Raw genomic sequence first — 72,089 nt, forward strand, 5'->3', positions numbered from 1 at the left:
TGGTGCCAACTTGGGCCAGTGAAGCAACGTCCTCCACAACTAGACTGAAGAACAAAAGGACAGCAACTTGCCTGTTCCCCTTCCCCCAATTCCCCAGGGTTGTTCCCATCCCCCAATAAAAATCTTTAAAAATATATATATTTGGCTGTGAAAAACAGTGGGGATTCTGACTGTGGGAAACCCAGATGTCCTCTTAAACTGCCCGTGCACAGACTCTTTCACTCCCAGGCTCACCTTGGGCTCCAGTGGAGGGACGGTGACTCGGTGGGTGTCAGAGGCATACAGGGAGCAGACTGAGGTGTGTGCCTTAGAGGCCAGGGCTAGAGGCCAGTCGCCATTTTCCCTGAGTGGGGTTTTCCTCTCCTGCAGGTGGCCACCATCTTTAATGTGTTGAGCCCGTCCACTATGCTTATGGCTAAATCTGAATCTGATTGACCTAATGAGCTCCAGAGCTCTGCCCTGCTGACTCAGTGGGACCCAGCCCCACCCAACTTCCCTAACACTGGAGGCACTTTCTCAATGAGCAGCCAGCCCCACCCACATTGTACTCTTTTTTGCATAACTATTGGAGTCTACGGGCCTCAGGTGAGTGACAAATGGCCTCAGTGTGCTCTGAGATTTTTGCTAGAGTTGCTCCAGGCTCAGCACTAGCACCAAACAAGAATTTACATTAACCTGGTGACCAAAACTCTTCCCACTCTAGTGACTCCCTGAGACCCTGCCTCACCCAACTCACATACTGCACAAGGCTTTAGCAGCAGTTAAACTTTAAGGGAGCTGGCAGGAGGCAGCAGACCTTGGAGTGTCCTGGTTTTTTGCAGGGCTACCCCAGGCCTGGTACTGGTGGCAACTGTCCTTGTTTGCAGTGTGGCCTCTCCCATGTGCCTCTAGGTTTAGCACAGGCAGATCACTTTGTAGTTCCTACCAAGTAGTCCCTGGCTGGTCACAGGCCATGGCTGACCTAGGCCTGCACTGGAACCCCTCCCAAGAGGTCCTAGAACCAAATACTTGAAGTTTGCTTCAGATCACAGCAGAGCACTGCCCAATTAGCCCCACAATTGGCATACACAAAAGGCAGTCTCAATAGGCACCAGAGCCCGCTGGGGCAAATCCCACTCCATGTGGTAAGCCTCCTGCACAGAAATCCATAAGCTGTGGATGTGGTCAAACCTCACAGCCAGCCAGCCTAAGAGTCAATTCCACCCATTGATGTGCCAATAGCAATCAAGGCTCAACTATAACAGGAGGGCACACACAACCCATACAAGGGACACTCCTGGAGCACCCAGCTTAGGTAACCAGGGAGATTGTGCCACTGGCCCCACAGGACACCTAATATATAAGGCAACCTGGCCAAGACTGGGAGACATAGCAGATCTACCTAATACATAGAAACAAACACAGGGAGGCAGTCAAAATGAAGAGACAAAGAAATGTGCCTCAAATGAAAGAATAGAAGAAAACTCCAGAAAAAGAACTGTATAAACAAATGGAGGCAAGCAACCTTACAGAGACACAGTTTAAAATAATGGTTATAAGTGAGAAATTCAACAAAGAGATAGCAAGCATAAAAAGGACATAGAAATCATAAAAAGAATCAGTCAGAAGTGAAGAATACAATAACTGAAATGAAGAATGCACTAGAAGGAATCACCAGCAGACTAGATGAAGCAGGGGAGTGAATTAACGATTTGGAAGACAAGGTAGCAGAAAACACCCAATTGGAACAGCAAAAAGAATCCAAAAAAATGAGGATAGTATAAGAGATCTCTGGGACAATATCAAGCATATCAACATTCACATCATAAAGGTACCAGAAGGAGAAGAAAGAGAGCAAGAGGTTGAGAGAAAGCAAGAGACTGAGAATTATTTGAAGAAATAAAGACTGAAAACTTTCCTAACCTGGTGAAGAAAATTGACATACAAGTCTAGAAAGTGCAGAGAGTCCCAAACAGGATGAACCCAAACAGGCCCACACCTAGACACATTATAATTAAAATAGCAAAGGTTAAGGACAAAGAGAGAATTCTAAAAGTAGCAAAAGAAAGGCAACTAGTAACTTGTAAGAGGCCCCCATAAGACCTCAGAGGATCTCTCAACAGAAACTTTGCTGGTCAGAAGGGATTGGCACAAAATATTCAATGTGATGAAAAGCAAGGATCTACAAACAAGACTGCTCTACCCAGCAGAGCTATCATTTAGAATAGAAGGACAGGTAAACAGCTTCCCAGAAGAGAAAAAGCTAAAAAAGTTAATCACCACCAAACCAATATTACAAGGAATGTTAGAGGGACTTAAGACATGAAAAACAAAATCAAAATTATGAAGAGTAAAATGGGAATAGCTACAGATCTATCAACAATTACTTTCAATGTGTTAATATAAATGGACTAAATGCTCCAATTGAAAGACACAGGAGGGATGAATGGATAAGAAAACAAAATCCTTATATATGCTGCCTACAACAGACTCACTTCATATTGAAAGACACACACACAGATGTAGAGATGGAAAAGAATATTTCATGAAAATGGGAACAAACAAACAAACCAAAAGCCAGAGTAGCAATACTTATACTTTAAAACAAAGGCTATAATAAGAGACAAAGAAGGATCCAGTAATCCCACTTCCAGGAATTTATCCACAGAAACCCAAACTGGTACTTCGAGGGAGCTGATGCATCCATATGTTCATTGCAGCATTGTTTACAATGGCCAAGATGTGGAGGCAGCCTGGGTATCCGTCAATGAAAGAATAGATAAAGAGGAGGTGGTACAGTAAGTCCCGGACATACTAACATTCGAGTTGAGAACTTTCACAGATACGAACGGACCTCACATTACGAACATTTGTAGATGTGAACAAATTGTGGAAGTAGCTCACATGTCTGCCGAACATTGTCACAGTTGTGCTGCTGTGTGCTTACTGTACAGTGCGATAGTGTACAGTAGTACAGTGCTCAATCAGAGCCCAGGATGGTGATGTGGAGGGGACTGCTAGGAAGTGCAAAGCAATAACCATGGAAACAAAAGTGAAAATAATTGAGAGATTGGACCGAGGCAAAAAGATGGTAGACATCACTTGTTCTTATAACATGAAAATAGTTTATTTACAGTATTTTTGTGTGTGTGTTTAGTTTTCTTATGCAATACATTGTATATTTGTGTCAAAGGTGCATAAGACTCACTTTGTCAGACTTCCAAATGAATCTGACTTACGAACATTCTCCTGGAACAGAACTCGTTCTTAAGTCGGGGACTTACCGTACATATGGATATACAGTGGAATATTGCTCGGCCATGAAAGGGAATGGATTCTTGTCATTTGTGGTGGCATGGATGGACCTGGAAGGTACTGTGCAGAGTGAAATGTCAGAAAGACAGATGCAATGTGATTTCACGTATATGTGGAATATTAAGAAAAAATAAACAAACAAACCAGAAACAAACTCATAGATATACAGAACAGATGCTTGCCACATGGGAGGGGGCCTGGAAGTTTGGGTGAAAAAAGGGGAAGGGATTAAGAAGTACAAACTGGTTGTTACAAAGCAGTTATGGGGATGTAGGGTATAGCCTAAAGAATATAGTCAATACTATTGTAATAACTTTATGGTGTCAAATGGGTACTAGATTTGTTGGGGTGATAGATGGGAGGCGGCTAGGGGCATGATGAAAAAGGTGAAGGATTAAGAAGTACAAATTGGTAGTGACAAAATAGTCATGGGGATGTAATGTAAAGCATAGAGAATATAGTAAATAATATTGTGATAATGTGGTATGGTGTCAGATGGTTGCTGGACTTATCATGATGATCACTTCTTTAGGTCTATAAATGTTGAGAAACTATGTGCACCCCGAAACTAATATAATATTGTATGTTAGCTATATTTTTAATAAAAATCTTTAAAAAGATAACTGTCTCATCTGGGATTTTGGGGTCTTTGTCCAATGCAGCCTGGGTATTTTTAGACCCTCACTGCTTGCCTGGATGTTAAGGCTAGCATTGTGGGGAAGGTGCCACAGTGGTCTTTGAATATACAAATTCAAGACATACAATTCCAGGCCGGCCGAGTGGCGCGATGGTTAAGAACTGGCTGAGGGCCCCGGTTCGGATCCCACATATGAGGGCCAGTGACACTGCCCTTCACAGCTAAGATGCTGAACAACAGCTCAACCTGGAGCTGGGCTGCCGTGAGTCGCCTGTGATGGCGTAGGCTGCAGCCCCTGTGGCAGTGGGTTGCCATGGGCTACCGTATGTAGCCAGCAGCCAGCGTGAGTGGCCAGCAGCCACAGTGAGTGGCTGTCCAGAAGCTGGTGACTGATCTGCCTCGCCCGGGAAGAGCGCAATGATGGTGCCAACTTGGGCCAGTGAAGCAACATCCTCCATAACTAGACTGAAGAACAAAACGACAGCAACTTGTCTGTTCCCCTTCCCCCAATTCCCCACCGCTGTTCCCATCCCCCTAATTCCCCAATAAAAATCTTTAAAACAAACAAACAAAAAAGACATACAATTCCAACACATGCAATTTGTACAAATAAAGAGAAGATGAACCCAGTCAAGTGATTACCGTGTTTGAAGCCCAGTCTTCAGGGCTTCTCCTTTGACAAATGGTTTTTCTAAGTCTGAGAGGATCACTTTACACAAGTATCACTTACCTACTGTGACAATGAGGTATAGAGGTTTACATTTTTTTTTTAAAAGATTTTATTGGAGGAATTGCGGGAGGGAACAGCTTTGGGGAATCGGGGAAGGGGAACAGATAAGTTGCTGTTCTTTTGTTCTTCAGTCTAGTTGTAGAGGAAGTCGCTTCACTGACCCAAGTTGGTATTGTGATCATTGCGCTCTTCTCGGCTGAGGCAGATCAGTCGCTGGCCATTGAATGGCCCCTCACAGCATCTCACAGCAGCTCACGCTGGCTGCCAGCCGCTCACGGTAGCTTATGGCAGCCCACTGCAGCCCCGCTGCAGTCTACGCCGTCGCCGGCAACTCACAGTAGCCCAGCTCCAGGTCAAGCTGTTGTTCACCATCTCAGCTGTAGAGGGCGCAGCGTCACTGGCCCTCATGTGGGATCCAAACACCAGGGCCCTGCTGCTCAGAGCTGGTGTCCCAAGCCAACTCTTAACCAACATGCCACTTGGCCAGCCCTGTAGTTGTTCTTTAATGCAAGGTAAGAGAAAGATCAGGAGATGAGTTCAGGAGTTGAATTGATACTCCCAAATTATTGCATTTAGAGTTCAAGGTTTTTAGTCCAATTTAGGAACCCAAGAACTGAACTCATTGGACTCACCTGCACTGTGGTTGCTGTCCTTAATCATTTGTATAAAAATGGAAATCTACTTTTTCTGCAAGTCATTTTTGTGTGTGTGAGTCTCTCTCCCTGTGGTACATATGGCTCTGCCTCTTTTTAGCATCTGCCTAGTATTTTATCTACTGGACGGACTACAGTCTAGTCAACTAATTCGTTGTTGATGGATTTGGGTTGCTTGCAGTTTTTCACTAATAAATTAAACTGTAAAGAACCACACTTCTGTGTATACTTCTGTGGACTTCTGAGGATATATCTGTAGGATAAGTTCTTAGAAGTAAGTGGCATTTCTGAGTCAAAGGTTATATGCATTTTTAATTTTGATACATACAGCCAAATGGCTCTCCAAAAGGGTTGTATCAATTTGCACTCCTGCCAAGAGGGTATGAGAGGCCCCATTTCATTGTTCAGAATTTAAAAGTACTTAATCAGACAGGCTTGATGAACACTTCAGAAGCTGTTAGAAAAAAAACACAGAGAATGCATATGTTTCTGTTATGAATATGCCTCTGCTACAATGCTTACTGGACTGGGTAAGTAGGTCTCACCCTGTACCCATGGTTAGAGCTTGGTTCCCCTAATTTTTCAGTTCAGTCCACTTCTGGGAACTTTTGGGAGTACCCCTGTCACAGTGCTGTTTGAGAATGCGATAAATGAAAATGTGGAAGCAGCTAGGCAGGCACTTTCTGCTGTTAAGATCTAAGAATGTCAAGTCACTCATTTTACAATAACATTTTTTATAATCATTTATGGAGACTTGAAGAACAATAACTCTTTAACTGAATAACTCCAGTACCTTTACCACACATGGCACATTTATTTTTTATGCAGTCTGTATTTTAAATTGTGGTTTCAGACTTTTGAAGCTCCTTTTGGAGCATGAAGTGGCTTTTTCCTTCCGAATATTGCTGACCTGTTAGGGAGGGTAATCAGAGCTTTCAGCTGTCCGCCTGAGCTTGTCAGCAATGTGCAGACAGCAGTCTCTCCAATGAGGAAACCAGGATGTTGCCACATAGCCTGGGTATCTTTCTGACGTGCCACAGTGTTGCAATGCTCTGCTGGGAAACCGTGAGTAGGGTTAATGCATTGAGGAGGCCAAGGCCATAGTTTTGATCCTTGGGGGAGCTAGGGAGCCTTCTTGTGGCCCTGGTATCTATCTCTAGTATCTGTCAATCATTATGTCCCAGGACACTGAGCCAAGGGGCAGGAGAGGTCTGGGCAGCTCTACCAGAAAGGCTGGCTCCTGTTGCCCCGAGTGTCATCCAGGCCTCCAGAGCAATGAGTCCAGTGAAAAGAGCCCTGACCAGGATGAAGAGGCTGAGGTTCTAGGTATGGCCAAGGTGATGTCAGTTAACCTCTGCACCTCAGTCTTTCCAGCTGTGCAAAGGTGCACTTGACTCAATGATGCCTAATTTCCTTCCTCTGTTTTCATCGTCACTATCTTTAAGTGGGGCCAGGAGACCAAGAGAACAAATTCTCCGTGGTGGCATACACTGATCAGATTAAGTGCATTTCCAAATGTGCTCAACCTTGGCTACTTGCCCCCAAGCCTGTCATGTAGACAAGTCATTCTCAGCCTTGGCTGCACATAGAATTACCTGGGGAGCTTTCAAAACATCCAATGGCCAAGCTGCATCCTGGACCAATTACACCAGCATCTCTGGGGCAGGGCCTAGACATCAGTATTTGACGCTCCTGGATGATTCCAGTGTGCGGCTAAGGATGGGAAGCAGTGATGCTGGCGTTCGGTCAGGACCCCAGGGATGGGATGTGAGTTCAGGCTCCTAGATCATCTGTGCCCCTCACCCTTCATAGCTGGCTACCCTCCCCCTCTTCACTAGTGACCTTTAAAAAAGTTAATTCTTTACTGTCTTTCTCTACTCTGGCCTGTCATTGAACTCACCCAGCTGATTGTGGCGCTTATGATTGAGAACCTCTTCTGACCGCTTCCTTTTCCCCAGAAATTAACGTGATCATTAAGGCTTATAATTTCACTCACCAGTGCGATCAATCAAGGGGCTGCGACACAGAGTTAAGAGTCCTTTTGTAATTGGCAGCAGCCTGTGATTCGGAGCAGAGCATTCGGGGGCTGTGGGGAAGCCGGAGCAGGGAAGGCCTGGTGTGCAGGAGGGGCTGTGCCCCTGAAGCTGACTCCCCAAGCTCTTTGTGGCCTGCTCCCCACAGGAGCTGGAAAGCGTCCAGCTTCGTCTCCCTGAATGTCAAAAGGAGGAAGCCAGTTCTTGCCAACAGTGATTCAGGCTGAGCCTTGCCCACCCAAGCTCTCTGCAATGGAAAAGAAGGTCCCTTCAGAACCCCGGAAGAGGGAAGATTGGGGGATTTTTATAGCCTGGGCAACTCGAATCTGGTGGGGAGGGGCAGTGGGTCCAGGTTATCTGTAGTTCAGAAGTGGGGTTGAGGCTGTCAGGCCCAAGGGAGCAACATATTCCTCCCCAACCTCTTTAGAGACACCTTGGAACCCCATAAACAGCAGCTGAGCCTAGGGCAATGTTCACTCTGCAACCCCTTCTCCCAGCCCAGGGTAACCCCAGGCTTCCTCCTACCTGCCGAAAGCCTGTGATCATGGTGGCCCTGATACTACAACTGAGCTGTCCCTCCTGGAAGGGCTGGGCCGGCTGATTCAGTTTCGAACACACACAGTGCTAATGGAATATCTCATACATACATGGGGGGTAGCATATGGGCCAGAGGTGAGGGGATAGCTATTTTACTTCAAATGCTTTACTTCAAAAACATTACAACAGTAAAAGTGACTTTCCTTTTTTAGGTAATGCTCTAGGGAAATTTAGATGGGGAAAGAATTATCTATAATTCCACTTCCCTATTAAAAAAAATTTTTTTTGCCATTTTTTCCTAGTTTAGACAGAACTATAATAACATTGTAAAGCAGGTTATTATTTTGAGTTTTTCAAATCCTTTATTCTCTGCTTTTTCAAAGGTGGAACCTGGACAACCCAGTTCACAGAGTTCTGTAGTGTAGAAAAAAATTCTGCTTTGGCCCATGACAGTGAAACCAAGAGGTGAGTTACCTGAGGGCTGAAATAAAAAGGGAAGTAAAAGGAATGCTCCTTCCTTTTCTAGCTCTTGAGTATGATGGGAGAAGGACAGAGTGAGAGTGAGGCAGAGGGAACCAGACCGATGCGTTTGTCCCGATTTCCAGACCTGTGACCCGATGTGGGAGGGGAGCCTAGAAAAGTGAAGATAACTTCAAGAGAAGTCTGCCCCAGACCTGTTTGGATTCCGGTAATCCCAAATACCCTGATACTGCTTCTATAATACTTTTGGGGTGGCCATATGAACCTGGCACTACATATGGAAAGAAAAGCGAGGTCCTAAGGTTTCATTTTCTCTTAGTTCCCCTGTGATATGGAAGCTGGTCCAAGAGCTAGAGGCTTGCCATGACAGACAAGGGGACAGGCCACTCAGCAGAGGGTAGGGATGGAGGGTGTGGAGAACTTGGAAGAGATTCCAGCAGCCAGCAAGAGCTGAAGTGGGGCCATGTCATCCAGGGACCACCATAGGCTCTGACCAAACCTGGAAACAGACCCTAACGTACAGCTGCTGTGATGCTCAGGGGGAAATGCTGGCTGGTGGGCAACAGGGACATCTTTCCAGAGACCAGCAGAACGGGGGCTCTGTGCTGAGGACCCCAGCTCTTACTACAGCCAGGAGCACATTTCTGCTTCACTAGCCTCCACGACTTGGGACACCTTCTTGGAGAGAAAACGCAGGGGGAAGGGCAACTCTCTGGGAGACAGCTAACTACCTAAAGGGTTGTTTAATTCGATCCCACAAAATAGGAGGAAATTGATTTTTATCTCTAAGCAGCAGGTGTGAGTTTGTGAAGACTGGATGAATAGCAGATAAACTAAAGAAATCAACTATGTCTGTGATTTGAATTGTAGTGAGAGGTTCACTGGGGCCTCTTGACATTAGCTCGAAAGAGCCAGATCAGTCCTTTGAACTGGGAAATGATAGCTTAAAGTGGAGATCTCCAAACTCTTGTCCAGCTGTGGTGTTCTAGTGCGATCATCCAAAGTAAGAATTTTGGATGCGGGAAGGGAATAAGCTGCCATAAGCGCATGGGTTATGCTATTCATCATTCATTCATTTCTTGACCCAGTCAGGCTCATCGAGGCCCTATCGCATGCCGGGGCCTAGCTCCATGGCACAGAGGCACAGAGGACACAGAGGTGAATGACAAGGCCCCCAGGGGCTCATTCATGGTCTGGTAAGTGAGACAGAGGCACAAGGAATTGCAACACAGTGAGATGGATCATAAATAGAGACACGGACACTTCGCTAAGGGAACACCAAGAGAGGAAGAATCTTACCTCTTCCTGGGACAAGCCTTTGCTGAGCTGGTGAGTTAGGCTGACGCTTGAACGATGATGAACAGGGTGAACCAGGTGTGCACAGCAGTTTAGCTAGAACAGCATGTGCAAATGCCTGGTGGAGTGGCATCTTGAGGTCAAAGCTCCGGAGGCTGTAGGGTATGTTTTTAGGGGCTGAAGGGTGGGGCTGGGGGAGTGGTAGCAGAGATGTTTGAAACTAGAATCAGATTTCAATCTGCTTGGAATCAGGGTGTATACATCTTTCTTTATGCACCGCTTTCTACCTTGAGTTGTTATCTACAGACACACCTTCAGTCCCCTACTTGACTGCAACATGCAGTGCTGAGCACTGTACTTAGACAGCAGTCAAGTATTTGTTGAATAAAGAGTTCAGTGTGTTAATGTGGAGTATATGGGGTGAATTGTGCTGAAGGGATAGGTGCTATTCATCCATTTGACAAGTGTCAAGACCAAAGCAATACGTTTAGGGACTTCCTCTAGTTCAGTCAGTAAAATTCTGTGGTCACCTCCAATTCCTTCTGGAATTAACTCATGCGTTTTCCACCAAATCGTTCAGCTGAATCCAATATCTGACATCTGCTCATAGATTCCCTTTTATTGGGCACTGTCCCAAAGCACTCTAGCCTATTGTTTTTTTTTAAAAATTCATCTTCTTGCAAGTGAAACTCAGACCCTGCTGAAGAAAGAAAATGCTAGCAGTCAGTCCATTGTCTAACTCTGCCCCCACGGGAGTTTAGAAACGTAAGCAGTTAACACCAGAGAGATAAGGGCAGCAGGCTGTATGGCCCCAGAAGCTGGCTGAGTCCTGGAAATAGGATCTCTCTTCCAGAGAGCAAGCCAGCAGGGAATGAGAATGCTAACTTCACCTCCCAGCCGAAAGAATACCCCTGCTAGTGAGGCATCTTCCCCAGGTAAAAAGGGTGCCACAGTGAGTTAGGCATTTTCAGAGAAGGCTTGTACAGTTGCTGGCACACAACTCTTGTGAAAGACAATTTAGTGACTTGTATCACAAGCCAAAGATAGCCACTCACATCTTTAGAGGCACTTCTGAAACTCGGGCTCTAAAAAAACCTAAGAGCTTTTATGTGTGAAGATGCTCACCAAAGTGTTATTTATAACATGTTTAAATTTGAAAAAATAAAAATTCCAATAGCAGAGTGTATCACAAAACCGTTTTGTAGACCCTCCCATTTATTGTTATATTAGCAAGATTATTGTGGTGTTATTATTACCTGAAAAGCTGCATAGAAAAAATGGTGGGATTATGGGTAAGTTATTTTTTTTCATCTATTTGCCAGACTATCAGGTGGTTTTATTTTTTAACTTATTTTTTAATAATATATTTATTGTATTTATATTTATTGGGTTTTTATTATTTTTATTTATTTTCATAGTTAACAAATTTAAAATTTCCAAAGCTGAATCATCGACTTTAGTCTTGACTGCAGGGATTACAGGTGCTGGAGGGTCTGTGAGGAGACATGCAGGCTGGAAGGTCATAAGGAGGTGCCTGCCTTCTTGGGAATCCCTAAGCAAGTTAAGGTAAAACCTACCCATCCATGGTGTCTCATTAATACCGGAAAAAGAGGGGCTGAAGAGAGGGGACTGATAAGGGTATGGCTTAGAGCGGGGAGGAGAAATGACAGAGGAACAGGAGAGAATGTACAACTGAGCTGTCCACTCTCATCATTCTCCACGGGAGGCCCAGGCAGGTGAGTGACATTGCCAAAGTCACACAGCTGCTCTGAACCCAGAGTTCAGCTTTTTCTCCAGCTCATATAGCTTTATTTTACAGTCCATATGAAAGATCAATTCCCTGCTTCTTAATACGGAGTGTGTATCAGTGCGTATATGAGGAGTTTACTTTTCTTCTCATTCCCTCTGGCTGAGGAATGAATGTGTCTCTGTGGGCTTTTGGCTCCCAGGGTTCCTTCTTCCCAGGACTTCCCCACTAAGCAGTACCTGCACCTGAGGAATCAATGTGCTTGAGTGTTCCCAGGGAGGGAGAAGAAGTAGAGATCAATGATGGAAAAACACACTTTCTTTTCTCAACAAATTCTTAGGAATCATGACTCCTTCCTCAAAAAACTGTTTTTTCGTTTGGTCTGTTAAGCAAGTTACCGATACACACAGCAATATGCTTGAATCTTAAAACATTATGTTGAGAGAAAGAATCCAGACAAAAAAGAATACCTACTGGCCCAAAAACACAGGGCTGGGATTTGAATCCAAGTCTAGGTGGCTTTAAAGCTTATCCTCTTTCTGCACTCCAGGACCCCCTGGCTCCTCCCCCCCTTGGTTTCTAGCCTGGACTCTGGTCTGCCGTTAGGGGAGGACCCTGGACATGCCCTTTCCTGTGTGAAAAATTAGAGGCTTGGGTTGGATTGCTTCTAAGATTCCTTACAGCTCTCACATCCTATGACTCTGTAAGTTTAATTTTTAAAAAAGTTTACTTATATTTTGACTAGTTAGTAGTCACATGATACAAAATTCAAAAAGTTCCAAAGACCAAAGGAGACTAAGGAGATGTGACAACTAAATGCAACGTGGTGTCCTGGATTAGATCCTGGAAATGGAAGAAGACATTGGTGGAAAAGTTGGTGAAAATCAAAGTTTGGAATTTAGTTAATAGTAATATACCAATGCTGGCTTCTTAGTTTTGACAAAAATACCATGATTTTATAAGATGTCAACGTGAGGAGAAACTGGGTGAGGGGGTATATGAGAACTCTTTATATTTACAGCTTTTCTGCACATCTAAAATTATTATAAAATAAAACTTTTTTTTTTAGGAGTATACAGTGAAATGTTTTCCTCTCTTCTCTGTCTTTGAGCCACCCAATCTCCTCAACCGGGCTACCACTGTTACCTATTTCTTGTATAACCTTTCAGAGATATTCATTTAATAATCAGAGAAAATATCGTATTCTATAAATATCATTTCTCAAAACAGAAAATATGTCTGTGAGACGAATTTCTAGGAGTGGGATCTTGAACTTAGAGTTTTTGATAGTTTTTGCCAAATTGCCTCCCATGGAAGTCGTGCCAATTTATTCTCCCACCAGACAAGTATGAGGATCTATCATTTCCCCAGCACGGATTGTTGTCTGAGAGCAATTCACTTCAGTCTAAGTGAGACTGTCCACTCTCAGAATGCTGACAGACATGCCTCTCTAGAATGCTGTCACAGAGCGGTGAACCTATTCCAAAGCATACAGCCGCGGCAAGCAGGGACAGCTGCAGTGGCCAGGGGAAGCCAGGCTGTGAAGAAGTGATAGCCAAATGATTAACATTCCTAACATCAATTACTACTGTCCTCAGGAGAAGACGTTCACAGAAGGGCATTGTCTCTGCTCCATAGCACACAAAGGCCTCACAAATTTGCTCATAGTGGGGAGCCCCCCCCCAACAGGTCAAAGTGTTCAGATTACAGGTCCAGGGAAATTGCTTTACAGAAAGAAGACAGCAAATCCCCAGTGCAGTCGAAAGGACAAAACTTTCTTCACCTCCGAGTCTCTCCAATGAATAAACCGGTTAAACATGGTTTGGGTTTACTGAACATGAAAACAACTGGATTAAAGTATAATCTAGGTAGAAAGGAAAGGAAATGTACCGAGAACGCTAAGTAATGACAGAGCTGCAGTGTTTACATCTGCCAACCAGGGATGGCCATTCCAGTTTAATAACAAAATTCCCTCAAATGTTTAACTTTCCTTTAGATCAAAATAATGAGTCTCTATTTGTGTTGACCTCTTAGATAACGACACTTGTGTCAAGGCAACTGTGTGCGTACTAGGAGCTCTGAGGCCCAGGAGGCCAGAGGCCCTGAAACACCAGTCTGCAGGCACCAAGCTGTCAGAGCGATGTTTTGGCATGGGCTCTGGCCTAAGTGCCAACAGTCCAGCATCGCACAGGCACAGGGTTTAGAATCAGAAAGACCTCAGGGTTTGGATCCCAGTTGCACTGTTTACCTGACTGTGTGACCTTGAGCAAATTACCTCAGCTCTGTCTCAGTTCTTCTCTAGATAAAAGGGGGATAACACCCACCCCACAGGGCTGTTTTGAGAATTAAATGAGATAATACATGTAAAGTGCCCAGGCGGAAACCTAAGCACTCAAGAGTGGTGTTTCCCAGCCTCCCTCTCTCTGTCCCTCCCCCTTCCTCATGCACACACTGTTCCAGCGACCACACCTGCTCCACATCATGCAGGCACACCCAAATCACACTCTGTGATGGGAGGGTTCAGAATTTGTTCCATCAGGGGTTCTGAACCTGTTTTATACTAAAGGTCCTTACTCAGATGTTTATCAAAGCAAAAAAATAAACACACATAGTGTTACAAAGGAAACCTATTTATTGAAATACATTTGTGTTATAAAACTGGTGATAAAATAGATGCCTCTCTTTAAACACATTAAACAAGATCTTGGGGCTAGTCTAATAATTACAATAATTTTCAAGTAGTGAGTGTAAGTATTTCAAGATCTGCAACAACAAATGTGACCTAACATATTTGCAATTAATTGGTGACAGTCACAAGTTCTTTACACTATTATGGTTTGTTCCAACATTCACAGTGGAAGAAATGCTAATTTCAGTTAGAGAATACTAAGTATAAAGATACAATATTTTTCCTATCCAAATTCAGACTTAAGGTTAAGCACTTCAGGTGTTATCAAGTATCACCACCTCTGGCCTCAAGACTACTGATAAAAGATGTTTAAATTAAACTGTCAAGCCTGCACTCCCTTATTTTTTTATTTTTTTAAAAGATTTTATTGAGGAGTTGGGGGAGGGGAACAGCATTGGGGAATCAGTCTAGTTGTAGAGGACGTTGCTTCACTGGCCCATGTTGGTATTATCATTGTGCTCTTCCTGGGTGAGGCAGTCGCTCGCCGGCCATTGGACAGCAGCTCACTAAAAGCTCACACCAGCTGCCGGCCAGTTGCCATCCAGCCCCACTGCAGCCTACACCGTCCCCGTCGCCAGCGACTCACCACAGCCCAGCTCCAGGTTGAGCTGTTGTTCACCATCTTAGCTGTAGAGGGCGCAGTGTCACTGGCCCTCATGTGAGATCTGAACCGGGGCCCTGCTGCTCAGAGCTGGTGTCCCAAGCCAACTCAACCAGCGCCCCACTAGGCCAGCCCATGCACCCCTTTATTTTACTCTTTCTCTCTGGCGTCTTATAAGATTTTCTATTGGTCTTTGGTTTTCTGCAGTTAGAAAATGATATGCCTGTTGCTTTTTGAATTTATCCTGTTTGTTGTTCTCTCAGCTTCCTGGATCTATCATTTGGTATCTTTAATTTTGAAATGTTCTCAGTCACTTTTACTTCAAGTATTCCTTTTGCTGCTCTTCTTTTTTTGTTCTGGGATTCCCATTACACCTATGTTAGACTTTTTGAAATGGTCCCCCAGTTTTTGGAAGTTGTTTTGTTTTTTCTATTGTTTTCTGTTTGCATTTCACTTTGGGAAGTTTCTATTGAACTTCAGATTCACTGAGTCTTTCCTAAACTATGCAGTCTACTGATGCGCCCATGGAAGGCATTCTTCATGTTTATTTTTGGCGACTTTGATTTCTAGCATTTCCTTTTGATTCTGGTTTCCATTTCTGATTACATTACCCTTCGGCTCTTGCATGTTGCTTCCCCCCCCCCCCCCCCCCCGTTAAAACCTTTGACATATTAATCATAGTTATTTAAAATTCCGTTGCATAATTCCAACATCTGCGTCATACCCGACTCTGGTTCTGACGATTGCTTTCTCTCTTCAGGCTGTTTTTTCTTGCCTTTTGGCATGCCTTGTAATTTTTTGTTGAAAGCCAGACATGCTGCATTGATAATAGAAACTGAGGTAAACAGGCCTTACATGTGAGGATTTATCTGGCTACGGAGTGGGCTGTGTTTAATGTTTGCTGTAGAGGTACCAGAGGCTTCAAATTCTTCTAGAGTCTTTGCTCTTGTCTCCATTTTTCCTAATTATTTCTCCTCAAGAGTCTGTCTTGCCGAGTTCAGCTGTAATCCACCATGATTATACTGGAGCCCTGGTGTAGCGCTGAAGTTGGGGGGTGGGGGTGTTCTATACTCTCCAGATCAAATGGTGTGTTAGTGGGTTGGTGACCTTCACAAGTGTTTCCCCGGTGGTATAGCTAACCTCTCTGCTCCTTTCTCGCTTCCATGCCTGAAGCATTCCCAATCTATTTCCTTAGCCTTAACCTCTGTTGACTGTTTTTCCCCCCTTAGGTGAGACAGGAAGGCTAGAGGGGCAGGTGTGGGAAGAATGCCCTTTCCCAAACTGGGATAAGGCTCTGGCAAAGTCCTTACCCTGGAGAGTAGGCTTTTGTAATGAAGGTTCTAGGCACATTTCACAATGATTATTCATCTCCTCTCCATGTCAGATCCATTATGGGATCTATCTTGATCTTCACTGTGGGAATCTGGTGGGGTTCCTAGAAGTAAGCGTGTAGGGGCCCCTCTAAGACTGTGCTCTCCAAGAGTTTCTCGGTCTCATGCTAGACCACACTTAACCTCCAGCAATTCACCAGAACCGCCATGTAAGTGTTCTACCAGTCTATGGCTCCAGCAGTTTCTGCTCCATGTAAACAGATTTTGACTGTGCCTCTCTAGATGAACCTCTTTGATGGGTGGATCCAAAAGTCACTGATTTTTAGACTGTCAAGCTTTTTCTTGTAAGGACAAGGGTGCCAACTTTCCACGTCAGAGCTGAAACCATAAATCCCCTTTATTTTGAACGGTCATTCCCTTCTCTCCATCTGAACTCCCATGTCCCTTCTTGTCCTTACATTTGTCATGTCTCCTGTCTGTGTATGCTATCAGTGAGTTTTTTTATGACACTGTCCTGGCAAGGATGATTCTTGAGAAAAGGGAGGTGTTTATACCCTTTTGTCTATGTTAACACTTTGCACACAGAAAATGCTTAGTGCTTTCATTTCATTGGGTCACTTCCATTTATGGCACTCATCTAATAGTGAAAAGCATCTGTGGTGAAGCATTACCCAACATCCTCTAAACTTCCTTTGGGGCTTTTGAATGAATTTTCCTGGCCTCCAAGTGAAGGTCTTCTTTTCTTAGCAAGGTTGGAATAGGCAAACTTCAGTTACTGTAAATCAAGGTTTACAAAAATAATTTCTCAAGATCTGATAAGTCCTGACTTTTTCTCCATTTCCTGATTTCTTTTCGTAATGATTTAAGTAGCCAGGTTAATATAGCCAAGATAAAATCTGACCAAATTCCTGGAAATCAAAGGGCTTTCTAGCTAAGTGCCCAAACCTGGCTGTTTCCAAATTATGTGGGAAGCATTAAAAACAAAACCAAACCCTGGACTCAGTTTGAGAGAGTAATTGTGGTGCACAGCTAAATTTAGGAAAATAAGATACTTCTGATCAGCAAGCTCTTCATGTCCAAAAGTGCCTTTATACCCACACTTAAAATCACACTAAAAAACAGAACCAAATCCAGCCACTTAATCACTCATGTTCAGCCTAAAGGATGGAGGAAATGTTACTGAAAATTCACCCTTTCGTTCATTCAATAAATCTACTGAGCACCCAAATCAGGGCTGGGTACCAAGTCCCAGGCCCTGTCCCCAAGAGTCAGACATCCTTACTTGGGGCCATCACAGCCTGGGTAACCGTGACCATGTTACTTACGCTTGCAGAGCCTCAGCCTTTTCATCTGTAAAGGAGAATAGTATTTACTTCATAGGGAAGTTGTGACAGAGATCACAAAGGAACTATTGAGGAACACTTACACTCCATTCTCCTTAAACAGTTTCTAACTCATTTTCTAGTCCAAACACTTACATACTGTAATAATTACAGCACCCAATGGGCAGTTAATCTATACACCAGGCAGTGTGCTAAACTATCTGTCCATCCATACTTCAAACAAATCTTATCTGTAAAGGGCTAGGAGGCAGCAGCCTTCTCCTTTCATTAGCTATATTCATCCTCACTCCTGTAACCAAAACAGGTAAAGGCAACAGGACAAGGACATTTAATCTAGAGTGGCCCGTAACAAGAGGGCCGAGCTGAAAAGCCACAGGATGTAATAAGGAGACGCTCCCCTGCACCCACACCAGAGGCCATCATCACTACTGAGGGTCATGATTGCAGAACTTTCAAGCAAGAAACCAAATAGCAGATAAACTCATCTAAAAACTGCCATGGGTTTTATTGGTACCGTTGGCTGTTACTAGTAAGTGTATCTGTGTGATTACCAATGCCATGGAGATCTATTATTAAGCCTTTACATGTTGCAGACATTGCTGTTTTCTGTGGATTTTACAGTTAGTCATCATTTAATAACTGTAAGTTACTAAAGGTCCCACCCTTTACAACTGGCAGGAGTTGAAACAAGGCAATTACTTGCTGAGAGGGCACGGCCTGTGAGTCTTGCTGCATAACCCACTGCCAAATTAACTTCTGTTCTCTTAGGAAGGCTCTTCTGGGCTTCTAGCACATCCTCCACTGTGGTTTAGAGTTAACAGCACCTGCATTTTTACTTTACAGGTTTAAAGGTGTAGTTTTAACACAGACCATGGTTTTAATTCTCTGAGACACAACACTGAAAAGCACCTTCCCTACATTAGGTAAAAACGTGTTACCTGGAATAAGCAGCTTTTCACCTAATGTCAGTTTTCTGCTTTCTGAGAACATGCCTGCCCTTTAGAAACAGTAGAGGTTAGAAGCAGGCCAGTACACCCCATCCTAAATTACATTATTCCCTCGTCTATAAATGATCAAAATCAAAAGAATTCCACAGTGAGTGGAAACCTCAGCATTGCTGACATTTTCCTGTCGTGGGAAGCTACCCTGTGCACTGTAGGCTTAGCAGCACCTCTAACTTCTGCCCACTGGTTTCCAGGGGCATTCTCCAGTTGTGACAAGCAAAAATGACTTGAGACATTACCAAATGTCTCCTGGGGGACAAGATCATCCCTGGTTGAGAACTGCTGCTTTAGAGGAATTACTCGAATTAGCAGGACTACCATTCCTCCATTCTGCATACCAAAAACAGCCTTTGATTTTTCCTCTCCAGCTCACTGAAATCAAATTCACATTGTTTCACTTTGTGCCTTAATTTATAGTAACTAAAAGGATTCACTCTTACAGAATTGTGAAGTACGAAGGCCTCAGAGGGCAGCTCTGACTTCTGCCTGGGATTTCCAACCTGCTTGGTAAACATTTGACTTTGGCCAGGACCTAAGCTGGTTTCCTCTCAAATGGACTGGCTTGTCTCTAGGCGACGTTCTGGTGTGAGGACAAGCTTTCCTTAACTTGGGGTTTAACGCTAGGTCACAGTAGGTCCCAAAAGCACTGGATGTTGTGCAGATTCAAACTAGAGACCACATTCTGGCTGAAGAGTTCTGGCCACAACACAGGGCAGGGAGCACGGAGTCCTGTGTTTTCTGGCTTCTTATTATGTACACAAGTCAGGCTACAGCACTGTGACCCTCGCCCTTGGTTAAAGGGAATCGAGTGTGCCAGCACCCCAAGCCAAATCAGAGAGAAAGGGTGAATCCGCTGAGAAAAGGGTTATTACACCCTTGCTAAGTTTATTTAAGCAAGTCATTCAGATGAAATACCAAAAAAAAAAAAAATCTTCTAAAAAATAGGAGGCATGGTATTGACTTATCTTAAAAGGCCTTTAAAAAGAATGACTTGAGATTATAAACATTTTTCAAATACACAAAGTGCTTCATAACGACTCAGTAAGCCTTCAGGAATGCTTTTTTTTAGTACATCACTTTTTTGTTGTTTAAAAGAAAATACCCCATTGAAAGGGTGGTGGCATATTTGATATCACCACTGTTTAAAGAGGAATGGAGTTACAGGAATGAGAAGTATATAATTAGTAAATAATCCCTCTTAACAAGTGAGTTAAGTAGGAAAGCCATAAAGGGAGAAAAGAAAAGCTGAAGGCAACACAATCAGTGCATATCAGAAATGCATTTTTATTTTTATTTGAAAACAACTTAAATTTTTAGACAAATGATTTTAGTATATAAATTTGATTTTGTTTTTATACAGAATATAAAGATTTCCCTCGTTGATCTTCCATGTGAAGGTATTGCAAGCCTGAAGGGAGATACTCTCTGCACGCAAGTATGTATCTTACATGTCGGGTGCTGGAAACCAATGGTGTAGTGCTCCCACACATAAATTAGGTCAAGTGACAGCACATATTAAAAAGGGGAGAAGAGAAATAGTCTAGTTAATCAGATTCAAGAAGCAAACATGACACAAAAACTGTGCAGATAAGACCAAGTCAGTAACTTTAGTTCGAAAACTGCAGATTATACTGGTAACAGGTTTGGGAGGCTATCGTGTGTACGACATTAAAACAGCAAGGAAGAGCAATTATACAGAAAGGCTGGAATGAGGGATTTTCACTAAAGCAAATTAACTTCTTGTCAACTGCCAAAACAAAACAAAACAGAGCATACGAGTGTTAGTATACTGAAGGCATGTTATACCAGTTTCTGTGCAGCATGCTAAAAGTTAGTTAGAACGTCTTCACTGGTGAAATCAGTAATAGTCACGGAAAGTTTTTTTATCCCCTTTCGCCACATTTCAGGCATGTCTTATTTTAGATGGAGTATAACTTTTATCTATTATTTCATCCTGTAAAAACATGTGAAGACAACGTTCATTCTGTGCCAGAGGATGACCAGCGACCCTAGGATTAAAACATACAAATTTAGTCCAATACTTTAGAAAAGGGTGGAGGTACATGGGGTATTTTTAATGTTAGGAAGTACAATTTAGTAATAACAAGCGTTATTCTGGACAGCCCATAAAGCTACACTCTTATCAACTTATGGTAAAGTTTCTTTCCTTTGGTTCACAAGGGTAATTTAGAAAACATTTAATCACTTGCTTTGTACTGCTTCTGGCATATGTAACCAATTAGCTTCTTTACAAATTAGTAGGTATATTCATAAGACACCTAAATTAACTTTAATATTAAAAGTGAAATATGTCCTGATTCTAAGAATCCATTTTAAAGAAGGAAAAGATATAGGATTAGAGTTAGAAATACACTTTAATTCAATAAAAATCCAAAATGCTAAGAAACAGGCCCAGGTGTACAGGTTTTTTGTTTTTTTTTTGGGGGGGGAGTGAAGGGGGGTTGCTTGCTTTTAAAGGTTTCCATCAGACTAAACACAACATCAGACTGGTTTCTATCTCAATTTAAAAACATGTAATCTAGCATTGCCTTTTCCAAAAGGAAAGTATTTCATAAAAAACAATGAAGGTTATGTGCTATAGTAGATAACTAAAAGATAAAGGCTTTGTATAACTCTCCTGTTTACTCACCACTCACAGATCTTTAAACCACTAGATAAAAATTAAAGTGCTTCTAATAAATAGCTCACACAACCATATTCTCTAGGATTTGACTTTAATTGGTCAAACTTAAGACCAATCCACAATTATAGCGAACTCTTTCCTGGCATAGCTCTCCCTATTCAGCTTTTAAAAAATGGCTATATTTCAAGTGAGAATAAAATTTAAAGCTCAAACTTCTGCTTCGAGCTTAAGAGTTTCTAAAGTAAAAGACAACTCTAAGTCTTCTTATATTTCCAAAAGAATATCTTGCCATGAAAAATTTAGATGTGCACCTTTACATGACAAGCTGATAATACCTCCATCTGCAATCAAACAAAATGATTTCAAGTGTATTGTAAGTCTGATGTTCATATTAGAACATACCTTAAATCAGAAAGAATCATAAGTAAAACGGTATTTTTTAAATGCTGTAATTTTAAATGTAATTTACATAAATTAACCAAGAATAACAAATACAAAACTTAGGTCAACACTTCAATCACTCAAGTGTGTTAATATTTATCACATGATATTCAACTTGTTATATATTTTTATTTTGTTTAAATGATATAAAAAGTTTGGCAATGACCAAAAGAAGAAGCAATATTACAGTTCAGCTTAATATCTAAATTCACAGAAAGTTAATCGTCTGAGGATACCCCGAGAAACAGAAAGCACTTACTTGTTTATAAACTGCTCCAGGCCTTGCTTCCTTTCTTCAATAAAATTGTCATCAAATATTCCATCATCTCCTCTAAAAGGAAGCTGACGCAAAAACGCTTTCCCAGGGAGTGGGGGAACTACAACCTAAAACAACAGAAGCAAAGAAAATTCTTGAACATGGTGACTGGGTTGTGAATATTTATAGAACACAACATGAAGACAAAGTATATCCTCACCATGAGAGCTAAACCACTTCAATCAAGCTTGTGTAAATATAAAAGGGAATCAGTAAAAAAAACACTGAAAAAATATTCATTATTTTGGAGGCAAGATAACCAAATGCAGAACAGCCCATCAGAACAAAGCTCCTCAACGGCAGGGCCCATAGCTTAATCATAATTTTTCCTGGACTTATTAGCAAAGTACAAGTATACAAAGAGAACATTCAAGCAATATTGAAATAAAGGCTACTGTGCCCCTCAGTTTTGATGCCACCTGGAGAAGACAATGCTTTATTACAACAGAAACTACAGAGATCAAAATCAACTCCCAATTCAATAAAGAAATAAAGTATTAACTAGTTCTGACATGGGCAGATAAAAATTCTGTGGTCAATTTCTTCCACCTCATACCATCTGCATATAATCCTTCCTACTTGTGTCTGAGGTGATGACAAAATAATCAACACTTGTCGCCACTCTTCTTTTTCCTAGGCTAAGAGACACGTTCACTTTCTCCTGAATCCACTATTCTATCTTTCCCTGAAGACCTGTCATTTCTTCCTTCCCACACTACATAAACATCCCAAATTTTCTCCTTCAAAGCCTAACTATCCTCTAGGGTCAACTTACGAGGTGTGATTGAAAAATATGGTGAATGTTTAAATTAAAAAAAAAATCATTACAGTAAAACACACATTGACATTAATCCCCCTAAAAACACTCCCCCTCACTTCGAACACACATCCCATCATTCTTGCCACTTTCTGAAGCAGTGGAAGTCCTCTTTTGCATCTTTAGTTGCGCTGTCACAACTGCCTCAATGTCCTGAATCATTTTGACTTTGGGGAAGAGCCAGAAGTTGCACTGTGCCAGATCCGGTAAATAAGGTGGATGAGGATACACTGTTATGTTTTTGACAGAAATTGCCATATATCAGAAGCGATGTGTGACACGGATCATTGTCATGATAGAGGATGATTTATGGCACACTTTAAAACTCACCTTCTCTCAATCATAGCTCACATTCTACTGACTGCACGGAACAAGTTGAAACTTGTCACACACTGTTACTAAGGTTTGACACATTCCTTCCCATATTGAAGATCCCTGCCTTTCCGTTGGATGGCACTTGGCAGCAGCACTCGCTATTTTGTGGTCACAACGGAAAGGCTCCAAGTCACACATCGCTAAAGTGGCAAGAATGATGGGATAAGTGTGTTCGAAGTGAGGGGGAATATTTTTAGGGAGATTAATGGCAATGTGTGTTTTACTGTAATAAATTTTTATTTAAACATTCACCGTATTGTTTGATCACACCTCGTAGGTCTTCTAAACATATATAATATATATACAATGAGTTATAAATCTTTATTCCCAAATAGATAGCCAAATGTTTCAACTCAATTTACTGAATTTGAATTCCTTCCCCCACTGATCAACAATGTTTTTTTGTTTTGTTTTGTTTTTTTCAACTTTATTAGGGAACAACGTGTTTTTTCCAGGACCCATCAGCTCCAAGTCAAGTGTCGTCCTTCAATCTCAGTTGTGGAGGGCGCAGCTCATCTTCAAGTCTAGTCACCGTTTTCAATCTAGTTGTGGGAGCGCAGCCCACCATCCCATGCGGGAGTCAAACTGGCAACCTTGTTAAGAACACGCGCTCTAACCAACTGAGCCATCTGTCCACCCACCAGCAGCTCAGCTCAAGTCATTGTCTTCAATCTAGTTGCAGAGAGCGCAGCTCACTGGCCCATGTGGGAATCAAACCGGCAAACCTGTTGCTCAGAGCACGTGCTCTAACCAACTGAGCCACCAAGCCGCCCTCGACAATGTTATTTTTATTATGAACTAAATTTCCAATAAACACATGGGTCAGCTTCTAAATTCTATAACATTTCACAAATCTATCTACTCATCCCTAAAGCAAGACCACATTGTTTTAATTATTATACTACAGCCTTAAGGTATATTCTGATGTCTGCAGGTACTCAATATATGTTGAAAATAATTTCTGACTATTCTTGAGCTTTCTGATTCCAAAGCTCACATATAAATCTTCAAGTTTATAAAGACCTCCACTAATATCGCTATTAGAATTTTATGAATTTATAAATAAGTTAGAGGAGATACTGCCTTATTTCCTTAGATCTACTGTTAAACTGCCACCTCTAAGTGAGGCCTTCCAAGCTTGACCATCAATATGAGAGTAGCTCTCCTGGCACTCTTAGTTTGTTTTTTGTTTTTTAAGAGCACATTATCATCTGACATACTATGTATCTATTTTTCTGCCTTCCCTTCACAATCCCAACTTACCCAGCAGGATGTAGCACCATAAAAATGGGGATGTTAATTTGTTCACAGCTCTATCTGTAACTCCCAGAATACATAGAATAAGCTCTCACATGTTTATAGAATGAATCTTCAAAAGTGAACATTCCAAAACAGGAATGTAGTAATTCTATTTAAGATCTTCTTTTGTCTTTCAGTGAAGTTTTAAACTTTTCTTTATATGGGTCTTATATTTCTCATTTTATTCGTAAGTATTTTGTAAGTAAAATTATTTTCCCCTTACATTTTTGATGGAATGCTGTAATTTGTGTATGTTGTTCTTGTATCCAGCCACATTTACCTGGTTAAGGAAGTTCTCCTTCCATTTCTAGCTTATTATTTTTCAGAGATAAACATAAGCAAGTCTTAACCCACTTCAGGGCTCCTACCATATCCACTTCTTTCCTACTATACACTCTAGTCACAAAGTAACTTTTCGTCGTTCTGAGCATACCATGCCCTTTGATGTTATTCTGACACAGGGCTGAAATAAGGGATATTAGTGTGAAACCATGCTCTAATTTATTTTGCAGCCAAAACCGCCAAATTTTCTTCTAAGAGAAGACAATTCCTACTAAGGTATGTAACAGTGTTTTCAAATTGCAGGTAGCAACCCATTAGTAGATCATGGCCATCATTTAAAAAGCTAATCTGGGGCTGGCCGGGTGGCTCAGTTGGTTAAGAGTGCGAGCTCTGAGCAACAGGGTCGCCGGTTCAATTCCCACATGGGGCAGCAAGCTGCGCCCGAGCTGAGCTGCCGCTGAGCTGCCAAAAGGTGGCAGGATGGCTCAGCTGGTGAAAGCACGTACTCCTAACAATAAGACTGCTGGTTCGACTCCCGCATGGGATGGTGGGCTATGCCCACCTGCAACTAAGATTGAACACAGCACCTTGAGCTGAGCTGCCGCGAGCTGCCAATAGGCAGTCGGATGGTGACTGGACTTGGAGCTGAGCTAACTGCGCCCTCCACAGCTAAGATTGAAGGACAACAACTTAGCTGTACCCCTTCCCCAATAAAATCTTTAAAAAAAAAAAAAAAGCTGATCTGAAGAATATCAGCACGTAACACACAAAGTAAGCTAAGTACTGGTTTAGAAACTTTTGTTATATGTACATATATGGTGATGACAAGATGTATTTATTGAGTCAGTAAAAACCACTGGAAATATACTGACATCTGAGATGTACTGGGAAGAGAAACTTGGCAGGGGTGTGGAGGGGAAAGGTGGAATAGGAAAATGAGGAAAAGGAAGGAAGGAATAGCAAGAAAGTTCTAAGGAGTGTTATCCAAGTGTGAATCAGCAAAGGCCGCAATTAAGCCATTAAAATGTAGCCAAGAGAAGGAAGACAGTTCTGAGGAAAACTTACAAAGATGTCCTCTATCTGCCACAAAATAACATAACTTTCCTGAAAAGTCTTCAATACTGAGATTTGGAATGTTTTGCTTTAAAGTCGCATTACAAATAATTCTTACCTTGCTCTCTCTTTCTAATTCACTTCGTAGCCATTCAAAGTCACTGTATCTTCTTCTAACAGTAGATTCCTTCAGCTTGAAAATAGGCAGATTTGTCTGAAATAAAAAAAGTCATTCCTAAATTGAAACATATTACATGGAATTCAAAAAAAGGGTGGGGATCTGTTTGTCAAATTAATAATACAGCAAGCCTGGTTACCTTAAGATAATAAAGCCATAAAGTTATTGAGGTGACATTTTACCTCCAACAAAATAAAACTTAGCTGTTAAAATAGTATGTTATTTACACTAGAGTACAACTTCCAAACACACGTTTGCACATATACTTTTGGATGTCATTCTGCCTGAGGTTAGTTATATAAATAAAGGTCTTTTTTTCTATTTCAGTGAGCTGCAGAAGTGTCAACTGAAAGGGGTGAAGCTAAAGATAGATCTACTTGCTATCCAGTTTAGATAACACCTTACTATATAATGCTCATAGGGGAAAGACCTGAATTACTTTGAAATAAAATATAAAATATTTTGTTATTATGACTAGATTACATGTTGTATAATGGAAGAAATAAAGGATTATTTTTAATGGCCTTCTTAAAAAATGCCAGAAAATCACTCTTACCACTAGTAGGAAATTAGGAGTCAATTCCTTTACATCAGGTTCATAGATCCAGAGCTTTATAGGCTGAGGGCAAGTTTAAGGATGGAAAACATAATACCCAGTGCTTTGAGGTTACATAGGAATGGAAGAAAACTTTCAGAGACCATTCTTTACAAGATTGCAAAGATAATTTCTGTTCATTTCTGAAGTTAAAGTAACAGGAAATATTTCTATTATCTTTTACTGATCCCTAAAGAAAAATATACTTCTAAATCCAATTAAAACTGGATTATGATTAAGGACAATTAGCAGAAGTGTATACCATCACAATTTTATTAAGAATAGATTTTATTTTTATTTATTTTTAAAAAGATTTTATTGAGGAATTGGGGGAGGGGAACAGCGTTGGGGAATTGAGGAAGGGGAACAGACAGGTAGGCAAATTGCTGTTTTGTTCTTCATTCTAGTTGTGGAGGACGTCGCTTCACTGGCCCATGCTGGTATGATCATTGTGCTCTTCCCGGGTAAGGCAATCCGTCACCGGTCATTGGTCGGCCGCTCACTGGGGCTCACAGCAGCTCTCGCCGGCTGCCAGCCGCTCATGTAGCTCATGGCAGCCCACTGCTGCCCCACTGCAGCCCAGCTCCAGGTCAAGCTGTTGTTCACCATCTTAGCTGTAGAGGGCGCAGTGTCACTGGCCCTTAATGTGGGATCTGAACCGCGGCCCTGCTGCTCAGAGCTGGTGCTCCCAAGTGAGTTCTTAATCAACTGAGCCACTTGGCCAGACCCAGAATAGATTTTAAAATGCACATAATATCACAAAGTTTGTAGGGGACAGAAATTACTTAACAATTAATGCCATACCATACTGAAAATGCTATTTAATACTGCAGTTAACCTTTAAACAGCACAGGTATGAACTGCACAGGTCTACTTACACGCAGATGTTTTTCAATAAATATACTGAAAAATTTTGAGACTTGCAACCATTTGAAAAATACTCACTGAAGAACCATGTAGCCTTGAAATATCAAAAAACTTTAAGAAGTTATGTATGTCATGAATGCATAAAATGTATGTAGATACTAGTCTATTTTATCATTTACTACCCTAAAATATGCATGAATCTATTATAAAAAATTAAAACCTATCAAAATTTACACACTTACGGACCACACATGGTGCATTGAGTGTCTAGAGAAATGTAAAAGAAGATTAAATTATAACTGCAAAAAATTAACAAGTACATACTATACTAGTGTAATAATTTTGTAGCCACCTCCTGTTGTTTCAATTACTAGGCTACCATAAAGCAATCATTTGCTGCTTCTTCGTTATCAATGCATGATTCATACCTATAAATAAATATATATTTCTTTTTCACAGTATCTTTTTTTTTTTTAATTGGGGAATTGGGGAATTGGGGAGGGGGACCACCCAAGTTGTTGTTCTTCAATCTTAGTTGTGGAGGGCACCTGTTGCCATCTGGCTGCCTATGGGCAGCTCATGGCTTCTAGGCTCCAGGTGCTGTGTTCCTCTCTTAGTTGTGAGTGGGCGTAGCCACCATCCCATGCGGGAGTTGAACCAGCAGCCTTGTTGTTAAGAGCGCACACTCCATCCACTGGGCCATCCAGGTGGCAGCTCAGCTCAAGGTGCTAAGTTCAGTCTTAGTTGCGAGCGGGCGTAGCCCATCATTGAACGGGCAGTCTTGTTGTTAGGAGCACGTGCTCTCACCAGCTAAGCAGGCAGCTCAGTGGCAGCTCAGCTCGGACGCAGTGTCATTGGCCCATGTGGGAGTCGAACCGGCAGCCCTATTGCTCAGAGCTTGCGCTCTTAAGCTAACTCTTAACCAACTGAGCCACTTGGCCAGCCCTCTTTTCATTTTTGATGTCTAGTGTGAGTACTATGTACAATATCTACAGTGTTTTGTATCATGTAAGACAATATTGAGATAGGTACTGACAGACCATTCATCTGTAAATAGACAACATACACTTACAGTATTGATATAGTACAGTACTATAAATGTCTTTTCTCTTCCTTATCATTTTCTTATTCTTACTTTATTGTTAAGAATACAGTATATAATACATAAAACATACAAAATATGTGTTATCAGGCTTTATGTTTTTGGCAAGGCTTTCAGTCAACAGTAAGCTACCAGTAAAGTTTTGGGGGAATCAAAGTTACATGTGGATTTTCAACTGTGTGGGGGGTCGGCACTCCACCCAATCCCCGTGTTGTTCAAGTGTCAACTGTATAAATTCTCTCAGATTATATTTTGTCCTTAATTCAGTCTTTGCACTTGTAGAACTGCACACTGTTTCACAGAAGAAAGGAAAAAAGTTAAGTGCTGCTAGAAGGAAAGGCTGGCTTCCGACTTTGTATACAGGGACATCATCATTACCTAAAATTCACTCACAAGAAAATTCCAATCATTTGTTAAACTTAATGCCACTGGCAGTTGTCCTTCAGCTGAAGAAAAGCTTTTTATTCAGGACCTTAAACCCATTTTTCAGCCGTCTAAATTTTTTCCAAAGTGTATTAACTTCTCTATGTTGTATACCTTATAGCTTGGAATCTTCCACAGATGCTATTGGGCATAACACTGTATAGGTTTCGAGCATGAAACCAAATCTCACAAGAGGTTTAAAAGCACTTGAATTTTCTTTCCCAGGTAACCACAACATTTGTTCATTGTATTAATGACTAAGAGCAAATTGCACCTAACAAGACTCTTATTATACTAAAAGTCAAGCTTATATTTAGAGATGCTGGCTTGCTGTACAGAGAGAGGTATTCTCATTCCCCACAGGGAATAAAATTAGGTCCCCTGGAGAGTAGGATGATAATTCCCAGAAAGAAAGCACTGGATTATTTCTCTCTAATTTCATCCACTGGCTTTTTAACCAAGTTCACCCTTCCGCATTAAAATATTAAGTCTTTGTAAGTGTCTAAAGATAGAAAGGCCTTTACAGAATTGAGTGTTTTCTGCAGGTGAGATTTTACATTTTGAATTCCCTCCTCTCAAATTACTTTACAAAGAGGATTAGCTGCTCTCTTTATTCAATATGTTAAGATCAAGCTTGTGAAAAGAGTTCCCTAAGAATTTTCATACTTCTGGGTACGGAAGTCTATAAAGTTAATCTCTGAAACAACATATCAAGCTTACAGGTACAATGTTGAGGGAAGAGTGCCAATTCGGCTCATTTTACCTTCCATTTTCCCTTTTGAACTTTTGACACAATCATGATTATATCTGATTCGCTTTAATAGAAGGGGAGTGGGAGGGAAAAAATCCAATCCTTTCTATGATTAGCTAATAGTTCGATAGATTATACATTAAAAAAAGGATCATAGTTAAAGAAAATTCTTTTGTTTAGTTTTCTCAGCTGGCTATGATTTCTCTTTATATGAGGAGGACTGCTATCGAGTTTTGATAAAGTCATGACAAGTAATTCTTAATATTATTTGCTCATTACATTTGGAGTGGTAAGTTTGCCTGTTAATGTCTTGCTGATCACCACAAGGACTTTCAATTCAATTTGATCAAAATACAAATGAAAACTGCTGAAGTTTTTTGTTTAAGCCACTGAACTATCACTTTTGATTACAAACTCTTAAGATTGGTCACTTTCAACTTACTTAACCCTTATAAAATGTTCTATTTTGGGTTTTTCAAGGGAGAAAAGACAGTAATTTCCCCCTAGTTTTGGGAGGATTCAATGATTAGTTTGGTAGCATCTATAATAGGGCGTCATAGTGCTAGATAGGATGGGGAACATAATTATGAAAAAGGTGCTGTCCTGATCCTTATGAAGCTTACAATATATTGGGGAGGTCAGAAGATAAGCATATAAAAAGTTAAATTTATGTGGTTAAAAATACCATACACCTTAAAAACAAAGTTGAAAGACCAAGAACAAGCTGTAGACAAATAATTTGCAACATAAAACAAAAGAATAATTTCATTAAAGGTAAAGAACTTGGAAACCAATGAAAGATAAAGATGAATAACCTGACAAAACAGGCAGAGCACAGAAAAATTAACGGCCAAAAACATCCTACTTCACTCACAAAAATGCAAGTTAAAAGAGTAAGATCCCATTTTCATTTATCAGACAGGCAGGTATTAAACTTTAATATCCAATGACAGTGAGGGTACAGCCATCTAAAAAACCTGCTAATATTGTAGTAGTGAAAACTTGGCACAAACTTTAAGGAGGGCATTTTGGTGACACCCATCACTTTTTTTAAAATTTATTTTTTAATTACATTTGACAAAAAATGCTGTATTAGTTTCACATGTACAACGTAGTGATTAGACACTGACATACCTTATAAAGAGATCACCCCGATAGGTCTACTACCCATCTGACACCATATATAGTTGTTATGTTATTGACTATATTCCCCATATCACTTTTTTTTTGTTTTTTAAGATTTATTGGAGAATTGGGGGAGGGGAACAGCGTTGGGGAATTGGGGAAGGGGAACAGACAAGTTGCTGTCCTTTTGCTCTTCAGTCTAGTTGTGGAGGACGTTGCTTCACTGGCCCATTTTGGTATTATCATTGCGCTCTTCCCAGGTGAGGCAGATTGGTTGCTGGACCCTGGACAGCCACTCACGGTGGCTCTTGGCAACTCATGCCAGCTGCCAGCCGCTCACGGTAGCTTTACAGCAGCCCACTGCAGCTCCACTGCAGCCTATGCCAACGCGGGCGACTCATGGAAGCCCAGCTCTAGATCTAGCTGTTGTTCACCATCTTAGCTGTAAATGGCGCAGCGTCACTGGCCCTCATGTGGGATCCAAACCAGGGTCCTCCTGCTCAGAGCTGGCGTCCCAAGCCAGCTCTTAACCAATGCGGCACTTGGCAGGCCCCCCAATATCACTCTTTTAAATGCACATATCTTTTCAGCCAACAATACCACTAGGAATTAATCCTGTAAATATTTGCATGCATACAAAGATATTGGTGCACAGTTTACAGTAGCATTGTTTATGAAATAGCAAACAAAACAAAAAAACTAAAAACCTAACAAAACTGTTCAAACATAAAATGATATTTTATACAGCTTTTATAAAATATGACTCAGCCACAGACTGATCAGGAAGCCTATTGGAGATGTATTAAGTATAAGAAGTTTCAGAATTATATATATATATATATTAATAGTATGATACCATCTATATAATTTTTTAAAAATCACAAAATAATTAATTTGACCTGTATTCTTTTAACACATGGAGTCAGCCATACTATAGGAAGACAGATGAGAATGGATGAAAACAGTGTGAACTACATGTAGAGAAGAAACAAGCATTTTTAGGAAGTAATTCTTGTATATTCAAATCATAGGACATACTGGAAAATAAAACTGAAAAGGTTAAATTGTGCCCTGTCTGGGTACAGTTTCTACCTGTAAGAATTAGGAATTAATAAACATCTCTAAACAGGAAAATATCTTTGAAACAAAAAAACAGAATAGAGAAGTTACCACAGAAGTAGAAGCCACAGAATTGGATTAGTTATGTGTTTAAGAACAGTTTGGTTCTATGCTCATTACAAAAAAATAATTTTTTTGTTACTGTGCATGGTGAGATGTTAATGAAGCTTATTGTGGTGATCATTCACAATGTATACAATTATCAATAATTATGTTGTACACCTGAAATATAATGTTGTACGTGAATGATATCTCAAAAAAAAAACCACAACAAAAAAACGTTGGTTTTATCTAGTTCTAAGATGTATCTACTTGAAGAGTATAGACAAGAGTCAGACTAAGGAGGCAAATCATAGCAGAAATCCCTTAAAGGTTTTACTTTGGGTATCATTTAAAATGTTTACACTTATCTAGAGAGAAACAAAGTACTGAATTCTGAAATTAAATGTAAATCAAGGCTAAACATTTACATCAACTACTCTCATGTATCTATATGAGAAATCCAATATTAACAATTTAGAGCTATATCAGGGCTACGGCCCAAACTAACATTTAAGAAGCAGAAAATTAGTTATTTGCCCTTCAAAAACTTACGTTTACCTAGAATCCATAAATTCAATAAAAACTTTTATTCTACATTCAAAACACATCTTTGTTAATCGTTATAAACCAAATACTATTTAAGTTGTTACCACGACTTAAAATTTCTTTGAAAATTATAAAAAAAGATTGTCAAGGGAGGCAGGAGCTGAGAATACAAGAATGTTCACATATGCCACTAAAAGGGGCTTTTTAAAATAACATCTAAATATGGGACACAATGTTAAAAAGTCAGAGCAAAAAAAAGTCAGTTCAAAATCTCTACTCCATATCCTACCCCTACTACTGAAATCAAAGGCATCGGTGGTTCTTCAACCTGGTAAGCTTCAGAATTATTACCTGGGCAGCTTACAACAATTTAAGTGTAAGTATAACACAAATATAGAAAAACGCGCCAATACATTAAGGGTACAGCCCAATGGTAGTCATCTGGGTAGACTTAAAAAAAGGAAAACAGTCCCGAGGCCTACCTCAGATCAGCTAAATCAGTTTTTATGGAAACGGTCCCTTTAAAAAAAAGTTCCCCAGATGATTTATACGTAAGTTTCAAAACTTACCATATCACATCTGACTGGTTCAAAAGATCAAACAAGGAGCTTTAAAGCAATGTTAGAGGGAAATTTATAGCTGTAAATATCCACATTAAAAAAAGAGAAATATCTCAAATGAATAACCTAACCTTCCACCGTAGGACACTAGAAAAAGAACAAGTTGAACACAAAACAAGTAGAAGGAAATAATAAAGACCATTGTAGAATTAAATGTAAGAGAGAACAGAAAAACAATAGAGAAAATATAAATGAAAAACATTCAATGCTTCAATTAAAGAAATGGGAGACTTTAATCAAATTTGAGATTAATTTTAATATATTGTTTTACAAAACATTTGACACGTAGTCATAGTATTCCTTCTATGGGAGAAGAAAATCACAATCAGTAACCTTACTCTCCTTCTCATTCTTATCTTCAAATCGCAGAGATTTATTCAGTATAAAAGTATACACTTTCTAATATTCTGTATTAGGATAGTGGTTAGGAGCCCAGTCTGTCTAGGTTCAAATCCCAGCAACGCCACTTAGCTGTGTGACTTGAGCACGTTCATCTCTCTGTTCGTCAACTTGCTTATCTACGCACTGAGAATAACAGTGGGAGACTACAGCAAAACAGATGATCCAGAAGTTAAACTAACCTAGGTGAATGATTTTCTATTATTTGGAAAATCATACAAAGGATAATTATCTTGAAATAAATAAGGTTTGCAATGCTGGAAGGCCATGTTCTTATATTCCTATCTCATATAGTTGTTGTAGTGATGAAATGAGGTAACACATATAAACATGCTTAGAACCTTACCTGGCACACAATAATTGCACAGTAAGTCTAGGTTGTTTTTCTTGCATTACCCATTTTGTGTATTTTTTAAACTTAGCAAAAAGCTTTAGTATTGTAATACTCTCCCTATACCTTTAACCAATTGTTATTCTTGTTACCGTTGCTTTGTAAATCTTCTCCGGTTATTTTTGCTGGACCATTGGAGAGTAAATAGCAGATATCATGACCCTTTACCACTAAGTACTTTAGTGTGCATTTCCTAAGGACGTTCTCTTGTAGAAATGAACAAGAACCACATATAGGACATTTAAATTTGACATGCAGTCCATATTCAAATTTTACCAGTTGTCCCAATAGTATCCTTTACAAGTTTTTAAAAACCAGAATCCCATTAAGAATCAAGCACTTCCCTTGCTATCTCTGTAGTCTCCTTCAATTTAGAACAGACCTCCTGCCTTTTAGCCATTCAAGACATTGACAATTTTAAAGAGTGCAGGCCTGATATCTGAGATATATTATGCATCTGAGTTTGTCTGTTTCCTTGTGATGAGTTTCATGTCATGCATTTTGACGGGAATGTTTCGAATGGCAGAAATGGTGAAGCCTTCTCAGTGCCTCACATCAGAAGGTACATGTCAGTTTGTCCTATTACTGGATCATTTGGTTAAGCCTAGGTCAGCCAGATTTCTCCAATGTAAAGTTAACCTTTTTTTCCTCTTTATAGTAAGTTTTTCTTATTCTTGCACTTGCCCTTCATAATAAAATTTAGTGCCATTTGGAATTTACCCAGCTAAATTTAAAACTTACAGAACTGTCATAAAGCCCAGGAAAAATTCTTCTTGGGGAATTGCATTGTTTTTGTTTGTTTGTTTGTTTGTTTTTTTTAAATTTTATTGGGGAACAGTGTGCTTTTCCAGGACCCATCAGCTCCAAGTCAAGCAGTTGTTTCAATCTAGTTGTAGAGGGCATTTTTCCAGGACCCATCAGCTCCCAGTCAAGTGGTTGTCTTCAATCTAGCTGTGGAGGGCGCAGCTCCTTGGCCCATGTGGGAATCGAACCGGCAACCTTGGTGTTATGAGCCTGAGCTCTAACCAACTGAGCTAACTGGCCATCCTGAGAATTGCCTTTTTATTGTAGGTGAAGTTATTGGCCTGACTTTAACCATTAGGAGAGGGACTGGCTTATTGCAGGAAAGCCCTACTCTCTGCCAAATATAGTGTGAACACGCAAATGTATAAGTATATTATGTTCACAATTTGTTGATTTAGTAACCAGAATCAGAAGAGGATTTATAGTCTACTTGGCTACACGGGAGCAATGGCTATTTGTACTTGCCCTAGGAGAAATTCAGGGTAATTCTCACCGTCTGTGCATTTTGCCTTTAAATTTGCAAGAGGAGATTGTTATTTTGCATACCTCATGAAAAGGTGGCTGACTGATTACAAAAGATACCTGGGACACTCAGAAAACTAGAAAAGAACAAGATTAAAAACCTGAAGAGACTGTTCAATATTATTTTGTTGCTGTTCATTTGTTCTAATATACCAGAAACAAAGCTCCAAAGAGATGAAATGTTATAAGAGATGTCTGTATGCCTGATAAACTCTTAAGTTGCTATTTCTATAAAAGAGAAACCTGCCATTTCCCACAAAATAATACTAATCACATGGGGTAAAATCATCAGGCATCCAAATGGACATCATATACTAAAGAACAGATTTTTGAAACCATGGTACAGAGCTCTAAAACAAGTGCTCCCTTCACGTCTAAGCCGAGGAAACTGCCACATTACTGGTCTCCAAAACGCTGGGTCTTACACACTTACACAGGCTGACCTATTAAAGTCAGCAGCTCACAGATACCCTATATGTAACCTGATTATCACTGATAGCCAAGCAGAAAACCAAGCCTCAAAATGTGATCACCTGAATATAGCTTAACAATAGATATTAGAAAAATGTTTACTAGGTGTTTCTAGTATTTCTTCAGATAGTGTCACGTGTACATTTGAAAAAAGAGACTGGCAACGACATCAAAAGTATACTCAATAGACCATACTCTATTCAACCAATCCTAAGAGATGTAAATGGATGCCCCACTACAGTTCTCATTAAACGGTTGCATTTCTCCAAATATCTACATCTAGAGATAAAGGATAAGCTGAGAAGTGCTTAAGCTATTACCTCTCCCTTCAATACTTTTGATACTTGTTTTACCCAATCTGGAACAGCATGAATAACGGGAGATATGGTTTATAACCTAGATGAACTTTAAATATGTCTGGGGAGAAGTCATTTAAGTGAAGAATAAGCTTTTAGTCTGGTGAACCTTTGAAATGTAGATTGTCACTAAGCCAAGGTATTTAGTTTAGTTTCTTTCTTTTTTTAAAAAAACACAAGGACATGGCTTTCCAGTGATACAATTTCCCGTTATTTTAAAAGAAGTATCCTTTATGGTGTAACTTCCAAAACAGTAGAGAAGAAATTATCTAGACTGGTTTAATGCATAAAACAAGTAATTCCATATATTTTTCCTACTTTGTCCATATTCCTCATTTGTGAATTGGCAACAAGGTTCATTTGCGAGCTCGTGCAAGGTTTTCAATGAGCAACCTTTAGTAGACTTGTACAATAATTCTACTGTAAAGAAAACTTTGCTCATAGTAGTTCATGGATATTTACATAATCCTATAGGCTTCTGCAGAAAGAAAACTGCCTAATAGCCTAGGATCTTTTTTGAACAATTTTAAAAGTACAAAACTTGCCTAATCATAAGAATTGCCTCAAGAGTTTTAAACACCCACACACACACCATCACACCTCCTAAAGAATCTTATTCAAATTAGTCTGGAGTGGAATCTGAAAATTATTATTTTTAAGTGATTCTAAGGTGTGAGAACCACTGTCCTAGACCTACTAAATGTGAAACCGGGGGGCTCAGAAATCTGTATGATCACCCAATGATTCTAGTTTACCCGGGACAGATATGGGCAATAATATCTTACTTCCTTAAGGATAGTGACTTGGAACTAACACTATGAGAATAATGAACTGGAAATGGGATGCAAAGTCATTATAAGTAAAACTATGATGTGGAAACCAGTGAAAGAATATTAGTTCAGGGGGCGCTGGTTAGCTCAGTTGGTTAGAGCACAGTGCTCATAACACCAAGGTTGCCGATTCGATCCCCACATGGGCCACTGAGCTGCGCCCTCCACAACTAGATTGAAACAACTACTTGACTTGGAGCTGATGGGTCCCGGAAAAACACACTGTTACCCAATAAAAACAAAAGAATATTAGTTAAGAAGCTCTATTCAGTAAGTGTATTCTAAACGTCTATACATACAGTATCAGGCACATATGGACTACAGGGATCTAAAACAAACATCTTCCTCAAGAGACACTTACAGCATGAAATGGGGGAGGGGGGGCAGCTACAACCATAATTCGTCATAGACCTTTACTATTTAGATAAAAGGGTAGAAACTTGTACTAATCAGGGAAGAAATAAAATAGACACAAAACACATACATATGCATGGTAGGCTCATAAAAAGTAGCCTTACAATTAAAAAAAATCAGAATAGTAAATGTTCATTTGTAGAGACTGCCTTTTGATAATATCCTTTCAGACTTTTATATATACAAATTTTATTCTTATTAAATATACTAGCTTCTCACTTGATTCAATTAAGATGATTGCATACAGCATCATCAACATGAGGGGTGATACAGTACAATGGTTAAGCACACAGCTCTGGAACCAGACAATCTGATTTTCATCCCAACTCCTGCATCAACCAGCTATGTGACTCTAGGAAACATGCTGAGAGATAGATGAAACCTTGATAGAGAGCCAAGGAATTTATATGCTTTCTATAGGGCAAACCACCAAAGGTAGAATTACTGGAACAAAGGCTATGAATGTTAAGGCTTCAAAATGTCCTCCAGAGAAGCTACTTTGCTGTAGGTTGAAGACGTACATAACTGTAGTAGGCTATTACACTTTGGTGGCCTGCAATACACCATGGCTCTCAGTATCTTTCTTTTTGTATCCTCTACTATCTTCCTGTAACCTTTCCCATATTGGCTTGGCAATGTGACTGCCTTTCATCAATGGTATATATCAGCCAATATTTGTGAACTGGGACTTGTCCTCTTGGGATATTTGTTCATAAAAACATTCTCTCTTGGAACCCAGTCCCCATTATTCTGTTAGAAGTCTAGCTGTCCACATGGAGGAAAACTCAGGACCTGATCAACAGCCCCAGCTAAGCTCCCAGATGGCAGCCAGCCATATAACTGTCACCTTGGACATGAATCCTCCAGGTCCAGTCAAACTGCTCCAGCAGATATCAAGGAGAAGAGAGGTAAGCTGTTCCTTCTAAGACCTGACCAAACTGCTTAATTGAAATAAAGTGAATGTTAACTGTTGCTATCTTAAGCCACTAACTTTTGGGGTTGTTTGTTACACAGCAATAGATAACTGAATCAGTAACTTGGCTTTGGTAGAATCATTCTAAACAAGCAGCAAATTGAGAGGATAGTATTTCATATATAAAAATGTGGTACTTTTAAAGACTTTTTAAAATGTTATCTTTTTGCTGTTTATTTTATTTTTTTCCTTATTAGCTCTTGACTATATTGTGAGTAGCTGAGGTTCCCAGAAAATCCGCAAGTTAATTGATTCTGGATTATTCAGCAGAGGAAGTATTCCTCCATAACTTAAAAAGTTGAGAAAATGAGCTGAGCTGAAGTTTTTCTACTCTAAACAAAGGCAAGGTTTAAAAATACAAGTTGTAATTTAAGATTGAGTTGCTTTCTCTACAATAACTTGACAAACCTCTTAGATAGTATGAAATAGTTTGTCACCTATATAATAAAATAATGAAGCTGAAGTGTTTCTTCGATGAAATATTACCTAGAAAACTATAAAAAGCATGAATAAGGGTGTTTAATGAGTCTTAATTCTCTAAGACATGAGTGATACCTGTTTTAACAGACTCCTTTCCTTTCTAGTCAGCACGATTAGCTATAATAAGAACTAGACAATATTAAACACTACATATTGACAGCAGGGCCATTACAATACTTTATTCCTTTCATAAGGCCCCAACAAAGAGTGATTATTGTTCCAATAACCTGCAAGTACTCAAATCACTAACATAAAATCTGTTTTATTAGAAATAGTAAGTAACTCTCTAAGAATCCTCATAATAAACCATGGCTGACAACACAGGTCATAAGAGGAATTGCAACCTGTCATTAAAGGTTTCAACACATAATTAGGTCAGGACGATTTTTAAAAATTTCTGGCCAGCACACATTTAACTGTAGTCAGTGTCTGAGGTGGGGCTAGAGAGCAGGGCATTCTGGTTCTTTTTCTCATAACTGAAGTACATTTCTGAGTACTTTGTCTAACCTCCTTCTCTTCATACTTCCCCTTCCTTGTCCTCTCTGAGTTGTGAAGTTTGTAAGAAAAGGAAATCACTCCAGATCCTTCACCTTTAGCCCCCAAACCCGACTTGGAAGTATGGTAAATAAGATAAATTTTAAGTCATGACATTTATAAATATTGATTACAAAGTCTTATAAGCCATTAATGTGACTTAGAATGCTAATAAGTCCACAGCATAAAAGTCATTAACTGCAACTTTACCATGAAGGCTAAGTATATGGACATGGTCCCTCACTTAGCAGGCTTTACACAGACAAGGATAGGTCAGGGTAAGTAAGGAGAGACAAACTAAGGCTACTGGAATACCATGGGGAAGTTTCTGTAACACAATACACAATTGGGGAGTGCATTATGATGATAAGACATATATGCACAGCCTTTTAGACTTAAAGGATTTAAAAGCTAATAGAAAATTTTTCCAAGTTTACTTTTATGGCTGCTTGCACCATTATGTAACAAAAGTTTTCAAGTTTAGATGTTCAACTTTGTAGATGAAGAGTTTAAAAGCCCTCATTTTCAAAGTTAGAGTCATTAAGCTTGTATCTTAGAGACACTTTAAGGTTCAAACAATTGCTTTATCACTTTTAGTGGTGGAACTTCCTGACATGCCACACTGTTGGGAGAAAAATGCCAGCCAATACATAAGTGTCTGAGTGTGTGAGTATGTGTGTGCATGTGTGTGTCCATGTATATTCATTTATTCAGTATTTCCTTTGTACGAATGTAGGTTTAGCATAATAGGAGCTAATCACAAATTTTTGAAATCATTTCTGATTCTTAGAAGCAGCAGAGAACAGATAAATTAGTCAAGCAGACCTGGGTTCAAGTCCTTTCCTGGAACTCATTAACAATACTCTATTATGTCAAATTACTTGCTTTTGCTAACTCTGAGTTGCATCATCTTTAAAATGAAGATACTGCCACTTCAATAAATATCAACTAGTATTACATCACACGTATTATCAGTTATTGGATACTTAGTGTAGGGCAAATACTATGTCATACATCACATTTAATCCTCTGAAGTTTTATTTTATGGCTGAAGAAACTCAAAAAGAGTAGTTAGGTAACTTGCTCAGGGTCACATGTCTACTAATAGGCAGAGAGAGAGAGAGAGAGAGAGAGAGAGAGAGAGAAGATTGAACCCATGTTCAAGTTCAGAGTTCATGCTCTTAAGGCACACTATGGTTACAGTACCAGATCCAAAGCAGATATTAAGTCAATAAAGCTGAAAAACTCTACTAAGCATTTAATAATTAAAATATTTCAACAACTACTATGTGCAAGGAGCTAAGTAACACTTAAGGAATTTTTAAAAACATTTAAACATTAAAAGCGTAACAACATGAGAAAGACCCCCCTCTCTTCAAAATACAGAACCAACCTAAAATAAAGGTAAAATGTAAAAAGGTAAGGGTTGAGATGCTGGAATGGTGGGGTAAGGGGTTTGGCAATGCCTCTCCCAGAAAAATATCAGTGATAAAACCACACATACATGTCAAAACAACCATATCAGGACTCTGAAAGTTGGCCAAATACATATAACAAACTGAAAAGCATTTATTCAAGAAAAACTACTGGACTTCAGGTAAGAACAGTGGAAGTCTGTGGTGGTTTAGCCATCACCCACCAGCTCCACCGATGGCAGTTTTACCAGAGTGTGGCAAACCCTGACAACTAGCATCATCGCTGCTATTGGGGGATCACTGATTAAGAGTGGAACGCAGAAGAGTGCCATATGCAGGGGTACTGTTAAGAACAACAGGGAGACTGTGGTGGCAAACAACTGGGGAAGGCCATTATTATTGCAGCCTAAGGCAAAAAACAAACCAGATTTGCCAGAAGTTTAGCAGGATATCCTGAGACTGGCACAGCCGTGATAAGCCTTGGTGTGCTGCCATCTATCCCTGGTGGTTTAAAAGGCTGTGTGCTTGCACAAAGCTGTATGCAAGCTCAGAAAAGCCTGCCGAGGACCCTAGTTATCTATACATCCCTGGCTAAATGTGAGGTCTTTCACAGATGCAGGATAGCTATGGACACGAGAAGACTTGGCACAAAGCAAAAGCTTGAACAAACTTGTAAACTGCCTATAGTTTGAATTCATTCCCCAACGTGCATACAAATCCACTGGTAAAGGGCAGAAGCCTTACAGTTCAAGGGGTTTATGCACAACCTCTGACCAGTCACTCACTAGCTGACCACTAAGCTGTGCTGATCAAAGGGTGACCACTAGAAAGACAGGCTTAACCAAAATAAAACAAGAATTGAAAATAAAAAATCAGATATTAGCAACTGCCCACTATAGCCTTAATACAGACAAGTCCTTAAAAAGAAGAGATAGCAACATTTCCCTGGGGAGGAGGGGCAAAAGGTGATCTAACTCAAGAGTCTCTAAAATATATTATCTGAAATGTTCAATTGAACAAAAAATTATGAAACATGCAAAGAAATAGGAAAGTGTAACCCATACACGGAAAACAAAACAGTCAATAGAAACTATGTCTGAGGAGGTTGTTATTGGAGTTAGCAGATAAGGATTTCACAGCAGCTATCATATGCATGTTCAAAGAACTAAAGGAAACCATGCTTAAAGAATTCAAAGAAAGTATCATGACAATGATTCAGTGAATAGAGAAGCTCAACAAGAAGTGATAATGAACTAAATTGGAATTCTGGAGTTGAAAAGTACAATAATGGAAATAAAAAAATTAGCTGTAGGGGCTCAACAGATTTGAGCTCACAAACAAAAGAATCAGCAAACTTGCAGACAGACCAACAGGACATGTCCATTCTGAAGAACAGAAAGAAAAAGGAATGAACAGAGCCTCAGAGACCTGTGAGACGCCATCAAGCACACCAACACCTGTGTAATGGAAGTCTCACAATGAGAGAAAAAAGTTAATGGCTGAAGGCTTCCCAAATTTGATTAAAATCTTTCATCTACAATCTAAGCAGCTAATAAATTCCAAGTAGGAGAAACATAAAGAGATCCATACCTACACACATGGTCAAACTGCTGAAAGCTAAGGACAAGCAGAAAATCTGTGAGGCCTATGAATATGACAGCAGTCATTTACATGATTTGGTTACAATATATGGTAACAGTGAAGGGATTTTGCAGATAGAATTAAAGCCCCTAATCAGCTGACTTTATCACAAAAGAGATTAATTTTTGGCTGGACTTAAATCAGGTGATCCCCTTAAAAGAGGGCTTTAGTTCCCCTAAAATCAAAGAGATTTTCCCACTGGCCTTGAAGAGGAAGGCCACTATAAGTTTTAAATGCAAGAAAATGAATTCCACCAACAACCATGTGAACCTGAAAAGATCGGAGCCTCAGATGAGACTACCACCTTGGCCAAGCCCTTGACTGCAGGCCTTGTGAGACCTGAACAAAGGGCTCAGTTAAGCCATGCCCAGACTTCTGACTTAACAGGAAGTGATGAGGTAATATTTTCAGGCACTACATTTATGGTAATTTTTAATGCAGCAATAGGAAATAGAAAACTAATACATCCAGCAAAACTATCCTTCAAAAGTAAAGATTAAATAAGACACTTTTAGATGAACAAAGAGTGGAAGAATTCATAGTAAGCAGATTTGCCTTAAAAGAAATACTACAAGAAAGCCCTTCACACTGAAAAGAAATGACACCGGATGGTAACTGCGATCCATATGAAGAAATAAAGAACAGCAGTAAAGGTAATTCCTTAGGTAAATATATAAGACACTATAAATACATTCTTCTCTGTTCTTCTATTAGTTGATTAAAAAGACAACTACATAAAACAATTATAAAACTGTATAGTTGCCCTTATAACATATAAAGGTGTAATACACATAATGGTAATAGCACAAAGGGGGGGAGACAATGCAGTTACTATATTGGAGCAAAGTTTCTGTATTTTGAGGAATTAAATTAGTAATAATATGAAGTACACTGTGAAAGATGTGGCCAATTGTAATTCCCAGATCAAACATTAGTAATAATTTCTAAAAAGAAGTATAAAGGTCTCAGGAATTAAAATGGTACACTAGAAAATATTTAACACTAAGAGCAGAAAAGAAAGAACAGAGAAACAAAAATATGAGCCATAGAAAATAAGTATCAAAATGGCAGAAATAAACCCATCATACCAATAATTTCATTAAACATGAGGGGATTAAACACTCTAATCAAAAGGCAGAGATTGTGAGACTGGATGAAAAAAAAACAAGATCCCCTTATACTCTGTCTACAAGAGACACAATAAAGATTCAAAAACAAAAATAGGTTAAAAGTGAATTTTCAAGAATGGACAATAGGTTCACAGGGGTTAACTCTCTAAGGGTACTCAATAGGTAAGGCAAAACTGGAATATGAATTCACATCCAATTTAAGTGTTCTTAGACTACATTAAACACTAGCTCCCAAAGAACAAAAAGTTAGTGGAGGTTCTAAAAGAATGGACGTCCATGTTATAGAATTAGTCAATAATAGTTTTTCTCCTCTACCACAATCTCCTCCTTCACCCAATAACACTCAAGTCCGCCTCCAGTTCTTTTTTACCATCACTGGGTAGGAACAGATAGCCCCAGATGCTCAGATCAAGTGGGAGAAGTCTAACTTCCTTGAGAGGGAAACTTGAACAATATGTTAAACCTATTAGTCAAAATTCAAGAAGAAAATGAGATAAGTCAGGGCTTCTGTTGGTGGGGTGGGAGTAGGGGCTCTCTACACAGGGACTGATAGAGAACGAGAGAAAATGTAATGTCAGGGCAAGTGAAGGAATTAATAGTAAGAAATAATGGCAACTATGAATTAAAAGAACATTTCTCTGCAGATTCTGTCATAGAATATAACATTTCTAACAATACTGTTATCAAAAAACAAACAAACAAAAAACAACTGCCAAGATGTCTCTGAAACCACATGATACTGTACTCTTTGAAATTGTGCTCTTTCAATAAAGTCAGATGACAGCAGGACAAACACTAATCAAACCACAAGCCATCAAAAATTGCCAAAGACAGTGGTGCAACAATTCAATCTTTATAACAAGGTGACTTGTTCAACAACCAAGAATTCAAATTAGGAGGTTATAAGTAAAACTACAACTGAAGCTGCTTTTGCTTTGCAGCTGGACTCCTTACCAACTTAAGGTGTTTATGAAAAGAATATATTAATGTGTATACTCAGGGACAAAACTATTTTATGAAAGTGCTTTAAAATCTAAATTTAAATTTTAGACAACCGGTGAATTGTCTTTAGTTTGTCTATGCAAGAACTTAAGACTTTAATGTTTTAATCTAACAAGAGTTTTCTGAGTACTTTATATAAAGATAGCTTGAGGAAGTGGGGCAGGAAAGGAATCTGGGAAGCACTTCCTCTTCTACTGGCCACAGCAAGACCTCTAAGAGACCCAAATCCGTTGCAGGACAGGAAATTACTTCAGGTGCCCTGAGCTTAATATCTTGGGAAGGCCTGTGGCTCTCAACAGACCTGAAAGCAGATATAACTTAACTCTGTCCAGGACAACACAGATTTTACATCTAACCTGGAGAGGACTGAAGAGAGAAGAGTAAGATACGACGCATTCTGAAAGGTACCATTATTCTCATCCCGGTTCACTTTTAGTTAAGCTATAGTCTATGTAAACTACAGTTTATAAATATGTACTTAACTTCCTAATGTAATAAATGATCCTATTAAGAAAATAAGTCTCTAACCTTTGGTTGGTTGGTTAAGAAATATTCTCTATCTTAATCAGTAGAGAAGGGGGTGTGTGTGAAGTTGGTGCATACCCTGGAGTTTGGCACAGGGCTAACAGTGACCAAACTGTAAGTGACTACTGACCAGAAACAGTGAGATGAGGCAAAAAAGTCAAAGAAACTCAGGAGAAAAAGCCCTGCATACACTGCTCCTTTCATATCTTGAGGCCATCCTTATATTAGAGGCCAGTATCACTTTTAATCACCTAAAGGTAAGTCAAATAAGTCAACTTCAATTCCAAGGAAACTGGACAAACAGATATCTGGTAGTTTGAGTCTAACACTTCAATTTATGTAGCTTAGCTCCATGTGGCTAATGGCTACTGTATTAGAGTGGTTTTAGACAAAGTCAGAGCAAAAATTCTGGAGAAAGGCAGATCAAAGAACATTCCTTCTAAATAACCCATAGAACTATATTCATTACTGATGACCTACTTCAACCTATAAAACTTTTAATTTTATGAATGTTTTATCACATTCTATATAATTTTAATCCTTCCACTATGCTCCCTTAGCTTTGACATTCTTGAACTTTCTTCATACAGAAGCTCTGGGCACCTTACATATTTGATACATATATGTAAGTATAAAGTATATTTTATATACTTTATAATCTTTTCTTAAGTTGGATTTTTAAAATCTATCCTATCACAAATGGATGTGAATGTTTTAAAAAACAGATTGCTCTTGCTCACTTTAATGACTGCCTGAAGTTAAGGTGCAGGTTTCTTCTCAAGAAAAAAAAAATGACATCATATGACACAAGAAATTGTGTAATTATACATTTATTGCCTGAAATATTTAAATATATTTTAATTTTGGGACCTAGAATTATAAGTAGAAGTACTTTTCTTCTAATATGTACAGTGAATGGAAGATTCTATTGCCTCTAAGACCTTGCTTGTAATTATGGAGGGTCAAAGGCTTGACAATAAAGTATGAAACATTTTCGAAGTTAAATTTTAATCGAGCCAATAAAGTATTCATCACCTAGTACTCATAATTTTACAATTGTCTAGTTTCAGAAGTTAGCCCTCTCATATAAGTGCACTTGATAAACAACTTTATCATAGATTATGTGGTTCTTTCTCTTATATTCAGTCTTTTATTATTTTTAATTGGGGAACAGTGTGTTTTTCCAGGACCCACCAGCTCCAAGTCAAGCAGTTGATTCAATCTAGCTGTGGAAGGCGCCTCTCAGTGGCCCATGTGGAGATCAAACAGGCAACCTTGGTGTTAGGAGCACTGCGCTCTAATCAACTGAGCTAACCAGGTGCCCCATATGCAGTCTCTAAAAAAAAAAAAAAATGCACTGGTCATTTAGCATTGTTAATCTCAACCTATACTTGGATAGCCAAAGTGACTCAGTCTTAGTATTTTCTCTTTAGTTTGGAAAAACAATGCCCTATAGCCTATTAAGTAAGGCACTCAACTGCTCCATGAGAAAATATATCTTTCTACACCCCTGGTAAAACATCTCGGCAGGCCAGGAGGAGAGGGATAATGAGAGCTATGGTGCTAGATTCTGATGGGGAAGAAAGACAGGGCTATGGCCAATGATCAAGGCTCAGAATAAGGCTGAGCCCCAGTCCCTACTGACTCTCCTTCTCTGGCTGTGAGTCTAGTGTCTCCTGATAGAAGTGATCTTTAGGACAGGGGCGTGGTCATTCTTATTAGTTTCCTATTGCTGCTGTAGCAAATTACCACAAATTTAGCAGCTTAAAACAACACAAATTTATTATCTTATGGTTTCGGAGGTCAGAAGTCCAAAATGGGTCTCACTGGGCTAAATCAGGTGTCACCAGGGCTGCATTCTTTCTGGAGGATCGAGGGGAGAATGTTTCCTTGTCTTTTCTAGCTTGTAGAGCTGGCTGTGTTCTTTGGCTCATGGTCTTTTCCTCCAGTCGTCAAAGTCAGCAATTACATTACTCCAACCTCTGCTTCCATTGTCACATCTCCTTCTATCACTGACTCTACTGCCTGCTTCACTTATAAGGACCCCTGAGATTACATTAGGCCCAAGTAATCTGAGGTAATCTCCTCATCTCAAGGTCCTTAACTTAATCACATCTGTACAGTCACTTTTGTCATGTAAAGTAACATATTCACAGGTTCTAGGTATTAGGAAGTAGATACCTTTGGGGAGTCATTATTCTGCCTGCCAGTCACCCAAGTCACAGGTGCCAACACTAACTATGGCATTTGGAGATTCCTAACTAGTAAGTAATGTGTGGTAGATAAATGTTGCCACAAATTCTTTGAAGCTCCTTCCATCCAAGAGGTGGAGTCTATTTCCCTACCCCCTGAATCTGGACTAGCCTTATGACTTGCTTTGTTCAACAGAATGTGGTAGAAGTGACAAGCAAGTTTCAGAGCCTAAAACTCAAGAGGTTTCACAACTTCCATCTTCATCCTGTTGGAATGCTATTCTAAGACTGCAATCTAAAGAAGCCAGCCTAGCTGACTGGGGAATGAGAGGCCATGTGGAAGAGAATGAGGCATCCCAGGGGACAGCCACACACGCCAACTCTCCAGCTAAAAACAGCAATATAAGTCATCACAGGCAAAAACCAGCAGAGAAGCCGTCCCGTCAACCTACAGAATGATAGAAAATAAATCACAATTTTGAGTCATTAAGTTTTGGGGTGGTTATTCATAGCTAACTGATATAATATAGGTTCGAGAGAAGACTAGTCTATACTATATACATATACCTGTATTTGAATGAGCTTTTGGCGAGAGAAATAAAGGAAGATCGTTAGGGTTAAGTTTGGGAGGAGAACAGCAGGTAGACATTCTTGGCTATATCACAAAGCATGATCAGGTTGAAACAAGAAATGGCTACTGTTAAGTAAGAATGATCAATTGGTCTATATCTATGATCTGTTCTAACTGGAAATAAGAGCATTATAGTTTCTAAGAAGAGGCAGTTAGATAACTAAAACTATAGCAAAGAAAACACAAGAGAAAGTGCCTACCATACTTCCTAGACATAGCAACTATCCCAAGAGATGCTTAAAACAAAAGAGACTATAAATAAAGACGTTAAGAAAGATGTCTGAACCAGATAGTAACAAGGGGTCCGAGGGCATAAAGTGGTCAGAATCCAATATTAATACTGTGTGACTTAGTGGCAGGTCACTGACAACATTAGCTGCTGGCAGCAAAGGACAGAAAAGACAGTTGCTCTTCTCTGTCTAGAACACTACCAGCCCATGCTGCCCTTATACTACTGGTCCCACATGGCAGGCCTGGGTTCCCATCGCACGTTATGAGTATTTTTACCCAGTACACCAAATTAAATTGCATTTACCTATCTCCCCACCTTCAGTGTAGCCTGTAAGCTTTGAAGGGCAAAGATGCTACTCATCTTTCAGCCAAGCATCAAGTGCAATGTTTAGAATATAGTAGGCAGTTCATAAATGTTCATTTATTAGACAGTTTTAGGGCAAACTGATCAAAGAAAACGTTTAGTCTTATTTCAGGTTGGTGTCAACTTGCTGAATGCGGCAACCACGTCTTATTAAACTTAGCATTCCAAGTGTTTCAACAAAGCAACTGGCCCACAGGAGTTACTATTCAATGTTAAGTTAATAAATCTCAGAAGAAATTTAGTTAGAAAGAAGTCCTGCGAGAACACAACTGGGCAAATACATGGATTACAGATAAGACTCATATCCTAACATTTAAGTGAAAAGCGCTACAACTACAATTTATTTCAACGTAAGTGTATCAACATCATTTGCCCTTTTAAACCAAGAGGAAAATTCTATCAATTTACTATATTGTCCCATTTTGAGTTAGCATCAGTTTCTCAACTTTCAACTTAACCCCCTTCTACAACCCAGATATTAAACTCACCCATGCCAATAGTTCAACCAATTCAAATATTATGAAAAACCATTTAATAATGGTTTACATACTGCTATATTATGTAGAGGGTTAACATGTAAGAATGCAAACATTAAATGGTGATATGGTATAAGAAATTAATTCTGGGATAGAAAACATGTAAACCATGATGCTGGCTAGAACTGACTGCAATCCATTTTATCAGGTGTCATCTTCAGTTTTGCCACTGGTTTATGGACTGACCCTAAATCTACCACAAACCAGTTGCTATTAGTTTTATCAGCACCAATTTTCTCTCTTTAAATGGTTATTCAAAGTTTACATAAGGCTTCGGGTGAGAACTTAAGCTTTATAAATTGAAAATCCTTGTGGTTGGCCTTAATATGAATAGTAGATGTAACCTAATAATTCACAAAGTTAGATTTTGTCTATGTAAAAACTTGGCCTTTAGAGGGAAAGAATGGCATCTAATTATTCATTCAGCACTCAACAATAGGGCTATGCTTTAAGATCCCATTGGCATTTGATGAATGTGTAAGGGAAAAAAACCTAACTAGCAGTGTTATAATTATAATTATAATGAACTACCATTTCATTAATCATTTACGACTGGCATCCTAAACTGAATTTTTTTTTAATAGTTCCATGGTTTGGAATTAAGATTCTCCAAGTGCTTTTGATTTCTATTATTTCAATGCTACACAAACTCTAGACCAGGGATTGGCAAATTTTTTCACAAAGGGCAAGACAGAAAATACTTTATGCTGTCTGTCATAACTACTCAACTCTGCCTTTTTAGTGAAAATTTGGTCATAAATAATACGTAAACAAATAAGTGTGCTGTGTTTCAATAAAACTTTACAAAAAACGGAAGCCCATAGCTTACAGACCCCTGCTCTAGACCCATTAACATCTTAAGAAAGTTCTCAGGGGGCGGCCAGTTAGCTCAGTTGGTGAGAGCGTGCACTCTGAACAACAGGGCTGCCAGTTCGATTCCCACATGGGCCAGTAAGCTGCGCTCTCTATAGCTAAGATTGTGAACAACGACTCGACCTGGAGCTGGGCTGCTGTGGGCTGCCGTGGACTGCAGCTGGTAGCAAGCATGAGAGGCCGGCCAACGGCCAGCGACCGACTGCCTCTGCCAGGAAGAGTGCAATGATCATAATACCAACTGGGCCAGTGAAGCTACGTCCTCCACAACTAGACTGACAACAACCAATGGCTCAGAGGTTGGGGTGGGAGGGAGTAGAAGGTATGGAAATAATTTTAGGAGAGCCAAGCAAATAGAGCTGCTACATCAGTGACAAAATCAAAATCTAGAGAGCATGGAATTAGAAAGTGACCATTCCAATACTGTTAGACACAAAATAATTTTATAAAAATTATTTTAAGTCTTCCTATGATTCTCTGTAAGAGACACTGATCTCACTTATCTTGGTGGCTCAAGTTGCATACTCCATCATTCAATGTCATCAACTAAAATGCTGGTTCTAAGTAAAACTGTCTACATAGTTTTAAACAACCACTGAAGGGGAAACAAAAGTTAATCATTCACTTTCAGTACCTCTAATCCAACTCAATGCCATGGTATTCCCCTATCAGATATGCCCTATTTTCATGCTTACCTTCTTTCTCTACTCATCAAAATGAATTCTCAGGAAGAGATCACAAGTCATTCACATTTAAGAATGACAAAACTAGGGCCAGCCAAGTGGCGCATTGGTTAGAAGTTGGTTTGGGATGCCAGCTCTGAGCAGCAGGACCCCGGTTCGGATCCCACATGAGGGCCAGTGATGCTGCGCCCTCTATAGCTGAGATGGTAAACAACAGCTTGACCTGGAGCTGGGCTGCCGTGAGTCGTTGGTGATGGCGTAGGCTGCAGTGGAGCTGGCCAGTAGAGGGTGTGAGCTTTTGTGAGCTGCCATGAGCCACCGTCCAATGGCTGGCAAGCGACTGCCTCACCCAATAAGAGCACAATGATAATACCAACATGGGCGAGTGAAGCGACGTCCTCCACAACTAGACTGAAGAACAAAAGGACAGCAACTTGTCTGTTCCCCTTCTCCGATTCCCCAACGCTGTTCTGCTCCCCTAATTCCCCAATAAAATCTTTTTTAAAAAAAAAAGAATGACAAAACTAATGAGAGCTCAATTTTTTTTCCAAATCAAATGAACTTTTCAAAACTTTAAAATTTCAGACTTCAGCCAAAAAAAGGGTATGAGAGATGATCATAATGTTGCTAAAGCCACACCCGAGAACGGCTGGTCCCAATAATCTGATTCTGTGCAAAGCAAAGCACAGAGCCTGTCCTTCCTTTCCTTACATGGCTGTCCAGAAAACTAAAATTTCCAGCTTCCTTTGTAGCTACACATGGCAATGAGCAGGAGTATACCTTTCCCTTGACTAGAATGTGGGCATGATGTTGGGAGCTGGTAGTCAAGCCATAATACCAGCTGTGGATTCCCCGAGACCCCTTCAGGTGACAAAAATAAACTATTTTTTAAGGTATCTGTGAGAACAACCCAAACTATATTCTAATTGATACAACTTTTCTGGCAAGCTATAGCAACTGTCACACCTTACTACCATGTCCAAATTCCTAAGTTAAATTAGTTCTTTAAAGAAGTAGGACCTTCATTGAAAGCTTTAAGTCATTTAATTAAGGAATCTATAAACAGCAGTACCAAGATTATAGTATTATTTTTTCTTGGACACCATCTTTCGTATCTAATGTTCAAAAAAATTGTTGACTTTGCTTACATGGAAGCAGCATAATATGGTAGGTACAAACATCAAAGTGTCTAAAAATACCAGTTCAGTGCTTTTATTGTATGATGAAGGTGAAGAGAGGAAAATCTCTATTACATGGAATTATCGTGATAGCTAAAAGTTAAGCCCTTTTAGACTTTCCACTTTAAAGGTGTAGGGTGGCAATATTAATGAAATACAAAGATTTCTTTCTTAAATGGATATTTTGTCTTTTCTTGACTTCTGGCTTACTTCCAAGATTATTACATAGGAATATAGACATGGACGGTGCAAGACAGGAGCAAAAAGATCTGGCTTGGCTGAATATAGTCAATGCCTCCTTTCTTCCCCCAAAGCTAAGCTGTATAGGTTGGCATGCTTTCAGCTAGCATCTAAATTGCCTTCCCTCCAAAACACAGTTTTCTATTTTTGGCAAATGTCACTGCTTTTCCTCTCTGCTGTCAGTATCTGTTTTATTATTTAATTTATTTTTAGACTTTGCCTTTTTTTCAATCCCATCAAGGCTACCAACCGTTGTGAATCCATATATTTTTCTCATACTTCACTGCTGCCTATAATTTCTCAGAGATAGAGAGCATGGTGCAACCAGGAATGATCCCTGCTGTATATCAGTAAGTGCCTTTGCTGGGTGGTTTTCAAACCATCTCTCCAAATCCCACCCCAACCCAATTAAAAGAGAATCTCCATGGCTTCAAAAGCTCCCCAGGTGATCTGAATGTTCGGTGAGGATGGAAGAAAAAGTATGGGCTCTGAAGGTCAGAAAATCTAGATTCAAATCCCAGTTTTGCCACTTAATAGCTGTGATTTGGGCAAGTTACTTAAACTTCCTAACCTTCATTTATCCCAAAGTGTCCACTATGTGCCAAACAGTGTCAAGTGTTAAGTAAAGGTGGTTCTGACCGTCCCCTGTCCTCTAGGAGATTATAGTGGAAGATACAGGAACCAAAGGAAGCCGCACAGAAGCAAACAAACTTAATCCTAAGGGCACAGAGGAAGGAAGTGCAGTCTAGATTCCAGAGGCCAGCAAAAGCTCTAACAAGGTGATAGCAAGGCTGAGTCCTGCAGGACAAGTAATGGTAGCCAGACTGTTTTTAACAAAGGAGGAAGTGTGTGCCAAGACCCTGATATAAGACAATGCAGCTTATTTGGGCGATACAAGTAGTTCAGTAGAACTGGAGCATAAAATAAGAATGAGGGAGGGGCAAGACAGGAGGATCAACAGTGACCTCCGCTTCTGCATCTGCAAAACAGAGATATTATCTACTCTGCTTGGTTACCTCAGAGATCAAATTATATATATATAGCACAGTGCCTTGAACACAATAGGGACTCAAGTGATAAATCGCTTTACTTTTTAGCTTTAATATACAAAGAAAAAAAGCTCTCATTTGATAAGCATCACAAGTCAATCAACACTTTTTCTTCAGGTCATTCATCAAAGCACAGAATTTAATAATAAACTCTTTTCAGCTCTTTATTTTTCCTGGGTGCATCTTACCTACTGTGGATTACTGAGGAGTCAATTCCCAGATCCCAAGGGTGCCAACCAATGGGAATTCCTTCAAAAGGTTCAGACACTTAGGGTGTGCCCCAACACTAGGCTGTAGATAACAAAGGTTTTAATGTACTGATTTAAAGTAAATGGACAGCAGTCATGAAGCAATTCTGAACCAGGACAAGAATAACTTCAAATCTAACCCTGGCTCTGACACTAGTTAATTTACTTTGGGTGAGAGACAGCTTTCTTTGCCTCGGTTTCCTAATCTGTTAAAAAGAGTGTAGAACAGAATCCCTAATAACCCAGAGATACTTTTTAATTGTCACTGCCTGCCTCCCTCCCTCCCATCTTAAGAGATGTGTTAGGTAAGAATCTTCAAAGCTAGCTAGCAACATGCCTCTCCTAGATGGAGATCCTGGAAGTCAGCCGTAGCTGACAGCAAAGATGTGTATCAGACAACATCTCATGGCCAAACGATAAAGCTACATAGACTCTGCAGATGTCCTTTGGCATCAAAATGCCTTGATTCTTTAAAATAGTATGCTGGCTATTTAATAATACATGCCTATAAATCCTAAAAACAAGTCTAAGAATTAATTTATTTCTCAGTTTCCAATCTGGATATTAATGACTCCCAATTTAAAATGAGAGAATACACCCAGAGAAAAATCAATACAGGTTTAGAAAGGCAAACACTGTCAAGATGCTACTTTACTAAACATCTTTCTGTCACAATGCTTACCAGCAAACTTTACTATTCAGCTTTATGTTTTAATATGCTTCAATTTCAAAAAGCTACTTTTCTAACTCTATGAGGTGATGAATGTTAACTAAACTTATTATGATCATTCCCAATATATCATATAGCAAATCAAATATGGTACACCTTAAACAAATACAATGTTATATGTCAATTATATCTCAATAAAATTGGAAAACATACTAGTACAATACAGTCACAGGAACCATATTACCTTAAAATATGGAGTACTTACTCATTATTTTTGGTCTTAAATGTGAAATTTACCATGTTTTAAATGGCATCACAACTTTCCACATGGAGCCACACAAAGCATAATAAATATTTAAAACACTGAATAAAGTCTATTTGATTAAGTACTAAACAAGATGGCTTTTTAAAATACATTTACCTCAGTGAAAGTATACTTCCATGCCAAGTAGGTTTCTTGATAAGAAAAATTTAACAATTTTAGTAACTCAACTGCATATTAATACTGACTTTTGATTTAGAAGACATCTGTATTTAGGAAGAGGTAACCTCTGTGTGTTTATTATGTACCAGTCATTGTGCTAAAGAGATTTATATGCATTATCTCACTCAGTCCTATAAGGTAGGTTCTATTATCATACCTATTCCACAAAGGGGAAGTGGAACTTAGATTTTGTACCTCACTCTGGTAATTACTGATAACTTTATTCTCTGAATTCAGAGCTCAAGAAAGATCCTTAATTTCACTCCTGTTCGAGAAACAGTTGGCTCTAGGTACAACAGATCTTAATTAAAATCTCCAGAAATTTAAAAGTTACATTATAGCAAACTTCATAAACGTGACTGAAATTCCCCTTTAGCCTTCTTTTTAATGTGTCAAAATAATTCTAGGCCCTGAGCTTTCCTAAAGCTTTAATCATTTATGGTGCTCTCTGCTGTACCTACCCATTAGAACAATTTAAAAAAACATTAACACTACCAATTATTTTCAAAAGCCCAAAGATACTAATCAAGTGATCCTAATAGTCTTAAACAGTATCCTCAAACCAAAAGATAAATGGAGATTGGGAAACTTGCATTCTAAAGTGCCACCATCCAGATAAAATTACTCTGTGAATTAGAGTAATTTCAATCAGATCCTATAAAATTGAACATTTTTCTCAAGACCAGAATTAAAGAGTAACTCGAAGACAGTTTAAGGACCCAAACTCTGGAATATAAAATGGTTTGCACATGGCAAATTCAATAGCAAAAGGCAGGCTGTAGGGGCTAGGGAGAGCAGCAACACTTGAGAAAAGTAGTAATAAATAACATTAAAAAAAAAAGTGATTTACCTATTCATTTCACTGGCCATTCTACTTTAATAGAAGCCTGTAATTATTCTCAAAAACCATTTGCTGCTTAAAACAAGACCTAGTATCTTACTAAATGGTGTCCTGAATTTTAAGTTAACACATTACATATTAAGAGAAACCACAATGGCATTTCATGAGCATTAGAAACCCAATTACATTTTCTTAGAGGGCATCTGCATTTATAACAGTCATTAACACACAACAAACTGCTTTATATTATACAAACCAGTGTAGGTGCATACTTTGTTAATTCTGTAACTCATTAATCATTCTTAAAAAGGATTATTTTCTTTAAAAATCAAATGATCACACCATAAACACAACTTATTTTTAAGTGTCACATCAGCTATTTGGTAATAAAGTATCAGATATGTTTTTAAAATAATTGAATTATCACACTAGAGTCTACTTAATATAATGCACTCAGCAAGATAAACCCAAAGTTACTAAATGGAGGATGTACAGACAGGAGATTCCACTTCAGTTATGTGACAGGAAGTACTAGCTATGAAGTTTAGAAACAGGAATACCAAATTCTGTTTCAGCAAAATAAAGAAAGGAAAACGTGCTGGTGAATAAGGGTAAAAGAGGAAGTTTTTAAAGTGAACAATCTGCTATGTATTTAGAGTATTCCAAAAGATTAAAAAAAAAAGGGCCTCACTTTTCCACTAAGCTTATGTGATAATGTACTTCCCTAGGTACACTGGAGCCTGGATTCGCAGTTTCGCTATAACAAGACTGCTTATGATAGGCTCACATTTTACACATACATAGGAAGATAAGGGTGGCTTGTAACATTCAACTGTTAGTTTCATATCTTAAACTAAAGTTTGATGATTATTTTTTTAGCAACGCTACATAAGAACATCACTTCTGAAAAGTGTGTAAGTTTCACAACAATGTGCATATACTTACTACTAAACTGTACACTTAAAAAATGGTTAAGATGGTAAATTTCATGTTGTGTTTTTTACCACACAAAAAAGGGCATAAGTTAACAATTACTTCACTTAAATGTTAACAGTAACTTGTTATGTAAATTTTGATTACTCTAAACCTAAATGCTTAAGCTTAATTTTCAATAAAACTTGTTGTTGTCATCTTTAACAGTTGGATTCATTTTATGTAATTAATTTTTAAAGATACTTCCACACATAAGCAAGTTCTTTAATCCTCAACTACAGAGTGAAGTGAAGCACTATTATCAATTAACATCTTTCAAATCATCTGAATTACTTATTGCCAACAAACACTAGTTATGAAATTATAAGTGTTTTTCTACTTCAGCTGATTCATTCATTCAGTGAAGTGCAAATCTCCAAATTAAGATAGCAAAATCCCTAAACGAATAGGCTTTTCTTAAAGTAGCTTTGGATTGTGAGGTAGGCAATCGCCACATCTCATGCTTCAGCACGACGTGGCCCAGAGTGCTAAGGTCAATCATTTCCAATCACCGTTCTCACCTGGCGCAGCCCTACACCTTTGTCAGGCTGCTGTGAACTCCCATTAGGTTCTGTTCAGAAAAGTGTACAACCTAGGTTAGTCTCATCGCTTGGGAAGTCTGGAGCAATCAGCTTGGCTTGGCCACCTCGGGAGAAAAGTATCCAGAAAAAGAAAACTGGGAACGCTTCAACTTTGCGCAAACCCCCCACCTGAGTCACATCGACCTCCCCTCCAGAAGGGCTGTGTTCAGTGTTCTCGAAAGATCTACCCCTCTCCAACTCAAATGTCATTCCTAGATCAGCTGCTTGAGGGGCCAGCGGAGCTCAACCCACGCCCTGTTCTTCTAGCACCTTCTCCAAGTGCCAGCGCTGGGTTCAGCTCACTCCGCAGCCCCCATCCAAGCCCTAGACGAAGAGGGACCCTGGCCTACGACCCCGCCCACGGACAGCGCTGCCCTCAACAGTCAGCCGGGGGCTCCCCGTCTGGGCAGCTTTAGCCGCCTTAGGGGATCCGCTCCTGAGGCTGCTGGGGGCATCCTGAGACCGCAGGCGAGGTCTCACTGTAGGGGGGAAAGACGGCCTCACCTTGACCCTGATTTCATAGGTGGTGAAGCGGCCCCGGCCGACCCCCACAGTCTGCGGGTTGCTCACATCGATCTCAAGGAAGTTGCTGGGCGGCCCGTAGGCGTCATTCAGATTCTGCGGCTTGGTGATCAGCCGCCGGGTGTCCGCCACCGTCTCCGCCATTTCGCTGTTGCAGCCGCCGCCGCCGCCGCCGCCGCCGCCGTGGGCTCCCTCCGCCCCCTCCGCGTTCCACCGACGCCGCCGCTGCTGGCCGCCGCGGGGACACCAGGCTCGCGCGCAGCGGTCGCGAGGGGAACGAGCACGTAGGGCAGGCGTTCACCCCGCCCGAAGCTCCTCCCTGTGCCCCTCCGGCTTCCGTCTGTCGTGCCCACGGGAGAGACAGCTGACTCGCCGGAACGCCGCGCCTCGGGCCCAGGAGGCCCAGCTGAGGCCGGGGCGGGGAACTAAAGACTTAGAGGATGAGGAAGAGCGGAGCACGGGACTTGTAGTCATGAACAGGTTCCGGCAAGACTACAGCGCCCACAATGCACCGGGCGAGCCGCAGGAATGTGGCCAAAGTGCTTGGGGATCCCGCGGCTGCGGTGGCTGGCGCTCCAGTCTTGCCCGGTCCGCCCCGGCCTGGAGCGGTGGGAAGAACAGCGGAAATGGTCTTCGCGGCCCTGGGAACTGCGGGCACAAAAGTTAAACGGCGAGATATGGAGGTTTGCCGGCAATCGAAACAAAACAGCCGCTGTTAACTCTATGCCAACCCATCTGCAGTCTCACCTTGAACCACTACATGTGCCTTTCTCGGTAACCATTAACAGATGCCTCAAATGATGACTTTGACACCAACTTTGAGAGTTTCACCATACCTGTGTCTGGTTTGATCAATTGAAGGCCGTAAAGTAGGATAGTGAACGAAAAACAAAAGACCTCACGAGATCATATGGCTAAGATCAAACCGTTTTGACTGGTCGGCCTTTAAAAATAACATAGTAGATAGGCTTGAAACCTGCCTGAATGTCCTATGTTTAGGTGACCTGCAACTTTCCCCCTTCATTTTCAACAAAGTCCAAGTAACTTAAAAAAAAAAAAGTGGTAAACGTATCTCTATAGCATTTGAAATGAAGCTGAAGTAAGCCCGTAGAAGACATGAAAAAAAGGCAAAACAAATAGATCGTAGTTCATCTCTAACAAATGCAACTTTTGAACACTGAGGTAGAAGGACAAATTTCTGTCCCTGCCTGGAGAGTTACCTCTTTTAATGTTATATAGTCCCACAACTATTTTTGAGTTTTTAATTTTGTTTCAGAAATTTAATCTGACCTGTACTTTACACTGAAAAATTGTCCAGATCATTAGCAGCTATTCCTAATAACACTAAGAACAGTTGAAATAAAAAAATTACTTAAACATGATATGATTATTTCTCAGAAATGCAACATTCATTAATTCAACAAGCATTTACAGAAGGTCCATTAGGTGTTTTCAACTCTGGATACTAGAGAGATAAGGGTAAGTAACACATGGAAATTCTCTGATCTTATCAAGTTTATAGTCTAGTATATAGTCTATCTTGGGGAGACAAATCAATAAATAATATACCAGCCAATATGATTGGTGTTACAAAGAAAATAAAACTAGATAATGTGATAGTGACTGAGACAAGCTCATTAGAGTAGTCAGAGAAGTCCTCTCTGAGTATATCTCTTTCAAAGAGTAAGGTGTAATATTGAAATAAGTATGCCCAGACAGAACTCCCTGTCTGCTAGACCTGTCTCCTGTTGCAAGAGACCAAATGGGAACTTCACTGGTATGATTGATTATAGCAGTGAGCTCAAGAAATGAGTATAGATGACTTTGAATTTAAGAGACCAAGAACCACTGTATTGTGTTGTCATCCATGACACCTGAACAAAGCAATCATGGGATATTTTCATAGAAAGCTTCTGCCTCATTCCTTGTAGGCCCCTTAGAGCAGCCTTGGGCAGCAGCCACTATTGTGTGAAGTTGGAAAATATCCAGAGAGGATATCACAGCAGCATAGCACAGTCATACAGCTAGAGAAGAGCTTCCCAGTATAAACATCGGGAAAAACTTACCTTTATTTTTCAGGAGATAGATTGTATTCCTAGAAAAATACAAGAAGAATAGGCTACTAGAATTAACAAGAGAATTTAGTGGCTGAATGAAGGTAAAGAAGCTCACATATAGATTTCCTCTGTCTAGGCAATGTCTAGTTAGAGTGGAGATGGAAAAAATTGCCTAGTCACAACAGTGACGAAAAGTTAAAAAAATATGTAGGAAGGCACAGGAACTATTAGAGCAAAATTATAAAATGTTATTAAAGGACATAAACCAAAACCCAAATAAAAAAGAGTCATGTTCCTGGATAGGAGGACTTAATATCAGAAAAATGTCACTTTATCCAAAATGAAGGCTATTACAATGATAATACTAGTGTGGTTGGTTTTACCCTCCCCTTGCCTTGGATGGGTGGGTAGTACTGGACAAGATTATTTTAAAGTTCGTATGTTGGAGAATAACCAAGAAGATTGTAAAAATGAAAAATAAAATTAAAGTGGGATTTGCTTTACCAAATGTTAAAATTCATTATAAAACCACTATAAACATGAGTGTGGTTTGGGCTTTTTGTAAAATAGAGTACAGAAACAAATCCGAATAAAGAACATGATACATAACAAGGAGAGCATTTCAATTCATTGGGGAAATGGTGCTCTTTCACATATTCACAGTTGGATGTCTAGGGGATAGGGGTACCACAGAGCTAGTTCCCTGCATTATACCATATATGAAAAAATTCCAGACTGATTTAAATATAAAAATGAATATATTTGGAGGAAATTTAGGAGAAAAGTTGTATAACCTTGGATAAGAAAGTGCGTCCTAAGCAATATGGGAAATAAGCTATAAAGAAAAAGTCACTTAAGTACATACATTTTAAATAAAAATTATATACCAAAAAGCATAATAAAAAATTGGAAGTATATATGTAACACATAGAATAGTAGAAGGCTAATATTCCTAATATAAAAAGAGCTCCCATAAATTGATAATAAAAAGACAACCCCATAGAAAAATAGGCAAAGAATATGAATAGGGACTTTTCTACATGTTTTTCACATAATGGACTTATCAAATCATAACAAGTCTATGAGTGGATACAATTATTATCCCCATTTTACAAATGGGTAAGCTGGCACAGAGGCTAAATAATTTGAAGATCACTCAATACAAAATGGCAAAACTAGCTCCAGAATTTATATACTTAAACACTATTTCATGCTGTCTCTTAGGTAAGAAATTCAAATGGAGAATAAGCATGAAAATATGTTCAACCTCACTAATCAAATAAATGTACTTTAAAGCAAACATGAAATACTGTTTTCTGTCTATCATATTGGCAAAAATCAAAAGAACAAACATAGCGTTAGGGAGAATGTAGGGAAACAGGCACTTGGATGACATGAGTCTGAATTGTCACAACCCTTGGGAAAAGTAATTTGATCATGTTTCTCAAAATTAAAAACATTCAGGACATTCTGATCCCCAAATGAAATTGTTCTATTTTTATTTCTTAGACTATTACAATGTATTTATTTTCAGTATTAGAATTAAAAGAGGAATATCCATGATGTATTGGTGAGGATCACAGAATGATCTGTCCAGTGTGATCCCATTTTGGTAAACAAAACACTGTTAGCATATATGTGGACTTTTATATGTGCGTATTTTATATGTGCAGACACCAGGCTGTTAACTCTGGTAACTAGAAAGGGAGTAGGTATGGGAAAAGACACAAGTATATTTTAAGGATGGGCTAAGATGTGAAATAGAAAACTTGAACAAATTTTATTTTTTCCTAACAGCCAAATTCTAGAAAATAATTTGTCAGTGTGCCTGTATTACTGTGGGCACCTTGAAAGTTGTGTTCCTTGGGTGGTATATGAGATTATCACAGCTTGATGGCTTTGGTTATTGAGGTTATCCATTCCTCTTCTTTTAGACACTGAACAGTTAGCTCATAGTAATTTCATTTCCTATGAAGACATTGTTACCGGCAAAAGGAGGTGCTGCCTTGTGGGAGCAGTTGGTTTATATTTTCACTTTAAATTTGTAAATGAAGCTTATGTTTTATCAACCAGTCTCTTGTGAACTTGATGAATGCATCACTCCACCAGGCCTGATCGCCTTTAGGAAAATAATATTATAAAACCAAGTAGGTGGACCTCCAAAGAGTCAGACCCTGGAATTGTGACAAACCTAATGAAGTCCTGTAAACTTCTCAAGGGCCAGGCATGGCCACTTTTATATAATTTTTCCGATTCAAAGCATTTCAGTTCTCACACTGTGACCTTCTCCTAAACCTCCACTCCCAGGCTGCTGAGCATCCCTGAAGAAAACCCCAAACCAACTGGCACCTTTGCAAATTTATGTTTTCCAACTTCAGGTAACCAACCCTTCAACATGCCTCAGCAATCCTTAATTTTATCCTCTCCTCTTCTTGCATTTTGTACCCCTTTTCCTTACTCTTAGCAGGAAACCTCACTTCATGCTGCACAAAGAAAAGTAAAAGCCATGAAGCTCAGTATCTTTCCTCACCACTGAAATACAGCTTACAACATGAGTCATCCTCAGAACTTCTCAGAACATTCTCAGAACTCAGAGCACAAGGCAGGTCCGGGCCACTTTCAGCTTGTGAGGATGTGGGCATTTTTAATTTGGTATTGAGGAAATTATTGATAAACATTGTGGTTTGTTTGTTAATTTTAAATACAGCATTTACATGATTCAAAAGTCAATATGTATTTAGAGTATTCATGAAAATACCTACCTCCCATTCCTATCTCCAGCCATCTAGTTCCCCTTTCTATTGACAGCCACTGTTACCAGTTTCTTGTGTATCCTTGAATCCTTCCCAAAAAATTCTAGCATGTAAAATGTATGTGTGTGTATACATATTAACAGAAATGGAATCATAAGCTACACATTTGACCCTTATTTCCCTTAACAATATACCTTAAAGATAGATCCACATTTGTACAGCAGCAAAGTATTCCATTACATGATGTGCCATAATTTAACTTGTCCCCGCCTGACAAATATATATGGTGATCTCAACCTTTCACTCTTACAGTGCTGCAGTTAATATCCTTGAATATGATGTCATTACACATGGGATTACATTTATAAGATAAATTTTTATAAAGGGAATTACTGGGCCAAAGGATATATGCCTTTATGAGATATTGCAAAATTTCCTTCTGTACAGGTTATACCAGTTTACATCCTGTTCAGCAAGGAATGGAAATGCCTGTTTGTCCATAGCTTCACCAAAGCCAAGTTATCAAATTTTTAATCTTTACTAGTCTAAATTATACCCTTATTTTAGTTTTCCTTTTTATGAGTGCAGTTGAGCATCTTTTCATGTTTACAAGGCATTGATATTTTCTTTTTTGTGACCTATGTTAAAATTACACTAAGTAAATTTAAAGATCAAATTGGCTTTCTTCAATGATTCATGAATCAGCAGCATTCCATCTAGCAAACAGAAAGGGGCTCTAAGGAGCCACACAAAATGGGAGGCTTCTGTAGGCAGAAGGGGGTGGGAAAAGGAAATTTCTAACACAGAGTAGTTTGCTTCAGACAAGGTTACCTTCGTTTTTGGGGAAGGGCAGGGGTCTATCATGAAGATTACTTCACTAGATAGTCCTGATTGAGTAATTCCAGAATAACTGGTTAAAAGTCACATTCCTGGGAGAGGCTGAAACTGTAATTAAGTTTTGGTTTGCTGTCTTGGGAGTAAGTGACTCCATTTTGAGCCCATTGTTCCTTTTGTTTATATTTTTTAACATCTATTTGTTCAAATCCTTTGTCCATTTTTTAATTGACTCTTTTTCTTGATATGTTAGAGCTTATTAAATATTAAAGGGAAAGCCTTTTTTATGATATAGATTGCATGATATAAATTGTATGATATAAATTTCCTCATTTTGACATTTGACTTGCCAATGATGGTTTTTACTGTGTGTTTTGTAATTTAATTTATGCTGTTGAATTTATCAATCTTACAGATTCTGAGTTTTGAAATATGCTTAGAAAGTTCTTCCTCCTCCTATGTTATTTTTAAAAATCCATTTTTTTCTAGTACATTTATAGTTGTGTTTTGTGTTTGTTTGTTTGTTTTTAAAGATTTTATTGGGGAATCAGGGGAAGGGGAACAGACAAGTTGCTGTCGTTTTCTTCTTCAGTCTAGTTGTGGAGGACGTTGCTTCACTGGCCCAAGTTGGCACCATCATTGCGCTCTTTCCGGGTGAGACAGTTGCTCGCCGGCCATTGGATGGCCACTCACGGCGGCTCTTGGCAACTCATGCCGGCTATTGGCCGCTCACGCTGGCTGCCAGCCACAAGGGTACCTCATGGCAGCCCACTGCAGCAGGAGCTGCAGCCTATGCCATCGCCGGCGACTCACAGCAGCCCAGCTCCAGGTCAAGCTGTCATTCACCATCTTAGCTGTAGAGGGCACAGCGTCACTGGCCCTCACGTGGGATCCGAACCAGAGCCCAGCTGCTCAGAGCTGGTATCCCAAGCCAACTCCTAACCAACATGCAACTCGGCAGGCCCTTTTTTTTTTAGTTTTTTTTTTAGTATTTTATTGGGGAACAGCCATGGTCATTGCTTCCATGCTACAATGCCACAGTTGACTCTTTTAAGGAGGGTACAGCTCACAGTGGCCCATGCGGGGATCGAACCGGCAACCTTGGTGTTATCAGCACCACATTCCAACCAACTGAGCTAACCAGTCACCCCAAGCCTGCTGGTAACTTGACTCTCACTCCCGGTGGGCAGATTAGTGAGCATGTTGTGTTTTGGGTTTGACCTTCGAGGAGTTTTATTGTCCACCCTGAGATCCTTTACAACGTATCTCTTCCAACACATGTACACTTCTACCTTTTGTTATATAACTTTTTGTGATTTAATGTCTCTTCTATACTGGTAATTAGTCAGTGCCCAGCTGGTTATGTCAACATCGGAACCATTCTCTCTTGCTTTTACCAAATTCTTCTCTATCAATTATTCCTTTTCCCCTATATCTTCTCCTTACTCTTTGTGATAGCCATGAGAAAGTGCCTCTCAGATCTCCAGCTTCAGGAAACATAATTAACTTAGGGCCTCAGCTGCTGTGCTCTGGAATTCATTACTATTATTTGTTCTGCAGCCACATTTCCCATGGGCTGCTCCTAGCCAAATACTGAGCACCTCAGCTAATGGCTGAGAACTGCTCAGATATAAGGGATATAAAGCAGGCCCATTCCTGGGATAGGAGAGACTCTCCTCTGATAGATGACATTGGTTTCAATGTCTGGAAGAGTCAAAAGCAGCCACAACAATGAGCAATTTCATTCCCCAGTCAAGTGGTTAACGTCTGAAAAAAATAGGCACAGGATTCCTTTTGAGATAGAAGGGCCCCTGACATCATGCAGAGTGACTGATTTCAACCATGTCAGGCCAGGCAAGGTTAGTGTAAACCTGGTTTGGGGCAAAAATAAAGTCTTCAGATGCCAGAACACTGACAACAAGGCATGTGCATTCTTTCTCTCAAGAAAATGGATTATCAACTTTCTGAGTAAAGAACCATTAATTTTATCTAGAGCTCTGTTTCTCAGACATTAACATGAATACAAAGCACCTGGGGACCTTGTAAAAATGCAGATTCTAATCCAGTGTTTCTAAGATGAGGCCTGCGAGTTTGCATTTCCAGGTCATTCCAGTGCTGCTGGTCCCCAGACCACACTGCAAGGATCTAGATAGTCTCAAGAATGTCAAATATATTGATTAATTGGTGGGGCAGGGAGAGGATCTCATTCCAGAATCAGTGGCATCATGTGGTCTCTTTAGCTGAACAGATATGTCCCCTTTAGGACTCATAGGCCCTTGTGGCCATTCATATGTGACAAATACATACCGAGCAGCTACAGCATAGCTGTGCCTGGTGGAGGCAGGAGGGAAGATGGTAAATACAACATATGAACAGGTCAGTAGAGTGTGATGAGAGTCTTCAGAGTAGTAGGGAAAGAATTCCAGAAGGAAGTCACAACAAAATCGAGACATGAAGCTGGTGTTTGACTGGAAAAGTGCCTGTGATTTGGGTGTGCCTGTGTGTGGGAGGTGTTAGGAGATAGAGATAGATACTTGCAGAGGCCCAGAGCAAAGAAAGTGCAACACTTAGTTCAGTACTACTGGAATGAAAGGAAAAGAGTCAAGGACTAAGGCCAGAGGGACAAGGCCATGAAGGGCATTACAGCCCATGTTTATGGTTCTGGACATTATCTAAGGACATTGAAAAGAAAAGCACTGAGTGTGAGTGATTTGATTTTAGTTTAGAAAGATCCCTCTGGCAGAACCAAGATAATAGCAGGAGGGGAGCGGGGTACAGAGAAGTGTGAATGGCCTTGAGAAATTGCTGCCCATGTTTCTCTGGTTTGACCCCAAGAAGGCATTGCATGAAACAACTGAGGAATGCTCAGACTGGAAGTCTGTGGGATGCCAGGTCAGAGGAGGATGTCAGTATGAAAAGAGCACTATGACTCCTATTGGAAGATAAAGGGTTTGGCAGGTCACCATGGATTGGTGTTAATGTTCTAGTGAAAGGCCTTAGCCTTAGACAAATACAGAAATGTATTTGTCTATAACCTGTGGGTTGGGTTTGGTAGAGAGCTTGACCAGGCCTGCTCACCAAGGCTTGATCCACTAAGCTTTTAAGGCTCCCAAATCTATACTTACCTCAACCTTGAGTATGGGCATATCACTACAATGTTTGCCACCCATCATACCACACACTCACACAGGCACTCATACATATTGGGTCTTCGGAAAAGTCATGACATATTTTGTCTATGTTTTTCAAAGTTCATTTCATTTATATAAAGAACAAAGATCAATCAATGAATTATTGCCCGTTTTGTTCGATAACCTTTTGCCACCTTTCAGTGAGCTTCGTAATTCCTCGTTCATAGAGGGACCTGTCTTTATTTGCGAAAAACTGAACAAGATGCTGATTTACAGCCTCATCTGAATTGAACATTATACCACGCAAGGAGTTTTGAAGAGAGTGAAACAAGTGGAAGTCTGACGGCGCAAGGTCAGGCGAGTATGGTGGGTGTGGCAACACATCCCATCCAAGCTCCAATAATTTTTGACGGGTGATCAAACTTGTATGTGGTCTCACGTTGTTACGATGGAACACAACTCCTTTACAATTAACAAGCTCTGGACGTTTCTGGATGATGGATTCATTCAAACTGTCCAATTGCCGACAGTACACATTCGAATTGATTGTTTGGTTCCTTGGTAGGAGCTCAAAAAACACGACACCTTTACCTTTAAAATCCCACCACACTGAGAGCATAATTTTCCTCTGATAAATGCCTGCTTTCAATATTGTTTGAGGTGAATCATCACGTCTAGACCAAGACCGTTAGTGCGCCACTTTGTTGTAAACAATCCACTTCTCATCACCAGATATCAGTCACTTCAAAAAAGGATCGTTTTCCTCACGTTTAATGAGCATATTGCAGATGTTTATACATGCTGTCAAATGAGCTTCTTTGAGTTCATGCAGAACCCAAATATTGAGCTTGCTTATGTATCCCAGATTCTTCAGGTGGTCATGAATGCTTGAATGATGGATGCTCAATGTTTCTGCAATCTCTTGTGTTGTGTAATGTGGGTTTGACTCCATCAATGCTTTTATTTTGTCGTCATCACCTCGATGGGCCTCCCTGACCGAGGAGTGTCATTGAGATCAAAATCACCAGCACGGCATTTTGTGAACCATCGTTGGCTCTGATGTTTTTGTAGAGCATTGTCACCATGAACTTTATGCAGCTTTTCACAAGCTTGATGCGTGTTCTTCCCTTTATGGAAGTAAAACAGTAAAATATGGCAAAAATGCAGTTTGGACTTCCATCTTCAACCTGTTGTAAAATCTCCAAAACTCAACCAGATAGCTCAATTTTTTTTTTAGAATGAAGCTAGAACTGTCAGCTGTCAAATGGCATAGCAATAACAGGTGATGCAAATGACTCTAGTACTTCCAAAAATGAACTAGTGCCATGTGTCGCAAACACGTATCATGACTTTCCCGAAGACCCAATATGTATTTCTGTTTGTTGTCTATTGACTAAATCAAACTCATCATAACTAAAATCAGTTTCACCCCATTTACCCCAAAGTAATTCCCAATATTTACATCATTTTTGCTATTAATGTTATCGTTATTTTTCTTATTCCTTTGGCTTTTAATTCATCTACTATGAGTAATCTCCTTTCCTTCTTTCTCATTTGCTGTTCACCTCCTGCCCCCTCCATGTCTTAGTTTTAGGTAATTTTAGACTGCAGAGATCTCGATGCTGTCTTGCTTTCTCTGATTTCTCCTATCTATTATGCATAATACTAGCATGATTTACATATTACCGTTCTGGTATGTTTTATATTATAAACTCTTGGCTAGAATTTTATACAAATATATCAGACTTGAAAAAATGCTATGAGCAAATAAATTCTATTTAATCAGGGCTTAGTGGAGGAGGTGGGCAAGATCCTTAGTAGCTACATAACCCTAGAAAAGTCACTTTGCCAGTCTGTGCTTCCATTTCTTTATGTATAAAGTGGGGACAATATTACCTACCTCACAGCTTGGTTATAAGCATTTAAAGAGTTAATATTTTTAAAGCATTTAGAACAGTGCCAGACACTATGGTAAGCCCTGAAATACCTAGACTCTTCATAGGAGTCAATAAGGAAATAATCTTATCTAGAAAGAAAGAGAAAGAACATGGTTGGAAGATCACAAGATGCTATGATATGGAGTGCCTGGTGGTGGTCAGCTAGGTTAGTGAGTAGATGATATTGAATTAATATTGTACCTAGATGAACATAGTAGTGGGACGTCTGATGATCCATCCTCTTGACCAGAAACCTGAGCTTAAAACCATTGACAGGGGCTGGCAGAGTGGCTCAGTTGGTTGATTTAGCTTAAGAGCTCGAGCTCTGAGCAACAGGGCTGCCGGTTCGATTCCCACAAGGGCCAGCGACGCTGCACCCGAGCTGAGCTGCCGCTGAGCTGCCAACAGGTGGCAAGATGGCTCAGCTGGTGAGAACATATGCTCCTAACAACAAGACTGCCTGTTCAATGGTGGGCTATGCCCGCCTGCAACTAAGACTGAACTCGGCACCTTGTGCTGAGCTGCCGCCCAGATGGCTCAGTGGATAGAGCGTGTGCCCTTAACAACAAGGTTGCTGGTTCAACTCCTGCATGGGATGGTGGCTACACCCACCCGCAACTAAGACAGAATATTTCAAAGCCTTGATTTATTTATTGTTGTTTTAGATTCAAAACGCTGGTTTTCATGGGCATTTCAGCCTAACGCAATGTCAATTAATTAGGTCTCAAGTATAACAGCTGCCTCTGGAGGTTTCCATTACCATAGCTTGCATTTAAGAAAGTCAAAATTTTCAAAATATGGTTAGTTCCAAAGTACATTTTTGATAAACCAGCTTGAAACCAGCATTGTGGATAACAAGGTTAAATAAAGGTTCTAATAAGACAAACAGTGACAATTTAAATAAATCAGATGTTTTTGTCGAAGATTACTCTGTGATTTTCTCCAATTATTCATGACATTTCACCCATTCATATTGTGATCTGCTTTAATAGTGGAAGGGAAAAAAAAAACCCTTGTCTCCTTGTTTATTCTTTGTTCTCAAGGAGATAAGCTGTTTATAAAGATACATTATTTGTTATTTAAATCACTTTTACTGAAGTTGTTTATTTCCTTGTTTCAGTTTCTAAAAATATTGCAACAATTGTAATGCTTCTTAGAGATGTCTATTCAATCCAGAGTGATTTGTACTGAAATTCTTTGCTAAATGGGCACAGGTGCTGATGTGTATAACATGCTAGAGCAAGTCAAAACTAATAAACGCTAAAAAAAGGTAACATATATTTGTGTCAACTCTTGAAATCTGTGATTAAAAACATTTTTGACCTAAAGTCTCAGTTATTTGTAAAGGTCTACCTCTATATCTGCCATTTCATAAGTTTTAATAGTAGTAATAATAATAATGATAATAATAGTAAATTAGACAACACCAAAACTATAAGCAGAAAAATTGCATAATTTAAATCCAGAAATGTTTCTTAGAAAATGCCCTTTAATCACTTTGCAGACTTTCAAGATCATAATTATTATATAAAAGTAATTACATTAAAAGATAATTTACCTCATAATAAAGTATCAAATTAAAACTGAAAAGCAGTGCTTGTAAACAGAATTACATTTAAAAAAAATTTGTTGAACAGCAAAACAGGAAATTATATGTACTGCTTCTCTCTTTGCTATGCATAAAATTACCTCCAGAATAAATTTTGGTAATTTGACACTATAAAACTGCATAGTAGTATAGTATACAGCTCTATATTACATGTGTTGCATATCAATCTACAAACCTAAACTATGGCTTACCATAGGTAATCAACAGGGTTGATGTGTGAAGTAAAGCCAAGGGGGTTGGTTATTGTAAGGGACAGTTGATTAATTCCAAGAACTAAAGCTTCAAAATCCAGCTGAGTTGATTTGGACTAAAGAAATGAAGCTCGATACCATAAATTATACTATGTATTCCTGCTGGGTAAGCCCTGGATACTGAAAACTCAGATCTGTGGATGCTCATCTCTCCTTTTGAAGTTGATGAGAATTGTTTGGCCTAAGTGAGATACATGCTGGGAAAATTGGGCCCTTACGATTGGTGTGTATAGACATTAGAAGTCTCATGACACTTTCCTTATATGGTCCCTTAGTTTCTTCAGTCTTGGTTTTGGCAGAAGACACTCAACTTTGGAATGAACCCTTGTTGAATTAGATATGTGCCATGACTAGAAGATATTCATTCAGGTTTTATCATCTAGAGAGTCTAGATTGAGAACTTCTTTGCTGTTAGTAAAGTTGGGTAAATAAAACTTACCTTGATTTAAAACTTATCCAAGTAATCTCCCCAAGATGTCCATTTGAAAACAAAACAAAACAAAACAAAACAAAACAAAACAAAACAAAACAAAACAAAACACAATGCCACACCCAGCTGACTCCTTTGAGGTCTAGCTAGGCCAAATCACAGCAATTCTGAGTGTAGTCACCTGGTACAAGTACTAATACTTATAAACAAATGAGTTCATGTAATTTTATCATTCCATCTTTGAGCTTTGAAGACTGGCTGCATTTTAGGCCAACTTTAGTTCCTCTGAATAAATAGTCCATAGAACTGAAAAACATTCACTCTATTTGATTGCCTGGATGCACCGTGTCAAATCAAACTAACTAATCAACAAAACTAGATTGGTTATGACCATCCTTGAGTGGCAATCAAAATTCTATGTGGCATAGTTTACTTTTGTCTATATATAGATGTGATTTAAGGGCCATTTGAAGAACTATCTCATTGAGTAGAAAAGCTTTCAGTCCATATTACTATTCAGTTAACTTCAAGAAGGAGGGTAGCAGCTGTGTTATTTTGGGCAAATTACTTAATTTATTTTCAGAATCATTGAGCCTTAATATGTAAAATGGCTTGGTTAAAATCAGAAGATCTTTAAGGTCCCTTGAGTCTCTAAAAATAATTTTTTGGGTTTTAGTTCAAAGGAAGATCCTAAACTTACCTCCTTTCATGGGCACACCAAATCTATAGCTACATACAGAACAATGTCCTTTAAAAATGTTTTTTCTCATTAAGCCTGAATATCCATGTACATGAAGTCTATTTTTATTTTGTAATGAATGAATACTGAATACCTATCCAGTATAAAACCTGGAACATTCTTGGAGTTTCCCTGGAAATATTAAAATTCAACAACTAAGTTTTATAATTATTTTTATTGAAGTGATTTTTTTCTAATTTAAAACCAAGTATTAGAACACAGTTAGGAAATAAAGGGGGAAGGGAATGGGTCAGTTTTCCAGTTTTTCCAAAATAATATATATGGAGGTTCAGGAAAACAAATGAGATACTTGGTAAATCACCCATGACAGATTTTCTGGGTCTAAATCATTTGAGTGATATGAGAAGATGGTAAGGTAAGTAGCAGCCGGATCTTGATTTTTTAAAAGTCAGTAATAAAGAAATTCTTCTTCATTCTGTAGACAGTAGGGAAGCATTGGAAGTTTAGAATCTGTGATGGGATGTGATCAAGTAGATCACATTTTTGGAAACAACTCTGACAGCAGGATGGAGCCACGGAGAAAGAGACAAAGCCAGTTAGGACATTAGCCCAGGGAAGACTCAATGATAGTAGGTGAATTTATTTAAGCCATGTTAAGATGATAAATTCAACCATATCTGGTGAAGAATTGTACGTGAGGGATGAGGAAAAGAAATTAATTGAAGATGGCTCCTAGACTTCAAATTTGCATGTGGAGTTAGGGAGGTTAGAATTAGTTTGGGGTTGCTATTTTAAAAAGAAAAAAGGCAGAAAGGGCATGTGATGAAGTTACATAAGAAAAGCCTCCCTCACTCTTCAACATTTGGGTAAGGAACAGTTAAGGAGGAAATATAGGTAAATATAGACATATTATCATATGGTTCAAAAAAATTTTTAAAAGGATATCCTGATTAAGGGTCTTCAAAATTGGAAAACAGAAAGAACTAGTTATTTTCAATCTTTTGTAGAACATAAGTAGAAATAAACTAAATAAAGATTTGAGCGCTGGACTTGACTTCAAATAGTCTGTCTTTGGCCAGTCTCTAGTTACCAGTTAGACAATGTTTGGGTAAAGGAAATAGTAATTTTTGTTAGAAGGTTAACAAATACATAATTCTTACTTATTAGAAGAAATGGACTGCTTGCAACAAATTTGTCTATACTTTATATAAATTCATATTACTGGGGTAGGTATA

At 39.4% G+C, this 72,089-nt stretch overlaps 1 protein-coding gene across 1 annotated transcript; it reads right to left on the reverse strand.

Moving 5' to 3' along the window:
- Window positions 1–19,326: 19,326 nt before the first annotated feature.
- SNX3 (sorting nexin 3) lies at window positions 19,327–57,641 on the reverse strand. Its single transcript, XM_019659008.1, has 4 exons — window positions 57,135–57,641; window positions 25,721–25,816; window positions 21,720–21,844; window positions 19,327–20,384 (listed from the first exon to the last, which is right to left on the reverse strand). Exons 1-4 carry the CDS (start codon window positions 57,294–57,296, stop codon window positions 20,279–20,281), a joined length of 489 nt encoding a protein of 162 aa, XP_019514553.1. The 5' UTR covers window positions 57,297–57,641; the 3' UTR covers window positions 19,327–20,278.
- Window positions 57,642–72,089: the final 14,448 nt, after the last annotated feature.

The sequence above is a fragment of the Hipposideros armiger genome, unplaced genomic scaffold, assembly GCF_001890085.2.
Source record: "Hipposideros armiger isolate ML-2016 unplaced genomic scaffold, ASM189008v1 scaffold_292, whole genome shotgun sequence".
In the NCBI taxonomy this organism is placed as follows: Eukaryota; Metazoa; Chordata; class Mammalia; order Chiroptera; family Hipposideridae; genus Hipposideros; species Hipposideros armiger.

What these genes read in the sequence shown, in the direction of transcription:
- SNX3 (XM_019659008.1), bottom strand. Translation starts at nt 57,296, where the DNA reads ATGGCGGAGACGGTGGCGGACACCCGGCGGCTGATCACCAAGCCGCAG. An exon ending in CCTATGAAATCAGGGTCAAG is followed by an intron (nt 25,817 to 57,134) that starts GTGAGGCCGTCT and finishes TTTTTATTTCAG; the next exon opens with ACAAATCTGCCTATTTTCAA. An exon ending in CTGGAGCAGTTTATAAACAA is followed by an intron (nt 20,385 to 21,719) that starts GTAAGTGCTTTC and finishes TTTTAATCCTAG; the next exon opens with GGTCGCTGGTCATCCTCTGG.